Below are 72,089 nucleotides of genomic sequence, written 5' to 3'. Positions count from 1 at the left end.
ACTTGATCAGTTCTCCCCTGTCTACTCTTGTTGCAGCACCTGCTCCACCACTAGATCACCTTGACGCTTTGAATTTACATCTCTTGTTCTTCAGAAATCAACAGCAAACCTCCAGTTCCTTGACATTCACTATGAACCCATCTTTGCAATGAATGGCAGCACCAGAATTCTTTCATGTTCAATTTCTTCACCACATGAAAACCCTAACCTCAATTTCTTCTTTGTAGAACAAAAACACAAGAGTTCTATCTCTCGATTCTCCATTCTTTAAATCAAGCAGAGAACACCACCAATTGTAGAATCATTATCTAAATCTCCTCCATTAACGGAAGCAACCCTTTTCTATCTCGGATTCACTTTCTTCGTCTCATCACAGCAGCAGTTAGGTTCTTCACTAATCTTTCAAAACCCATCGAGTAAATAAATAGTAGCAATAACATTTCACGGCTGTATTAGATCCATCTTCTTTGATTTATATCGTCAATTCGAAAGAAACCCATTAGACCCATTCCTTCCATCTCCAAGAACAGCAACAATATCTGCATCTCTCATAGATAGAACCCTTCTACTATCTCATCATTCAACAGCAACACACTCCAATTTCCAAATTCAATTTTCCTCTTAAATTCATCAGAAATTCACCAAACCCTTCGATTATGTCTCTGAACTTCGAAATCCAACTGCAAATCATCACAGGAACTCTCAATATTCAATTCATCAGCAACAATTCAATCTCAATCGAGACCAAAATCTAACAGTAATTCTCGAGCCACAAAACCCATCTTCTTCTCTCTGTAACATCAATACTGATGTAGTTTTTTAAGTGGTAAATAAAGTTCGTTCAACTCGGACTTGTGTAGACTCAATTTCAAACTTAATAATGGAAAACAATAAAAATAAAGAATATATATACATAAGGTTTGTCACAATGTCGAGAGATTACTGAGACTCAGGATTCCACCAAACCTCATACCATGTGGTTCAAAAATTAATTCGTAGACAATTATAGCTCTTGTTTATTGACTCTAATTCTTTGCCAGGGTAGATTTTAAAAAGATTAACTGTAAATCACTAGCATGATGCATTAAAAGCACTTAGACCAAGCATACATCATCATACGACTTCACAACTAATTAAGAAAAATCATAAAACGATTAAATTAATGCAAAAAGTCATAAAAAGAATTAAATATAATTACCACACGTATGAAATATGGCTTCCTCCGTCATCCCAGTGTTGGGGTTTAGCTCCTCATATCAATCATGATCTCAAAATATGTGTTTGTTGCTCAAAAGATGATCAAAAGAGTGAAAATTAATAACACAGACTGTTTGCAACAGTGTACTGGTGTTGCAAAACAGCTGTTACAATGGAACTGTTACAGAAAAACTATTGCTTTGTCGCTGATTTAAGACTGCCCTGAAATAAGACTATCCTGAACAGCTTAATGTTCTTCAGCTGTTAAACAGTGATACTTTTCTGCGACTGTCTACCGAGGGTCAATGTTCTTCAGCTGTTCTTCTTCTTCAACAGCAGCAGCAGCAGAAACAGATTTTGGTAAAGCTCTGATTTCTTCTTCTCTGTCTCTCCTTAGGTTCCCAAAATCTCTACACCTCTTCTATATGACCCAAGACATCTATTTATATCCAAAATACCGATTAAATCTCTCTCAAATCTTCCAAAATCTCTTTCCTTCTCTTCACGGACAAGTTGCGACAATTTCTTGTTTTAGGATTTCTACGCGTTTCTGAGCTTTCCTTTTTACTCTAAACTCTTCCTTAGATAGATACAAATCTTTGGGAAGGTTTACAACACTTTAATCACTCTAAAATTTCCTAAAATAGGTCACACACGTGACTTTCCATATTTTCTTGTTGTAAGAAAAATCCGTCGTTTGAGCCTAATCTAATCGATTTAAACACCCATATCAGATTCCTAGACCCATACGGAGTCAATCCTATGAAAATCAGAGGTTTAATCGACCTCAAACTCCTCCAAATCACGATTGCCAAAACTGCTCTTTAGCTAAAAAAAATTCCCGCCAAAACCTGATTTTTGAATGTTGAAGATGGTTTCCCTTATCCAGAGTAGGGGTGCGATTAGCAGATGCCTGGAAATGGGATGCCCCTTAGTAATTAGGTTACCCTTATCCAAAGTGAGGATCCGAATAGCAAATGTCCTCCCATGAACGCAAAAAACACTTTTCGAGCCAATTTTGCCGCAAAATCTTATTTTTCCAAAAACACCTACAAAGACATAAAAAGCCAAAATAAATACAAAATCGAGCACTAACAATATATACAATTGAGATTATATCAGACACAAAAATGTGTCTATCAAATACCCCCAAACCTATTATTTGCTAGTCCTCGAGCAAAAATAAAATATAAATAAAATCCTAACTCACTGTCGCAAGCATTGTCGATTGCATTTAACGTATGCAATAAGCCTTTAAACCCCTAGGTGTCCCTAGTGGCGGAGTGTTGTCTCGGGAGGGCTTACCAGAGGTATACCCACAAAACCTTTATACTCCAGACCCTAGCTATCTACACAGAACCTTGGAAGGCACTAAAGAATCTCCTTGGTTGGCATACTTATTGACTACAGGAGGAAGTACCCTGATGCGAAATTCCAATTGTTGTACACGGGTTTGCACTCAAGCATACTAAAATTCATATGAAGTGACAGAGCTCTACTCAGATAGTCGCACTATGGACATCAATATCCGGAGTCAAAACTAATCACATGGATATATCAAGAAGATGGATATAGAAAAACAGAGATGGTTTTGATGTTTACTAGGTGAACGGTGTTTCTCATATCTGTCTGAAGGCCTCCGCTAAAATTAACCTATCCTAATGGACTGAGATACTAGTTTGACTAATATCAACACACTGGCATATACAAGGGAACCAGTGATTGATAATCCTAACTCTAGGTCAACACAACTGGCATATACAAGGGTTCCAGTGGTCGACTTTATTGAATTTATTCCAGTTGGTCTGATGGTCTGGTCTCAGTTTCTTTCTTCTTTTTTTTTGTATCTCAATCACTCTAATTCACCCTAGCATTGGTAACAACTTGAATCGTGACCCCACCTAATCACTTAGAGAAACATAGTTTAAAAACAAAACAAAATAAAAACAGAAGTGAAAAGGACTCAACGAGATATGGTGAAACTATCATGTTATTTCTAACACCTGAGCTCTGTGCTTTTATGAATAGACTCTTTAGATGTTGCCATCTAGTCAGATTGGTTCCTCAACTCCTACAACCAAAATGCTTCCATCCACTTAGATTTGTTAGTGCCATCCTTAATAGGGATAAATTTCTAGGCTCTGGAGTTTAATTGTGCAACTAAAAAATTTCTCCTATACCCCCAAACTTAAATCTAACACTGTCCTGAATGTTCTAAAGATCAAATTAAAAGCATGAACAAGGAGAAATTGTTACCATTTGAAGCAAAAGAGATAAGGAAAGATATTACCGTGTTGCATGAGAATGGGTTACCTCCCAAGAAGTGCTAAGTTTAATGTCTTCAGCCAGACTAAGAAAGGATTAGTCACCTTATAAAATCATAAAGTAATAGCCGAAATATCTGTGGGTCATCAAAACCAAATAGAGCTATCACAAGTAAAAGGAATCTGCAACATGCCAAGAAAATGAACAAATAAAGCACACCCTTGTCTAGTTTCCTGTTTAAGACAGCTACATCTAGTTGTGGTTCAGGTTCAGGATCTATAACTGGGTCCAAATAAAATATTTTCATGGGTTGCATTTCCTCATAGGTTAGATCCAAATGTTCAGGTTCTAGAGGCTGAAAAAACTCAAATAAAAACTTAGAAGCACATAATAATAACCTGAATAATTGAGGATCCTCTAAGTCAATCAGATTTGACTTACACAGCGGACCACAATGAGAGTGGTGATCTTCCTTAAACAAGTATGTCGACCCTAATCTCCTAAAGTAATTAGGTTTAGTCTCAAAACTTAATATTCTACACATTTGAAAATCAAACATTCCCACATTTGGAAGAAAAATATTTGGTGGGAAAACAAAGTCAATCTGGGTATCATAGCCTGGGTAAACCACATCAACCAGAGGATGGGTTTCTAATAACTGAAATTTCTTGTGGACATCACTAGGTTCAGGAAAACGTGTATGAAGATAATCTTGTAAAATGGTTGAGGCACATATGTCAAGTCCCAAGTGAGGGATCTTTCTAAGAGTTAAATCACATGGAGAATGATAATCACCCCCAAACCTAGAGTTTTCAGTGTCTCTAGAAAGACTAGTCACAACTTCCCTAATTTCAAGGTCAACTAATTCATGAAAATGGTCAATTGATTCTTCTAAGTCGGGTACATCCTCACTCATCTCGACGAGTTCATTTTCTTTTTCTAAGTCTATTTTTTCTAAATCGCTAGAATCAAAATATACTCGTTCCTCTAAACCATTATTAGCTTCGTAATCAAAAGGAAAAACTACATCGTCTAAAACGGGGGTATCTCTAGTCAAATCCTCGTCCTTTTGAATAGGTGAATAATTATTAAAATTATTTGGATTTGAACTAGAAATAATATTATTATTAAGCTCAGTTGGAGTAGCAAATTCCTGATCACTATGCCTATTTATTTCAAATTCTTCATCAACACTATCCTCATCATAATCATTATAATAACATGAAAATGGTTGAACCTCATCTAAACAACAAGTAGTGTTACCAATTATATCCCCGTCATCCTGTTTATGCAAATAACTATCCTCATTTTCAAGGGTATTATTGGAGACACTATATTGAAAATTAAGATTATTTCGAGCAATTCTTTCGTTCGTCTCAGCTATCAGCTTGATGGATTCCTCTAAAGAAATTTTTCTTTCGTCATAAACTAAGTTATTCATCGCAGCTATCCTACGTGTCGACTCTTCTAACTTCTTGAGAGACTCTTCTAAAGGAGAAATATAAGAATTTTGCTCATATGACCGGTGCGTATGTGGATAGTAATTGGGCTCACCATGGTATGGACCATAATCTTCAAAAGGCTGATGTTCCCAACCACTATTCACACTATGGTCAAAGTAGTAACGTCCATTTTGAAACTCAGTCGGATATTCGTTGTATTGGCTATTGTAATACCAGTTCGACATTCTACTGCAGGGGTGTGAGTTGTCACACAAAATAAAACCCACTGACAGGGGATTCGTGGGTGGATAGTGTCTTACCTCCCGTACCAGACGGGCGATGAACCGTTGAAGTCGACTCAGGCCACCGACTCCTATGTCAGTGTACGAATCCGAGGGGCCGAGACAGTATCGTAACTGTCGTCCTTCCCTGCAAACAGTTTATATTTAATTTTTAACCCTTCCTTAAGGTTTCAAAATAATAATAATGTCCAGTCCAAAAATAAAGTCAAAAATAAAAATGTCCAAAAAGGAAAAGAAAAATTACAAAAATAAAATCATATTTACAGTTTCTAAAAATAAAAAAAATAACTATATACAAAATCTTCTTCTTCACTCCTTTCATATTCCTTTTTTCTTTCCTTCTGTGGCGAGGCTTTCCTTTATAGTACTTTTCTTTCCTTGTAGCTTCGCTCCAAATCTGAAAAGAATCGAAAATACCAAAACGCGTAAAAAAGAACAAAAATTAATAAAAATAAAAATAAGCCTAAAAAAAACCTAAATACAAATCTCCGGCAGCGGCGCCAAAAATTGATGTAGTTTTTTAAGTGGTAAATAAAGTTCGTTCAACTCGGACATGTGTAGACTCAATTTCAAACTTAAAATAGAAAACAATAAAAATAAAGAAAATATATACACAAGGTTTGTCACAATGTCGAGAGATTACTGAGACTCAGGATTCCACCAAACCTCATACCATGTGGTTCAAAAATCAATTCTTAGACAATTATAGCTCTTGTTTATTGACTCTAATTCTTTGCCAGGGTAGATTTTAAAAAGATTAACTGTAAATCACTAGCATGATGCATCAAAAGCACTTAGACCAAGCATACATCATCATACGACTTCACAACTAATTAAGAAAAATCATAAAACGATTAAATTAATGCAAAAAGTCATAAAAAGAATTAAATATAATTACCACACGTATGAAATATGGCTTCCTCCGTCATCCCAGTGTTGGGGTTTAGCTCCTCATATTAATCATGATCTCAAAATATGTGTTTGTTGCTCAAAAGATGATTAAAAGAGTGAAAAGTAATAACACAGACTGTTTGCAACAGTGTATTGGTGTTGCAAAACAGCTGTTACAATGGAACTGTTACAGAAAACTGTTGCTTTGTCGCTGATTTAACCCTAGAATAAGACTGCCCTGAACAGCTTAATGTTCTTCAGCTGTTAAACAGGACACTTTTCTGCGACTGTCTACCGAGGGTCAATGTTCTTCAGCTGTTCTTCTTCTTCAACACAGCAGCAGCAGAAACAGAGTTTGGTAAAGCTCTGATTTCTTCTTCTCTGGCTCTCCTTAGGTTCCCAAACTCTCGACACCTCTTCTATATGACCCAAGACATCTATTTATATCAAATACCGATTAAATCTCTCCCAAATCTTCCAAAATCTCTTTCCTTCTCTTCACGGCCAAGTTGCGACAATTTCTTGTTTTAGGATTTCTACGCGTTTCTGAGCTTTCCTTTTTATTCTAAACTCTTCCTTAGATAGATACAAATCTTTGGGAAGGTTTACAGCGTTTTAATCATTCTAAAATTCCCTAAAACAGGTCACACACGTGATTTTCCATATTTTCTTGTTGTGAGAAAAATCCGTCGTTTGAGCCCAATCTAATCGATTTACACACCCATATCAGATTCCTAGACCCATAAGGAGTCTATCCTATGAAAATCAGAGGTTTAATCGACCTTAAACTCCTCCAAATCACGATTGCCAAAACTGCTCTTTAACTATAAAAAATTCCCGCCAAAACCTGATTTTTGAATGTTGAAGATGGTTGCCCCTTATCCAGAGTAGGGGTGCGATTAGCAGATGCCTGGAAATGGGATGCCCCTTATTAATTAGGTTACCCTTATCCAAAGTGAGGATCCGAATAGCAAATGTCCTCCCATGAACGCAAAAAACACTTTTCGAGTCAATTTCGCCGCAAAATCTTATTTTTCCAAAAACACCTACAAAGACATAAAAATACAAAATAAATACAAAATCTAGCACTAAAAATATATACAATTAAGATTATATCATACACAAAAATGTGTCTATCAAATACCATCTCCAACTTCTTCACTGTTTCTCGATCTATTTCTGCCATTAATGGTGCGGCTGAAGCTTCTCCCATTTCTTCTCTTTATTTCTTCTCTCGGACCAACACCAACAGCGGCTGCTACGTTCTCAATTTCAGATGTAATAACGAATTTTAGGGTTGGGAATGATTGGGGTGATTTAGATGCCCCACTGAATAAGATCCACCCAGTTTAGGTGCCTATAATAGGTGGTCAGTTCTGATAAGGGCTAGCCAGTTTCCAGCCCCTTATCCTCAACTGATCTTTATTTACTAATCCTTCAAACAGGGTTGCCCTTAACCTTGACCAGGCTCCCAATAATGACAGTCTATGGAATTTCCTTTTTGCCCTTTCGGCTCAATTTGGGTGATTTCTTCTTCTTTTTCTCCGTGCGACTCCAAAGTACCTAATAACTAAAAAACATGCGTAAAATACATAATTTACAAGAAAAATAGCAGAGAAAGCATAAATAATAGATAATAAATAGGATGTATTCTACACCCTATCAACTATTGAAACAAGTAGATTCTCAAAATAACAAGTGTAAATCCGAAGCATAGAACATCAAAAACCTAGGTACAAGCATGCTCTATCAAAAGAAATAACAATTGCTTAACAAGAAACATTCAAACAATTTTCACTCAAGGCAAAACAATCATAAAAATAATTGCGATAAATAAATAAATAAGAATATACCACTTTTTGTTGGAAAAATAGCTTCCTCTATCGCCTCAGCAATGGGATTTAGCTCCTCATATTAATCATGATCTCAAAATATTTGTTTATGGCTCAAAAGATGATTAAAAAGATGAAAAGTGATAATACAGACGATTCGCAACAGTTTGTTGGTATTGCAGAATCACTGTTACAGGGAGAAATAGTAGCTAAAGACCTAATACAACTGTTGTGATGAACTACACATGGGTTCTGCTGTGAAACAACGATAGTTTTCTGCGACAGTTGCTTGTGCGTCAATGTTCTTCGTGTTCTTCCTCTTCAGCAGCAGTAGCAGCAGAAACAGAGTTTGATAAAACTCTGATTTCTTCTTCTATGGCTCTCCTCAGGTCCCCAAACTCTCGACACCCCTTCTATATGACCCAAACAATCTATTTATATCAAAAATACCGATTAAGTCTCTCCCAAATCTTCCAAAATCTCTTCCCCTCTCTTCACGGCAAAGTTGCGGCAATTTCTTGTTTTAGAATTTCTACGCGTTTCTGAGCTTTCCTTTTTATTCTAAACTCTTCCTTAGATAGATAAAATCTTTGGGAAGGTTTAGCACTTTAATCTCTCTAAAATTCCCTAAAACAGGTCACACACGTGACTTTCCATATTTTTTTGTGATAAAAATCCGTCGATTGAGCCCAGTCTAATCGATTTCAACACCCATATCAGATTCCTAGACCCATAAGGAGTCTATCCTATGAAAATCAGAGGTTTAATCGACCTCAAACTCCTCCAAATCAGAACCCTAATCTGTTCTTCACTGCACTTTTTCCGCCAAAACTGTTTTGAAATGTGAAGATGGTGCCCCTATCCAGAGTAGGGGTGCGATTAGCAGCTGCCTGGAAATGGGATGCCCTTAGTAATTAGGTTACCCCTTATCCAAAGTGAGGTCCGAATAGCAAATGTCCTCCCTTTGCGCACACTTTTCGAGCCAATTTTTTCCAAAAATTTTATTCCAAAAATACCTACAAATAAATAAAAACCAAATAAGTACAAAATGAGCCTAACAATATAAGAATCGAGAAATCGGACACAAAATGTGTCTATCAAATACCCCCAAACCTATTATTTGCTAGTCCTCGAGCAAAAATAAAATAGAAATAAAATCCTAACTCACTGTCGCAGGCATCGTCGATTGCATTTAGCGTATGCAATAAGCCTTTAAACCCCTAGGTGTCCCTAGTGGCGGAGTGTTGTCTCCGGAGGGCTTACCAGAGGTATACCCACAAAACCTTTATACTCCAGACCCTAGCTATCTACACAGAACCTTGGAAGGCACTAAAGAATCTCCTTGGTTGGCATACTTATTGACTACAGGAGGAAGTACCCTGATGCGAAATTCCAATTGTTGTACACGAGTTTGCACTCAAGCATACTAAAATTCATATGAAGTGACAGAGCTCTACTCAGATAGTCGCACTATGGACATCAATATCCGGAGTCAAAACTAATCACATGGATAGATCAAGAAGATGGATATAGAAAAACATAGATGGTTTTGATGTTTACTAGGTGAACGGTGTTTCTCATATCTGTCTGAAGGCCTCCGCCAAAATGAACCTATCCTAATGGACTGAGATAAGTCTGACTAATATCAACACACTGGCATATACAAGGGAACCAGTGATTGATAATCCTAACTCTAGGTCAACACAACTGGCATATACAAGGGTTCCAGTGGTCGACTTTATTGAATTTATTCCAGTTGGTCTGATGGTCTGGTCTCTCTTTTTTTTTTTTTTTTTTTGTATCTCAATCACTCTAATTCACCCTAGCATTGGTAACAACTTGAATCGTGAGCCCCACCTAATCACTTAGAGAAACATAGTTTAAAAACAAAACAAAATAAAAACAGAAGTGAAAAGGACTCAACGAGATATGGTGAAACTATCATGTTATTTCTAACACCTGAGCTCTGTGCTTTTATGAATAGACTCTTTAGATGTTGCCATCTAGTCAGATTGGTTCCTCAACTCCTACAACCAAAATGCTTCCATCCACTTAGATTGGTTAGTGCCATCCTTAATAGGGATAAATTTCTAGGCTCTGGAGTTTATTTATTGCAACGAAAAGGTAACAAAAAGTTCCCCCACCCCCAAACTTAAATCTAACATTGTCCTCAATGTTTCTAATCAAAGAACAGTACCAAAAATATAAGTAACATGAGGAAATAGTAAAGAGAAGTCGGAAAGATAGTACCTGGGTGAAGTGTAACCAAAAACCTACAAAAATATTATACAACATACAAAATCGCCTCGATGGTCAATCAAGGTAAACAGGGTCCTCCAGAGGGACCTCCTCAACATCACCTGTAGGAAAAGGCTCTAAAAAGGGCTTCAATCGCTGACCGTTAACCTTCGAAGAACTACTACCATCTGGTGTCTCAATCTCAACAGCGCCATGAGGAAAAAACAGTACGGACCACAAAAGGACCGGTCCACCGAGAGCGCAACTTCCCGGGGAATAGATGCAAACGAGTGTCATACAGAAGAACTTTTTGACCTGGAGAAAATGACTTTCGTAAAATATTCCTATCATGCACAAGTTTCATTTTGTTCTTATACTCCTTAGCACTATCGTATGCATCTCTACGAATCTCGTCCAACTCATTGAGCTGGAGCTTTCTTTGAGCTCCTGCCTTGTCAAGTGAAAAGTTTAAGTTCTTAATAGCCCAATAGGCTCGATGCTCTAACTCAACAGGCAGGTGACATGCCTTGCCAAACACTAAACGATAAGGTGACATTCCAATGGGTGTCTTAAACGCAGTACGGTAAGCCCATAAGGCATCAGTAAGCCTCGACGACCAGTCTTTCCTATTTGGATTAACTGTTTTCTCTAGAATACGTTTAATTTCCCTATTGGAAACCTCTACCTGACCACTAGTCTGAGGGTGATATGGGGTTGCTACTTTATGGGTAATACCGTATTGTTTCATTAAAAGAGAAAACGGTCTATTACAAAAGTGTGAACCTCCATCACTAATTATAGCTCGCGGCGTACCAAAACGTGTAAGTATATTCTCTTTCAAAAACTGGACTACGACCCTGTGGTCATTCGTTTACACGGAACCGCCTCAACCCACTTAGACACATAGTCTACACGACAAGTATGTAAAGATAACCAAACGAAATAGGAAATGGACCCATAAAATCAATGCCCCACACATCAAAGACCTCAATCACTAAAATAGGGTTCAAAGGCATCATATTTCTACGGGAAATGGTTCCTAACTTCTGGCAACGCTCACAAGAAACACAATGACTATGGGAATCTTTAAACAACGAAGGCCAGTAAAATCCACACTGCAAAATCTTAGCAGCAGTCTTCTTAGCACTAAAATGACCCCCACATGCATGTTCATGACAAAAGGAGATAATACTAGACTGGTCACTCTCAGATACACATCTCCTAATAATCTGGTCCGGACAATACTTAAACAGATAAGGATCGTCCCAAAAGAAATGCTTAACCTCGGCTAAAAACCTAGAACGATCTTGCTTACCCCAATGTTGAGGGGTTCGACCAGTAACAAGATAATTCACTATATTTGCATACCAAGGTGATTGGGAAACAGAGAACAATTGTTCATCAGGAAAGCTATCCCTTATAGGAAGGGAATCACTAGGGGAACTAACAACTAGCCTAGACAAGGTCTGCTACTACATTTTCTGCACCCTTTTTGTCTCTAATGTCTGGGGAAAATTCCTGTAACAATAGGATCCATCTAATCAATCTAGGTTTGGTATCCTTCTTAGATAAAAGGTATTTCAAAGCAGCATGATCTGTATAGATTATGATCTTAGAACCTAATAGGTAGGACCTAAACTTATCCAAGGCAAACACGATGGCTAAAAGTTCCTTCTCGGTAGTTGTGTAGTTCATTTGGGCATCATTCAGAGTTTTGCTAGCATAATAAATCACATGAAGTAATTTGTTTTCTCGTTGTCCTAAAACGACGCCTATAGCATAATCTGAAGAATCACACATAATCTCAAAGGGTAGGTTCCAGTTAGGTGCCTGGACTATCGGGGCAGTAGTGAGTAAAGTTTTAAGCTTCTCAAAAGCCTCTAAACAAGCATCATCAAAGACAAACTTAACATCTTTTGCAAGCAAATTGCAAAGAGGTCTAGAAATCAAGCTAAAATCCTTAATGAATCGACGGTAAAAACCTGCATGCCCTAGGAATGACCTAATATCTTTTACGGTTTTTGGGACCTGTAAAGTCTTAATAAGGTCAACTTTGGCTTTGTCTACCTCTATACCCTTTGAAGAGACGATGTGCCCTAACAATTCCTGATTTAACCATGAAATGGCATTTTTCCCAATTAAGCACTAAATTTTTTTCCTTACACCTAGTCAACACTAATGTCAAATGATGCAAGCACTCATCGAAAGATGAACCAAACACTGAAAAATCATCCATAAAGACCTCTAAGAACCGTTCTACCATATCAAAATATGCTCATCATACAACGCTGAAAAGTTGCAGGGGCATTACATAGCCCGAAAGGCATGCGTCTATACGCAAAGGTACCAAAGGGACAGGTAAAAGTGGTTTTCTCTTGGTCTTCTGGGGCAATAACGATCTGATTATAACCGGAGTAGCCATCTAAGAAGCAATAGTGACTATGTCCAGCTAATCGCTCTAGCATTTGGTCGATAAAAGGAAGGGGAAAGTGATCCTTCCTTGTGACCTTGTTCAATTTCCTATAGTCAATACACACACGCCATCCCGTGGTCACTCGGGTTGGGATTAATTCATTATTATCATTCTGGACTACAGTGATACCTGATTTCTTGGGGACAACCTGAACAGGGCTGACCCACTTACTGTCTGAAATTGGGTAAATAATACCCGCATCTAACAACTTAAGCACCTCTTTTCGAACTACCTCTTTCATGTTAGGGTTCAGTCGACGTTGCATCTCCCTAGAAGGTTTGGAGTCTTCCTCTAAATGAATCTGATGCATACACACAGTAGGACTTATACCCTTAATGTCTGCTATAGTCCACCCTAAAGCTTCCTTATTGTCTTGAAGTACATTTACTAGCCTACTTTCCTGATCACTATCCAAATTGGAAGCTACAATCACAGGTAAAGTCTCAGATGGGCCTAAAAACACATACTTTAGAGTATCGGGTAGTGGTTTAAGGTCCAACTTTGGGGGCTCTTCTAAAGAAGGAATTAGGGTAGTCTCAGAAACTGGTAACGGTTCGAACCTAGCTTTCCATCTATCAGTGTCTAACACAGGGGTAGAATCTAATAGAGCATTCACCTGTTCAATAGTGCTATCGTCGTCAAAATCTAAACCAAAATGGGATAGACAACTTTCTAATGGGTCTTCAGACAAGATGTTTGGTAATGACTCCTGAACTAAGGCTTCTATCATGTTCACCTCCTCAACACATGTGTCATCTAGCTCATGAGGTTGCTTACTGACATTAAAAATGTTCATCTCCATAGTCATATTACCAAAAGATAAACTCATCACACCATTTCGACAGTTAATGATCGCATTAGACGTAGCTAAAAATGGGCGACCTAAAATCACAGGTATCTGGTTCTCTGGGTCAGGGACAGGTTGGGTATCTAGGACCACGAAATCCACTGGATAAATAAACTTGTCGACCTCAATAAGAACATCCTCGATAACACCTCGAGGGATTTTAACAGACCTATCAGCTAACTGCAGTGTCATCTGAGTAGGTTTCATTTCACCAAGTCCTAGCTGTAAGTATACATGGAATGGCAGTAAGTTCACACTGGCTCCTAAGTCAAGTAAAGCTTTTTCTACCCGGAAGTTACCTATTGTGCAAGCAATGGTAGGAGAACCTGGGTCTTTGTACTTTGGAGTTGTGGTGTTCTGAATGATTGAACTTACGTGACTAGCTAAAAAGGCTTTCTTATGGACGCTAAGTTTTCGCTTTCGCGTACACATATCCTTAAGGAACTTGGCATAAGCAGGAATTTGCCTAATTGCATCTAATAAGGGAAGGTTTATGGTAACTTGCTTAAAAACCTCCACTATGTCATTAAAGTTCGATTCCTTCTTTGTTGGTACTAATAGCTGAGGAAATGGGGCTCTAGGCCTAAAATCAGACCTTTCAGGAACCGAATTCACATCATCAGAAACTTTATCAGTCTCTTCAGCTACTGGTCCTGAGAGGTGAGATCCTGAGGGGTGAACTACAGTATGTTCACTATCGGGCATGGTTACCTTATTGTCTACAACTCTACCACTTCTAAGGGTTCTAACACATTCAATTGATTCGATGGTTTTGCACCTAATTCATGAACTCCTCTAGGGTTGGGTTGTGTTTGACTAGGAAACTTACCTTTTTCTCTCAAAGAATCACTTATCAGACCAACCTGGGTTTTTAACTCGGAAATAGCCTGACTTTTCTTGTCCTATCCTGTTACTAGCTTGTAGACTCTGTTCTACGGATAACTGGAATTTTGCAGTTTGCTGAGTTAACAAGGCGAGAGATTCCTCTAAACTTAGGATTTTCTTATCTGACTGATTCTGAAACTGAGCTAGTCCTGAAGGATTCTTAGTATAGCCAAAACCTGGGGGAGCATTAGAATTACTAAACTGACCTTGACTTTGGCCCTTAGACCACGAAAGGTTCGGATGGTTTCTCCAACCAGGATTATAGGTTTCTGAATATGGGTCAATCTTTTGACGGTTATCAAATCTAGTGTTATTATAAAGAGCATTGGCCTGCTCTTCAATATTCTGGCCTTCCCAAAAAGGCTCCACTCTACCACTAGTCTGGCCCACTTCTAAGGCTTCTAACCTTTTTGCTATAGCAGCAATTTTGGCATCTGATTCATAGCCTCCTTCTACCCTATTAACGTTTCCTCTACTTAAAAGAATTTTTTCTGGGGTGCCCTACTATTTTCCCATTGCTGGGTTTTTTCGGCGATTTCATTAAAAAATTCCATCGCCGCATCAACAGTTTGGTTTTCAAATCCACCAGTGCATAGAGACTCAACCATGGTCGTTGTGGAATAATCTAAACCCTCATAAAGGATCTGAACTAGCCTAACCTTTTCTAAACCATGATGAGGACACTGGGATAATAAATCATTGAACCTTTCCAAATACCTATATAAAGATTCTCCCTCTTGTTGTGAAAATGTGCATATTTGCGTCCTAATAGACGATGTTTTGTGCCTAGGGAAAAACTTATTGAAAAAGGCAGATGTAAGTTGTTCATATGTCTCAATTGACTCGGAGTCCAAACTATACAGCCACGACTTGGCCTTATCTTTCAGGGAAAATGGGAATAACCTAAGTTTCAAAGCATCATCATCTAAGCCTCTAATTCTTAGAGTACTACAAATTTCCTCAAAATCCCTAACATGGTAATAAGGGTTTTCATTTTCTTTCCCTAAAAAGATTGGGAGCATCTGTAAGGTCCCAGGTTTCAGTTCATAGGGTGCCTCCGTTTCAGCTAACTTAATACACGAAGGACGGTAGTCCTAGTTGGATTCAACAAAGCTTTCAAAGTTGCCATTTTCTTTCTGGCGCTATCGGAGCAACATGGATTCTCTCCTCAGTCAAAGGACGTTCAAAAACAGACTCTTCAAAAGTCGGACTTTCTAGATTAAGGTAATCGAGACGCTTCGAACTACTAGGTTTCTCTTTACAAATCTACCTAGTGCGTCTCTTTTACGTTCAGGCATACAATAGAATTTCTAAATTGGAAGGGTAAGCAAACACAGATCAAGGCCGACTCAACCAAATCAAACCTATTGATTTCTAGCAAACAAAAAGCATGATGGCTCCACTTAGATTTTTCTAGACCAGCTTCTAATCCTTCGAACGGGAATTCGTTACAATTTAAGAAAACCCCTCTGGAATCAATCCGAGTTAACGTAAGTTTAATAGAGGCGAGGGAAGCTCGGTGGAGCTTTGATACCCAAGGCCTCACCGGTATTACAAGGCGGCGCAGTCACGCATTCAACTTACAGAAACCGTTAAGAACTTCGAAGTATGCTTAAAAGAGTAACCAATATTTTTCGAATGACTTTCCTGTTAAGATCGTTACCCTATCGGTCTCGTTCTAGTCAAAATTTTAGGCTTAGGTTCGCGTAGGTTACGTGTTCCTAAAGCGGGCAAGAAGAGAACGGTGATGAAATCCGAACCCTTATCTTGTATGGCTAGGCCTTTCCCTTTACTAGAAAAATAAATGTACGTATTCAGTCCTCAACATATATGCATACGAAGGAGTCCAGTAACTCGCTGACAGGGGATTCGCGAGTGTTTAGAATCTTACCTCCCGTTCCAGACGGGGGATGAATCGGTTGTAGTCGACTCGGGCCACTGACTCCGATGTCTAGTGTACGAACCCAAGGTGTAGAGACAATATCGTAATTGTCCTCATTCTCTGCAAACAGTTTATATTTAAAGTACCCTTCCATATGGTAATAAAAAAAATAATGTCCCAAAGTCCAAAAGTCCAAAAAAGTAAAGAAAATTACAAAAATAAAAAAACCTAATACAGTTTTTTTTTTTTTAAAAAAAAGAAAATAAAGAAACCCTAAACTAAAATGTCTAAAATAAAATTGTCTTCTTTTCTGTTCTTTTTTCTTTAATCTTTAGCTCCAAGTCTTTATGAAATCACCAAACTCTTTGGCTCAATTTTCTTTATGATCCAGAACCTGTAGACACAAGATAACTACCCAAAAACATAAAAAAGGACAAAAATAATAAAATAAATAAATAAATCTAAAACCCTAAAAACAAATCCGCGTCGGCGGCGCCAAAAATTGATGTGATTAATAGATAGTGGTAAAAAGAGTGTCGTTTCTCAGACTTGTGAAGGATTTTTACTTAAATTTAAAACTAAATAGAAAACACAATAAAAATTATAGCAAACTCAAACAAAGATGATATCAATATTAAAAGAACATTGAGGCTAAGATTCCACAATTTTCCAAATTCAAAGTGATTTAATCCAATATTTATATTCATGCAATTATTTTTGTTCAATTTGATTCTAAACTATTGCAACAAGTAGATTCTCAAAATAACAAGTGTAAATCCGAAGCATTGAACATCAAAAACCTAGGTCCAAGAATGCTCTATCAAAAGAAATAACAATTGCTTAACAAGAAACATTCAAACAATTTTCAATCAAGGCAAAACAATCATAAAAATAATAGCGATAAATAAATAAATAAGAATATACCACTTTTTGTTGGAAAAATAGCTTCCTCTATCGCCTCAGCAATGGGGTTTAGGTCCTCATATTAATCATGATCTCAAAATATTTGTTTATGGCTCAAAAGATGATTAAAAATATGAAAAGTGATAATACAGACGATTCACAACAGTTTGTTGGTGTTGCAGAATCACTGTTACAGGGAGAAATAGTAGCTAAAGACCTAATGCAACTGCTGTGATGAAAGACACATGGGTTCTGCTGTGAAACAATGATAGTTTTCTGCGACAGTTGCTTGTGCGTCAATGTTTTTCGTGTTCTTCCTCTTCAGCAGCAGCAGCAGCACCAGAAACAGAGTTTGATAAAACTCTGATTTCTTCTTCTCTGGCTCTCCTCAGGTCCCCAAACTCTCGACACCCCTTCTATATGACCCAAACAATCTATTTACATCAAAAATACCGATTAAGTCTCTCCCAAATCTTCCAAAATCTCTTCCCCTCTCTTCACGGCAAAGTTGCGGCAATTTCTTGTTTTAGAATTTCTACGCGTTTCTGAGTTTTCCTTTTTATTCTAAACTCTTCCTTAGATATATACAAATCTTTGGGAAAGTTCATAGCACTTTAATCTCTCTAAAATTCCCTAAAACAGGTCACACACGTGACTTTCCATATATTTATGTTGTGATAAAAATCCGTCGATTGAGCCTAGTCTAATCGATTTCAACACCCATATCAGATTCCTAGACCCATAAGAGTCTATCCTATGAAAATCAGAGGTTTAATCGACCTCAAACTCCTCCAAATCAAGAACCCTAATCTGTTCTTCACTGCCACAAATTTTTACGCCAAAACTAATAATTCAAATGTAGAAGATGGTTGCCCCCTATCCAGAGTAGGGGTGCGATTAGCAGCTACCTGGAAATGGGATGCCCCTTAGTAATTAGGTTACCCCTTATCCAAAGTGAGGGTCCGAATAGCAAATTTCCTCCCATGAACGCAAAAAACACTTTTCGAGCCAATTTCGCCGCAAAATCTTATTTTTCCAAAAACACCTACAAAGACATAAAAAGCCAAAATAAATACAAAATCGAGCACTAACAATATATACAATTGAGATTATATGAGACACAAAAATGTGTCTATCACATGGTGAGGAAATAATTCTAATACCGATCAAGTGGTATTAGTATGAGATTTTCTCTCATTATGGAAATTAGAACAAACAGATTGTCCTTGATCTAGTATTGTATGTGAAATTCTCTTCTTGTTACCTCGAACTGACGAAGTATCTTGAGATTGACTTGGGTTTCCTATGCAACTTTTAGCAATTCTATTTTTGAGACAGTTTTTGCATTTTGTCTTATTGTTTCCTTTACCATTAGATGATTTAATAACATCGGAAGACATGTCCATTTTTAAAATGGATAAATCACTAATGGAGGAGGAAGAAATAAGATTGACAACTAACGCAATATTAGTTGTTTCCTCTTCTTCAGAATCATACGAGTCAGAGGTTTCATCTAGAGTTACAGTTAATTCCTTGCTTCCAGTGTATTTCTTAAGATTGGGACAGTCTTTAGCAATATGACCAAACCCTTTACACTTAAAGCATTGCGGCTGATATTCATCATCTTCTTCATGATCCTTTTTGACAGGAAATCGATCATGTGAACGAGAATATCGATGAGTATCCTTAATGAATCTCTTATTTCGCTTTTTTAAGAGATATCGAAACTGTCTAGTAATCAATGATAATGATCGTTCAATTTCATCATCAGAATTTTCTGCAATCTGTTCATCTGAATAATCCATTTGTCTATTCCTCTCCATTAGAGCTTTCAGAATTTTTGCAGCTTTAAAAGCGATTCCTTTACTTTGAATAGACTGTGATTCATGGTCAAAGATCTTTAACTTTCCAACGAGTATGCTTCGTGAGGGAGTTGAGATATCATTTGCTTCTATGATTGCATGCTTCTTAGAATCGTATCTTGGTGGCAACGATCTGAGAATTTTGCATACTATATCCTTTCCAGAGATAGTCTTTCCGAGAGAGAAAGAGGCATTGATTATCTCAGAGAGTTTAAGATGAAACTCTTCAAAAGTTTCGTTGTCATCCATTCGAAGGTTTTCCCAATCGGACGTAAGAGTTTGAAGTCTAGCTTCTTTCTCGAAAGTGTTTCCTTCGAATACGATCTGAAGATTATCCCAAGCTTCTTTCGAAGTTTGACATGTAGATACATGATGTTGTATATCACGGCTTACAGCATGTATTATAACATTCAAACCATCTGAATTCTGCTTTGCAAGCGCCTTTTCTTCGTTTGAAAAATCTACTAAGCGTTTAAACTCAGTTTCTGAATGTTCAATCTTTGGACGAATATAACCATCGACGGCTAATAGCCAAGTATTAAAGTCTCGTGATTGAAGAAAAGATCTCATAGCAGATTTTTGCCATAGATAGTTTGTTCCGTCATATCTTGGCGGTACGTTAATTGAAGTCGATTCATGAGAACTCGAGTTCATTCTTATAGATTGGATCGTACCAAACACAGATTGTTAGATCTTTTCGTCTTTGCCTGCTCTGATACCAATTGAAAAGGCGAGGGTACCCAAATATACCTCAAGCTAAAACTTTTCCTACCTATAAGTCCTTTCTCCGAAAGTGATTGTCTATGGACTGAGTCGAGACAATGAAACTAATAGGTTCACACTTCGTGTGATCGTCTATGGATACGAGATCGAGACAATACAACAACGAAGTATGTTTACTTGATAAAAAGGTTCGGACTTAACCAAACACAATAGGATTGCTTATCAAGTAAATAGGAATTAACGTTTGTGTAATTTACTTTAATTATACAAAAACAATTATAATGCGGAAATATAAAGTAAATGACACAACAAGATTTTGTTAACGAGGAAACCGCAAATGCAGAAAAAAACCCGAGACCTTGTCCAGAATTGAAAACTCTCAGGATTAAGCCGCTACACAAAATTAAACCAACTTCTTATAGTTGAGACCAAGAAACTAAACCTATAGTTCACCTAGTTCCGTCTGTATTCCCACGCCTCCAACTTATAAATAAGTCCGGTACTTGGAACAATTCCTTTGGTTCGTATTCCAAACAGTAAAGGAACAACAAATCTGTTAGGTATCAACTCTATTCAACCAAGTGATGTGAGTCGGACAAAGGATCTTCTGTTTATCTTAACATAAATTCCTTCGTCAGGTTCTTAGATCTGTCTTATGTTCAACTACCAAAGGTAATTGTTAAGATTTTGCAATCAATACTTTTAATCATAAAGAATTGTATTGATGCCGATCTACACTACTAATCAATCCAATATATCAGAAGGATAAGCCGATTATAGTTGGATCCTTTTATACCGAAAAAAGTATTGTGCACACCAAAAATTATGAACCCCAAATCAGAAATCTTCAATATCTTCTTTGTCTTGAAATCTTCTTAGATCTTCAACAAACACCTGCACACAACAACTTGAATCTCTTGTGATCCACCACACACAGAACGGAGTCTGTTAACAATGGATTATCACAAGATCGTCTTTAGCACTAACAACAGTCTAAAGATCCCTGTTGAAAATTCGATCTAGTTTGAGTGAATCTTATATCAGAAGAGAAGATTCTCAAGCATAAACAAACTAGGTGCAATCAAAGTTCAACCATCGTTAGTCAATCAAATCAATTGAAAACAAAAGATAAACCGCAATTATCTAGTTTCCCACCAACGGTACTCGTAGAGCTTCTCAATCCCAAAGAAGACTTTAAATTGAGCGGCCGTAAGAAATTTTTCCTAATTAGGTTACTCTCCTCTCCGAATAGGCGGCTACACCAGTAACAACACAACAGAGGAAGTTTGCTGTCACGAAGGATTAGTTTGCTAAAAATGCAAACTTCAAGTATTTATAGACAAGGAAGTTTGGACACCAAGGAATTTCCAAAACCGAAAATATTCTCAAAGATATTCAATATATTCCAAATTCGGTTTCCATAATTCCTGGAAATGCTCTGTCCAAAATAACGACCGAAAATATTTTTGGAAAATCTCAACTAGTAAATGCACACTACTAATTCTCATTTTCCTAAAAAAAATTAACAACCTTAATTAAAAGATTCTTATCTTATTTGTATTTCGATCCTGGGATTTTCTTCCTGTAGCTATTAAGGAATAACTTTGAACAATAAAAGATAAACATTACTGTACGTGTTAAAAGTATGCCGACATCCTTACTTTGTAAGTCCTCTTTCATACTTACAACCTTGAAACCGATTTGTCACACTTCCAAACTAGTTTAAAATTATTTCAAATGACTTTCAAGAACTATGTGATTGATTAAGAAACACTCAATCACAAATCATCGGTTTAACCGTTCTACCAAAACAAGTTTCGGTTCTATCTCCATGTGAGACGGTTCTACCAAAACAAGTTTCGGTTCTATCTCCATGTGAGTACTGTGAATAGTCACACTAGATTTCCAAAATTCGATTGACTAAGTACTAGGATCGGTTCCCCACATATATATGGTATCTAACTTATATGTGTTGCACATTTCCAAAGAATCGGTTCCCCTTTTCCTAAAAACGTGTTGCACATGTCCATAGGATCGGTTCCCCTTTCTGCTAAAAACTTGCTCCACCTCATACAAGGATCGATTTCCCTTTGTGATGTGTTGCACCTCTTCAAAGGATCAGTTCCCCTTTACCCAGATTCGGTTCAAAAAATCACAAACTCGAGCATACCATCTCAGGTGATTACTTAAGATCGGTTTCACTCATAAAAGTCATACCAATATATAACTCAGGCCTTTGTGAATAGTTTTACCAAGAACACAAACAAGTCGTGAGCGGTTATAATAAATCAAACATATTGGATGTTCACAAGATATGCAATGAATAACAATCCCAATAACGCCTGGCGATTTCCTTTTCGATTCATAAACAAGTTTATGAACTTACTTCCTTAAAACACATGTAAAACACTGTTTCCTAGGATGAAATCCTCACCTCATACCCATACATAATCACAATAGCATTCAAATGATTATGGCGATGTCTTATCAAGTTTAATGGTTAAGCAATAAACCTCGTATTGTATTCCTTAATACTATGTCTATCTAGAGTTCAAAAATGCTTCGCAGTTTCGTTTTCAATATGCACGACTTGAAAGATACGTTAGGTAATGAAACAGTTCAAGTAAAATATCACTAACCTCAATAGGAAGGATGATGTTGTCGTTTTAGCTTCTTACTTCTTCACTTCTTCAAGTCTTCGCAATACTTGTAATGTCTAATATCCTAATACTTTCAAGCTAACCTATACGAAGTTGACTCTAGTACATAATCAAGCGACTCTTAAAATGAGTTGTGATTCACTATAATATGACAACCAAACTTGACATAAGAACGCTTGGTGGGTTCAACGGATCTATGCTTTAACACTCTCATCTATAAAAGTAACTGGGGTCTGGAATTGGGGGTGGGTGAAAAGACGAGAGTACCCAAATACACCACAATCTTTTATTTATCTACCTATAAGTCCTCTACCGAAAGTGATTGTCTATAGACTGAGTCGAGACAATACAAAAAATCGGTTTACACTTCATGTGAATGTCTATAGATACAAGATCGAGACAATACAACAACGAAGTATGATACTTGATAATAGGTTCGAACTTAACCAAAATCTATAGGATCACTATCAAGTATATGCGGAGTTAACGTTTGTTTTATTTGCTTTAAATTATGTAAACAAATATAATTGCGGAAAACAAAAGTAAATCACACAACAAGATTTTGTTAACGAGGAAAGCTGCAAATGCAAAAAAACCCAGGGACCTAGTCCAGAATTGAATACTCTCAGAATTAAGCCGCTATACAAAATCTAAACCAACTTTGTATAGTTGAGACCAATCAACTACTCCTAGTTAACTTAGTTTCCTCAGTATCCATGCGCATCCGACTTCAATGAATGCACGCACTGGAGATCGTATTCGAAACAGTAAAGGAACAACAAGTCTGTTTGGTAACAACACTTTTCATTCTTTCAAGACAAAGATATATCAAGTCATACGCAAAGGCTCTTCCGTTTAATCTAATAAAATCCTTTGCCTGGTTAGATCAATCTATCCAATAACTACCAAAGTAGTCAAGTTTAGATTCGCACTCAATCAAAATAAATCTCAAAGAGATATATTGAGAATGACGATCTCATGCAACTAATCAATCGAATAAATATGATTCTAGTTGGATCCCAGTCGATCAAGGTTTGTGCACACCCAAAGATATGAGAACTAAATAAGAAATCTTCTTCGTCTTCAAATCTTCTTTAATCTTCAATAAACACCTGCACAACACCACATGAATCTCTTGTGATCAACCACACACAGAACAGAGTCTGTTGACATTGGATTACCACAATATGTTTTTAGATCTACAAACCGTTCTAAAGATCCCGTCTATACTTCGATCTAGTTTGAGTGAATCTTATACCAGAAGAGAAGATTCTCAAGAATAAACAAACTAGGTGCAATCAAAGTTTCAACAACCGTTAGTCAATCAAATCAATCGAAAACTAATATCACTACTATTATCAAGTTTCCCACCAACGGTACTCGTAGAGCTTCTTGATCTCACAAAAATTTTTAAACGAGCGGTCGTAAGAGATTTCACCTAATTAGGATAATTTCCTCTCCGAATAGACGGCTCCACCAGAAACAACATGAATGAAGTTTGCCTGGCTATTAGGATAGTTTGCTAGAAATGAAAACTTAGGTATTTGTAGACCAAGGATGCTTCGGCACCAAGGAATTTCCAAAACCAAAAATATTCTCAAGATATGCAATGAATAGAAAAATTCGGTTTTCCTAATTCTAATATAAATGCTTGTCCAAAATTTCTGAAATCTCTCAATAAAAAATCTCCAATTAGTAAATGCACATTACTAATTTTTATCCTCTAGAGATATGCATTTAATTGCCGGTAATTAAAGCATATAAAACCAAAAACCTTAGTTAAAATATTCTTAATTTATTCCGGCACAGGAACTCCTTGAATACTAACGAATATCTTTGAAAATAATGGTAAGAGTTATTGTACGTGTTCAAATTATATTGACATCTTTGTACTGTAAATCTTTATTCTTATTACATGGATTTACATTCTTGGAATCGGTTATACCACACTTCCAAACATGTTTAGAATTGGTTCACATGTATTCCAAGACTATTATGTAATTAATCAATATCAAATCGCATACATGGGTTCAGTCGGTTCTACCAATCACTAGGATCGATTATATCTCAATATGGAAATACTTGTGATCGGTCACACAAGTTACTAGGACCGGTTACATCAATTACCAGGATCGGTTACATCAATTACCAGGACCGATTAACATATTCTCATGGTATTTCTTGTGATCGGTCACACTAGTTACCAGGATTGGTTACACCAATTACCAAGACCGGTTACCAATTACAAGGATCGATTACACAACACTCTGTGATTGGTCACACCAATTACAAATATCGATCATACCATCTCATGGTGATTACTTAGGATCGGTTACACCAATTAATAAAAAGTAGTCATACCAAATCATAGTCAGGCATTATGATTAGTTATACCAAGATACGTAACAAAGTTACGATCGGTTCTACCATCTCACACATATTGGTAATCCAAATATTTGCAATGAATAGCTGTACCAATAAGCCTAATGATTTCCCTTTCGATTCATATAACAAGTTCATAAATATACTTCCTTTAAACAAATGTAAAACATTGTTTCCAATGATAAATTTTCACCATAACCCATTCACATAATCATAACAGTATATACAAGATTATGTCGATGTCATATCTATGAAGTTCAAAAGATAAGCATTATACTTCGTAGTCTAATTCCCTAATACTATGATCATAAAAATATGACCATGTCACATCACTAGAGTATTATACAATATCTATAGTATATACAACTTCGCAGTTATTTTTCAATATAGCACAACTTGAAAGATACGTTAGGAATGAAATGTTCAAGTCAATATTACTAACCTCAAGAGGAAGAATTGTCGTTGTAGTTCGCTTCTTCTTCACAATCTTCAGGTCTTCGGAGTAATAATTGTATGTCTCAACATTCTTATACTTTCTAGTCTAACCTAAACGAAGTTGACTCTAGTATATAATCAAACGACTTTAGATGAATTTTGACACACCAAAATATGACAACCAAACTTGACATACCAACGCTTGGTGAGTTCAACCGAGCTATGCTATAACAGTGGGGGTGGGGGTGGGGGTGTTTACGGATGGTTTTTTGAGAGGAGAGGCCGTCGGCCAGCGGAGGACTAAAAAACAACAACAAAAAAACACGAGAGTTTGGAGCTGTTGTAGAGTCTAAGAGCAGAAAAACAAGAGAAAAGGAAAAAGATCCATACCAGAGTGACAACGGTGATATCGGTTTATTATTTCTTTTTCTTGTAATTTATTTTTATGGATTTTGATAAATCCATCTTCATGTTTTGCTAAGCTTTATAACTAGGGTTTATGGAAAAACTACTACAAGCATTAGACCATTTGAATTATTTTGGTATGAGGGTATAAGAAATGAATCTTGGGTTCCTTGATTATTTTTATTGATTATATTAGAATATAAGTTGTTGCTTCATCGGATTTGCAAGATACAATAGCCTAAGTTCATAAATGCATATAGGTTACAATTTTATTTGTTAGTTTTTGATAATCCATGATTGGGTTAAATTATTTGATGGGTTATGTTTAGACGATGCAAATAAAAATTGTGAATCTATAAATTATGTCTTTGATAATTCTCTCGCCATTATAATTTGATATGTCATGCTTAATAAATTTGATCGGTTATACTTAGGAGATGCGAGTTTATGATATTATATCAATAATAGATGTTGCAATAAAACAAAGATATATACATAATTTGAATTTGGATTCTTTTCGGTGCAAAAATATTAAAACTAGTGGAATCCGTTTACCCTGGTTATCAACCCTCTTATTATTTCTATTTTAGTATAATTATTTTTATTATTTTACATTTATCATTCTAAAAATCGCAAAAATATCATCTCTGGTTAGTCAATCAGAATTATTGGTTACGATATTTCTACCGCTCCCGGTGGGTTCGACATGTACTTGCCTTTGTCTACTCGTTAGACACCGTGCAATTGTGTTTCTTATAAATATGTATTCCCATATTCCTATCAATACTGCGTATACGTACCTTTTCGGTTTAGAAACCAACATATCTTTTCCGATTTGCATACTAGGTATTTGTACTTTCCTGGTTCACGAGTCAACAGACTTTTTATGGTATGGATACCGGGTATGCGAACCAAAAAGTTGATGCCGCACTATAGCTATGCCAGTACGTGTACTGGGTACATTTACTGCGACTCGGGACTTATAGAAGTTCTCCCAGTATGTGAATTGGTGCGCATATTGTCTTGTATCCATATTTAGAATAGTTTTATATCTATCTAATAATCGATTTGAAATATTCCCGAATAACATCAATGGCACATATCATTATTCCATGCTATTTTCAAAAACATTGAATCATTATTTAGGTCATAAATAATAAATTTCATCAAGTATGAACAAATGTTCTTATGCTTAGCATATTTCCATAAAAATTAACAAGATAAACTTGAATTGAAATTTATATTATGCATGCGGTGTCTAATTTAGTCATGTGATACTGTCTCATAGATAGAAAGGTGAAAACTTGAGTAATAGCTGATTTAGTCTTCACTTACCTTTTGTTGATGAAGTTCTCCAAAAGCTTTGGTTGATCTTCGCCTTCAAACAGTAGAACACAGTAACGTCTAGTACTCAACTACACACTTCTATCCTAATCCGACACTTGACCAAGTGTAGACTAGAAACCAAGATATGGTTTTGATCAACTAAATTTGACAACAAGCTTGAGATAGCAACAATTGTGAGTTCGAACGAGCAATGCTATAACAATCTCCCCATTTGTCAATTTTAGTGACAACTATCAATATATACGGATTAAAAAGTAAAGCTTCATAACTCCAGAATTCATCATGCTTGATTTCTTTGGTTGTTCAACTCCTTAAATTCTTTGTTACTTCAAGTTGCAATGATTCTGAACGTGTTCAACTCAGCATCGTTGTTGTGGAAGATCCGTAGTAGATAACAACTTTGAAACATACATTCTCGATCGTCGTTATTCAAAAACATAATATTATTATCTTCTCCAAAGTTCAATTGTATCACAACTTCGAAGTAATACTGCGGTGATATGTTTCTCCCCCTTAGTCAATACTTACATCTTTTGCATAATAGGGTGAAACTTATAGATGTTGATTAACTCCCTCTTACATAATGATCCGTAAACCATATGTATGTAGTGCAAAACTAATAATTAATTCTCCCTCTTTTTGTCAATAAAAATTAGCAAAGGTTCGAAAACTATGGGATCGTAAAGAATTCAAAAAAAAAATGCGTCAAGAATTAAAAGAACACATATCAACTTTAATTTAGATGATATCATAGAGTATGAAATACTTAGTGTCTCATCTAAGAGATTTAAGATACAAGCATCCTATGTATATTCCACATCCACTCTTCCCACAAAGATATAACAATTAAGCACAAGTTCAATTAAGAATTCTCTCTCATTTGTTGTCATTCCCAAGAGAATAACATGAGTGACCTTACTTTAATAAAAACAAGGATTTTGTCGGACATTAACAAATCACATGGATTTGTATCCTAAACATCAACATGGATTAATTTCAATGTCAGTTACGAACAAGTATACAATGTTAATCGAAATGACTCAAGATAAGAAAATCTTACTTTTACAGAGTAGATAATGCAGCAATTACACGAGTGTGACCACGAGTTGATCAATACTACGAAAAATTCTCACAAAGCCTATTCTATTTCCAGTTTATAAAACTTAATAGATTTAACTTTTGAGCATATATGAGATATCAGTTCAATTCACAAAAAGTAAAGGGCACATATATATCATATGACTTTGCAATACATTAAACTAATAATGATTAAATAATGCAATTTCATCTTCCAAAAACTTTAGAATTTAAATAAATAAATCTAAAAACATGCAAGATAAAAAAAAAATCGTTGGAAATAACTTGTGTATTCGCAATATTTGTTTTACCAAACCCTAGTTATCCTTTTTGAACACAATAATAAATTCTCACAAGAAGTTTCCTAGTATATTTATAAAAGAAGCATATGATGAAAGGGTTACTCATTATCTTCATCATCGGAATCACCCAAGGAAGAATGAATTTTATCTATTTCGTTCTTACAAACATCCTTGTGAATATGTTAAAGAAGACTCAAGATTGTTATATTATAAGGACCGTCAATGGATGAAATAGATACCTTTTTTTGTTGTTGTAATCATTCGTTCTCATACGTTTGAAAGTATTTCTATGAACCAATGTGGGAGTTCCTATTGAATTTCCAATCGAATCAATGGAGAAATCACGAAAAATTCATTCGATAAGACAAGGAAATCCCAATTTCTTGTTGGATAATGTCATTGTTGCCATTTTTAGAATAATCCATCCACATATGTCAAGACCTTGTGTACCCATTTCAATATAATAGACTAACTCCGCAAAGTCACGACTCCGACGAGCATCTTCCACCATGGAGGGAAAAATATTTGGAATAACAACCTTTCCAAAGACCTTAAAAGCCATGCCGAGATCTTCGGTGGGAAACTTTCCATCTTTCCAACCAAAACTTTTTCCACAAAGAAGAAGAGAAATGGTTTCACAAGAAGGCTTTTCTTCTTTTGGTTTAGGAAAACAAAAATTACCCATGGGAAGATTAGTGATTCTTGAAATCAATTCTTGATCCACCTTAATCTTGTCTCTTCCAATCATGGTCATAAAACACAACTTTTCAAGGTCAACCTAAAAAATGTTAGCATAAAATACTCTTGTAAGTGTGTCAAATCCTTCACAAAAACCATTAAATATATTACCAAGATTATACTTATTAAACTAACATAAATCATCACAAGGAACATACCCATCTTCCAATTTTTGTTCTAGGATAAAATCTCTAGTAGAAATTTTCTCATAGGTCTTATAGCAATCTTCATTAGCAAAAATGATTCTAGATTCATCATTTTCCTTGTGATTGGGTGCATAAACTTTCTTAGAATTCCTCTTAGGTCTTCTATTATCACCATTAGTTCTTCTGACACTTGCCAAATAAAGTAAATTCAAGGAAGATGATAGATCTTACTTGGAGAGATCCTTAGATTGTTCAATTTAAATTCCTCGCTGACAATATTTCTAGCTAAGAAAAGAAGACAAAAAAAAGAGTCCAATTCAAGAGGATATCGCACTGGTTAGATAACCCTAGACTCAACCTCAATTTCTGTTCGTTAACGCCAAGGAAGAAGAAGGAGAAACGGGAGTACGCGTAATCTTTTAAAATATACTCTAATGGGATTTTATTAGTTCGGATACAGGAACCCATGAGTTGGAGACAAAATATCGTATTTTGTTCGGATACATATTTTGTTTGATGTATTCAATCATATTTTATTATGATTACCAGACGAAACTTAATAATTAACATTTACAATATCAATATAATAAGATGTTTTATCTTATTCTTATCTCAATAAATCAATTGTTGTGAACAATGAGTTTCAGAGCACAATTGAGATTGATATTCACAGCATTAGAAGTGTTGTCATTTTTTATGACCTTATAATACCATGGAATTGGAGCCATCTTAATAATACGTGACGTTTTACTTTGATCATGACTGATTACTAAATCTTCCTTTATCCAGAGTCAATTATCAAGTTATCAGGATATCATATACTTGATGGATATATCACAGATCTAAATTTAGTACCAACAGAAACAAACTTTATTACTGCTTGCCCCATTTCAAGAAATAGATAAATGATGGGGTGATGCCAAGATATTAGCAAGAGGTTGCGTGAGCAAGGTACTCAGAAACCATCTCGGCTAGACAGTCTTTCCAATTTGTTTCTTCCTTCTTGTTGTGATCAAGAGATTGTATTTCGTAATCACGAGCAGTAAGTATCATTGTAGTAAACGTGCAATATTTTTTGACATGTCTGAATTCTCCATACTGAAAGAAAACTTTATCAGTGTGTGAAAATTTCAAGGACATATCCTTTATCAAGATCAATTCCAGGTGTTAACTTCCAAGAATTTAAAAGTCTTTTCAAAAGCTACATAGTGATCTTAGTCTATAAACCCCTTTTTGTTGCATTCCTTAAAGAGACTGTTTAACAATCTTTTAAGAAAACGTAGCTTATTACATTTAACATGACGTTTCTTATTTTTCACCTTGGCATAGGAATCTTTATTTTTTCCTATGGATTTTTTACCCTCATCCAAGACATTGGTTAAATTGAGAACTTTCTGAGGGATAGATGACCTGGAGAAAAATAAACTCTGAAAAATCTTTAAGGAACTCTGATGTACGTTACAGGTGAACAGAAAAAGTTTCCCAAAGTAGTTTCCCATAAGGATGTACTTTCAGGATCAACCAAACACAAACTTATTAGGTTTTCTATGTTTTCCTGCTCTGATACCAATTGAAAATGCGGGGGGGGGGGGGGGGGGGGTACCAAAACACACTACCAACTTTTTCTTAGGAAACCTGTATGGACTAAACTCAAATACAATTTCGAGAGTTACAACTTAATGAATATCAATCAGGAATTACATGAAGCGCTTATATATCTTTCTCTCACAATCAGTATGTAAACAGACATAAGTCGGTGAACCTGATTATTCCATGAGAGTACTTGGACTATTCCAAATATCAACATCCAAGATCAATCAAGTCGTATCCAATAATTGCGATGGAATTATCTACTTGAATTGATTTTACATACAAGTGATATTTCAATTATAAAGATAAACAATATAATGTGAAAAACAAATAACACAGACACCACAAATTTTGTTAACGAGGAAACCCCAAATGCAGAAAAATCCCGGGACCTAGTCCAGATTTGAACACCAAACTATATTAAGCCGCTACACACACTAGCCTACTATCAAAACTTTGTACTGGAATATAGTTGAGACCGAATCTACCGTCATAGTGATTCAGTTATAGTTGCGCTCCTTACGCCTCTTGAATCCCGCAAGATTCCGCGTAATTAATTCTCTTAGCTGATATCTTTTACATCCTAAGAGTTGTTTCATCTCAATTGAAGACTTTAAACCAATCTGCCACCCACAGATAAGCTTATATGTGATTTATGTTCTAATCTAAGATCAAGGTGAGGTAGGAAATAGATTGCAATAGACAAAGTCTAGCAAACCTAAAATCTGGTCTTATGACTCCCGAAGAGTAGCCTAGATTATTATTGACCTCACAAGTAGATTCTTGTAGAATCATGATAGGTGTCTAAAACACCTTGATATTTATCCATTGTTTATGCTTTCTTTGCGAGTAAAATATGTATCTTATGTTTGTGTTTGTGTGTTTAGGTACTTTAAAGTCATTTAGAGCCGGCTAAGGTTGTGGAAAGAGGAGATGAAGACTGAATTTTCAGTTCCCCGCAACTGACAGTTGAGCAAGGAAGAGAATAGGAAGTCAGTTTTGTGAAATAGACATGCCAAATAATACTAGGAAACCCTTATCCTAACCCACGAGATACCAATATAAATCTCTTTTCCTACACAAACCTAAAACTCAGAGAAACTCATCATTTGCTTTATTTTTCTGGTCTTCCTGAAATCGAGTAAAATCAGAGGTGATGTTGTTCGTAGATTGAAGAGAGACGAATTGAGTCTAAAACGAGTTAATTTGGAGATGATAATGATGATGTTGATTAATGATGAATTTGGATTTTAACAGAAATTGAGGTTAGGGTTTTGTGATGGTGATACTGATATTGAATTCAAGGTTTCAGAGAAGGGTTAGGTCATAGATTTGAATCTAGGGTTTGTCTGGTTTTTGTATCCAAGGAAAGAATTCAGATATTTCTTGGCGCAGCAAAGCTATTTTGGACGAAGCAAATAGGATAGCAAGGCAATGCGGCAATTTTTTGGGCCTTTTTTTTTGTTCCAAGATTAGGAAATATGGCTAATGATACTTTAGCAAAATTTTCCAGGACTTTAACATGATTTATAAGTGCTGATACCAGTCCATATATGACAAAAAAAATCCAAACGATCCTGACCATTGGATCATGGACTGGTATCAACCCCTAGTACAACTGGTATCATCCCATGCAAATTTTTGACTTTAATCCATTTTTATATTGGGAGATTATCCCTCCTACTTGTATTCAACATAACTTATCAGTAGATAAATCTAATATTAGGAGGTTGGCCAAACCTTCTTAGGTTAACCCCCATGGGCTAGATTGAACTGCTAGATTGGGAAAACATCATAATGTCCTTCAGGCGTCTGACAAACCAAGGGTTGCATGTTGTAATAGTATCAATACTCAAGTACCATAGCCATGCCAACTAAATTCGTACCCTTGGTTGACCAATCGTGGAGATATTTATAGGTATTACCTAACGAAGCTAGACCCCAATCATACTCCCCAACTCTATCTAAGCCCGCCAACAACAGAACCCAACGTTTATATACTTTTCCAATAAAATGTGCTAGAAGAAAATGACCAAAACATCACATAAAGAATGCTCGTGTCAATATCTCTGCACACGCAGTATTATCCTGATCTTTTCTACTTTCAATATAGTTTTTCAAGATAGCCAAGGAAAATGAATTTTTCTTAGAGTCTCATGCACCATGATTTTTGATATCTGAAAAATATAAATCATCCAAAGCAGGATATGTTAGATCACTACCCAACGGCGGCATAACTACTGGTTGTTTACTAGGGTCACCAGTGGGAATTCCCGTTAACATGTACCAATCTAAACGAAAGAGACCAATTTCAAACTCCCTAAAATGAAAGCTCTTGGTTTTTGACCACCATCTCTCAGCTATGGCTTCAACTAAGGCTCTATCCCCATTAGCGAAATCCAACTCAAAAATAGAAGAAAATCCACAATTGTCACAATATCGTTGTGCTATCGGATTATCTTTCACTACAATTTTGTAATACTCTTCAATATCATTCAAACTACCTCTAAAGCTTAGTTTGCCAGCGTCTTTCATAACATCTTGACATACATGTCTATCACAACATCCAACCGATTTAGCATTTCATCTATACTCATACTACAATCAATAATAAACATGAAAAAAAATATCATTATACAAACTAAATTATCATTAACAATTCATCCATACAAATTAAATTACCATTATCATTCATTTTCATTATACAAATAATCAAAATTTCATTTTTTGTTCATCACAAATACTCAAATTAAACCCTAAAAATTCTAAAAATAAATTTCAATCACATATCATTCAAATCACGTAAACATATCATCTAAATCATGCATTGTATCAACTATCAATCATCAATTTCATCAAATTTTCATCATAATCAAAAATCAAGAATAAAAAAAAAATTAAATCCTTACCGCAATCAATTTCGTGGACGGAATTGAATGAAAATACTCTCGAACGATCAAAAATTCGATGGAGAACAAACCCATGGAAGGATTTGAGAAACAAATGTCTAGAATCATTGATCTACAAAATGAATTTTCGGGTGTGTTTGAAAAACAAATGAAATGGGGAAGAACTGAGGGAGAAGGGCTTCTGCACTGGAGAAAACCCAATTCTTGGACGCTGATTAGTTCAGCATTGTCAACCTAGCTGACCAAGTCAAATGCTTTTTGGTTCGGCGTTCACCTGAACGCTTTACTGTTCAGTGTTCGACGCTGTATTATTCAACGTTTCGCTGCTAGATTCGTCACATTATAGGACTTAGGAGATTGCCTTATTAGATGGCTTTACTCAACTCATTCTATAACTCAGACTCCCAAAGAAAAGAAAAGAAACTCCCTCCCATAAAATGACGTATGAACTCCGGACGAATCATCTAATCCAAAATCACTAGGATACCGGACCGTAATTATGTCGAGTCTCTCAACCAAAAAATTTATTGCCTTTTTTTTTTTTTTACTTAAACCTAGTCGTTTGTCACCTTCAATTTCAATCATCTGAATATTCATCCATTATATACATACAATTAGGCTAATTAAAACATTAATAGTTTTCATTCATTTAAGCTGAAATAATATCCCTAACTTAGAACAATCCCCTCGGTCTCCTTTCCTAGTTTGAAAAATCCTCTCAGTCTCCTTTTCTGGCTCACGAAACCAAATCATCAATGAAAGGAAAACTAGTTTAATCTGGATTTAGGTTCGTATTCCCTTATCTTCTCTACTACGATTTCAACCATTTTATTCTTTTTTTGAATTATTACGATGATTCAGAGTTGATTTTGGTAATATTTTGTTTGTTGCAGTTTCTAGTCTCTGAAAGTTTTATTGGGTTTTTATCTTCTTCATCTTGGATAAGGTATTATAATTGTCTCTATATTCTCAATGAATTGGATAAGTAGTAGGGCATAAATTTTGGGTTTCTAATGATACTGATTAGAAAATTGGTTTGGTGTTCACATTTGTTAATTGATCACACTGCCAATGAGTTGATGGCTAACTTATTGTTGGAAGTTAATTTTGTTGACGAGACCTCCATAAGTGAGCTTTGAGATTTTGGTAAAAGAATTCATGGAGGAATGATTTGTAAACAACACAATAACCATTGCAGAGAGTAATTCATGAATCATCAAACCTTTAGTTTGGGAATCAAACCTATAACTTTAAGCATGAAAATCCAGCCCTTGCCAGCTTGGTTAACTGAAATTGGTTATATAGCAGTTGCTAGAATTCAGTAAGCCATGAATGATTCATAATTTCATATATCTTTCATGTATGGTTGAGTTATGAGGGACAACAAGAAAGTGGCAAATGCGTTGTTGCTTGACTAGTGAGCTTTGTTATTGTTGTTTGTGATTTATAAGGAATTGAAGAAACACTTGTCAGCAGTTGCATATCTAATTCACATGCCTTATCTTAAAAAGAAAAATCATTCATAAATCATAACATCAGTATCCAATGAAATGTAATTGCTTGTCAATGTTGATATTTTACTTCTTAGACATTTTCAATTCCTCAATCAAAGCAGTAAATTGAACATAAGACGAGCCGTCTTCTTTTACAGCTCTTTTCGCCTTTTCACCAAGTTCGGTCACTCGCTTTCATCTCCTTGTTTTCTTCTCCATCATCACTCATTAGCTGAGTGACTGCCTTAGATATTTGCTCCTTCTTCACAGATGCATTTGTCGTTTCTATCCAGCCGTTCCATTCCCCAGCTCCTACTTGGCTTCCAATTTTCAACACTTGAGTAACTAACTTCTCATTATAGAACTGTTCTGCAAACATAGGCCAAGTTATCATAAGAACGCCTGCAGTTATACCTTCCAAAATAGAATTCCATCCACTATGAGTCATGAATCCTCCAACTGCCAGATGGTCGAGGATGAGCACTTGTGGTGCCCATTCTCTAATTATCAATCCCTTGCCTTCCATTCGCTCTTCAAAACCTTCAGGTAAGAATTTTTCATCCTCGTCAGTATTCAACTTTCTCACAACCCAAATAAACGAGCATCCTGAATCTTCTAGACCGGTTGCGATCTCAGTCAATTGATCATTAGGGAGTTTAGACATACTACCAAAGGACACATAAATAACTGAGTTTGGTTTCTTGGAATCGAGCCATTTCAAAACGCTATGCTCTTCACTAGATGATTCATTTCGCCTTTAAGCCTTATCTAATGTACTATCATTATTTTGAAGCGAAAGAGGACCAATCTGCCATGATCTTATTCCCATAGCATTCTTGTAATAGTCAGCATATGCTGGCTCCAGCTCGTAGAAGCTGTTCACCAAAACTCCATAGATCTTCTGCTCCGATTGTCTGATTGTCTCCATCAGTGCACTAAACATGGAATCTCCAATAATATGTCGAGGCACTTGAGACTTGGTCATCTCTATCTTGTCAGGCAGATCAGGAACCAAAAAAGATTCTTTATCATCGGTAATGCTCTCGAATGGTTTGTTACTTCTCAAGCTCTCGTCTACACACTGACAAAATATGTTTATTCCATGAAAGATTAACCGAGGAATGCCAAATTTTGCTGCTGCCTCAGTTGCCCAAGGAAAGAACATATCAGCAACAACGATATCTGGACGGTATTCTTCCAAGAGTTTTTCAAATGGATGTTGGAGCATGCTAACAGCCAAAAAGAATTTAGGTATCATGTCAGGTGAAGTAAGTTGGTTAACACTTTCTGTTCCTTCCGGCAACCCGACCTCAACTGCAGGGAATGGAATTATCTAAATACTAATATCGAGACCAGATAATCTATCATGATTGATAGTTTTCGAAAGTGCGTGAAGAGGTGTGCTGATAATAGTGGTTTTAACACCACGAGCAGCAAATAGCTTCGCAATGTTGATCATTGGGATCAAATGACCTTGAGCTGTGGCAGGGAAAATGAAGACATGAAGTTGCTGCTGAAGGGAAATTTCAGAAGCCATTTCTATTTAGAGTTGAAGCTAACTTTGGAAGTGGAATAAAAGGGATTGAAATATGTGCTTTGGATTACAGAGAAAGACGAGATGAATTAATGCTTTGATTTTAGACTAATTTATAGAAGAATGCAAAGGGGGAGAAGCCAAGAAGGTTCATTTCTAATTAAAAAAAAAAAGTAGAATCAAGAAAAATCTTGCGTCTCTATTGTCCAAGTTCAACTTGTTGACATCTGCATATTTGAATTGTACCACGAATAGGGTCTGATGCAACATCATGCGTCACCGATGTGGGCACTGAAAGTTATTTACTTCTTGCCTAAGTATTCGAAGAACTTGTTTTTCTCATTAGATTCAAGACTAGTAGCGAATTAAATCATTATAAATCTAACGAATGGCGGCAAACTTTGTTCGACTCGTCCATGTATATACGTTGTGTAGCTGTATGAACTTTGCAAGTGGGATTCGTAACCCATACATCGACCAACTCATACTAACTCAATTTAAACCTTGGTCAATTTTGGTTGACCTTTTCTCTGAATTGTCATCTCTTTTATGCCAATCCTGCATTTTACTGTGTATATAGACCTCAATCCGGTAAGGGACTCAGGTGGATTAGTCAATTAGTAGATTAAGGAACATTATTTATCTTATTTGTTGGTTAAATGAATCCCGGCCTCACAATCGAAAAGGTCGACACTCGACAACATTGTACTATTACTACCCTGGACCTGGAGAGACATAAATAACATGTTACTATGTTAGACTTTCTAGAAGCTGAATAATTATTAGATTTTAAGATAAAAGATTGAGAGGTTCAGCACTTCAGCTTGTTTTGGAAATTGGCATAACAAAAATATCTTAACGAAACTATCACATCTCACAAAATAAGTGGCTCTCTCTTATCATTGATGAGTCAACGCTATCTGCATTCTAGAAGCTGGATAATTTGTTAAATTTAGCACATTTTGTTACTTCTTATTGTACTTGCGTTAAATTGACTCCTCTGGAGAAGGAAAGTTAGGAACCTCATTGCAACCATCATTTTTATTTGTTTTCTTGTTGTCCTCTAAAATTTTGACACACCAATATAGATTTGATTTACTTCAATTCATTAAAATGTCACAAAATTGCTTACAGCTTAAATCTTGCAACAACAAAAAAAAAGTACATACATAAACGCCTCAAACATGCTAGCGTTGGTTCATTTCTTGGAATAGACTTTCATTTCCTCGATAAAAGTAGTCAAGTTGGTATGAGATGAACCGCCTTCTTCCACAGACCTCTTGGCCATTTCGCCAATTTCTTTAGCTCGTTGTCTCATTTCCTTGGCTTCTTCTCCGTCACCCATCAGCTGAGTGACCACCGTCGCTATCGTCTCGTTCATCACTAGTGACACTTTTTTCGCGTCAACCCACATGTTGTACTCTTTGGCTCCTAATGGAGCTCCTATCTTAATCACTTGAGTGATAAATTTCTCGTTATGGAACTGTTCAGCGAACATGGGCCAAGTTATCATAGGAACCCCTGCACTTATACCTTCCAACGTTGAATTCCATCCACAATGAGTCATAAATCCGCCTACCGCTTCATGGTCGAGAATAAGTACTTGTGGCGCCCAGTCTCTGATTATGAGACCCTTTCCTTCGATTCTCTCCTCAAAACCTTTTGGTAAGAAACTCTCTTCATCGTCGTTCTTTATTTGCCGCACAACCCAAATGAATGAATATCCTGAATTCTCAAGACCCATTGCTAGTTCTAGCAACTGATTGTTGCTAACACGCGATACACTCCCGAAAGAAACATAAAGAACGGAATTCGGCTCCTTTGAGTTCAGCCAGTTCAAAACATAATGTTCATCAATGGTAGATTTCTTTCCTCTTTGAGCTTTATCTGAAGTATCAGTATTTCGAAGCGAAACAGGGCCAATATGCCATGTTTTTCTTCCCAAGATATTTCTGTAGTGCTCGGCGTAAGCTGGCTCCAGCTCGTAAAAACTGTTAACCAAGACTCCATAGCTATTTAGCTCGGATTCTCTTACTTTTTCCATCATCTCAGAGAACACATTTTTACCTCTTAAATGGTCTGGTAACTGTGCCATGGTCATCTCTATCTTGTCTGGAAGACCCGGGATCACAAATGAGGAATCTGGGTCAGCATCGACACTGATTGCCTCGTATGGTTTGTAAAGTTTTAAGCTCTCTCCGATACTGAGAGCAAAGCTGCTTGTTCCATGAAAGACAATTCGAGGAATACTAAATTTAGCTGCGGACTCAGTTGCCCATGGCAAGAACATACCCGCGATGACAAAATCTGGGCGGTGTTCTTCCAAAAGCTGCTCAAATGGTTGTTGAAGCAATGCAATAGCAGTCATAAACTTGGGAACCATCTCAGGAGAAGTGATCTTATCCATACTTTCAATTCCTTCAGGTAATCCTACTTCGGCAGCAGGGAACGGAATGGTTTGAACATTGATATCTAGACCGGATAGCCGATCTCTTTCTGTCGTTTTAGAAATAGAAACTGCATTAAGAGGAGTGCAGATTACAGTAGATTTTAAACCACGAGCAGCAAGTAGTTTTGCAACATCAACTGTTGGAATCATATGACCCTGAGCCGGGACTGGGAACAGATACACATGAAGCTGCTGATGACCAGTAATAGTTTCAGAACCCATTTTAGAACTTAAAATTTTTGTATAGAACGAATGAAGTGATTGAAACTTGGGTTTTGAGTATGATAAAGAGATTTTAATTGGTATCTTGGGCTGCTTGGGTAGTGACACTGTATTACTTCTACTTATAGGCAATTATTTTCATTGAGGTCAAAGATTTTAATATCAGAAAAAATGGGGAAGAAAGATCATTTTGAAATTTGGTCCACAAGAAAAGTAAGCATTATTGACAGATCTAGTTTGATAGATTGCTTTCTTACGTTTGTCTTCAGTTTTTGTACTTACAAGCATCTTCTGATAACCATGGAAGAGCTGATGATGCACTCTCTTACGTCATATTGTTTGTTTGCTGACTTTAAGTAAACGTCCCATGCGGTGCATGTTGCTTGATAGATTTTGTAGACATCTCTAATTCTGTAACTATCTTTACTGTTCCATTTGGTTGTATACAGTACCAGCCAGTAACTATCTTTACTGCACATGTGGATGCGATGCTGAACTTTAAAGGTGTACAGTAAATTGGTTATAACCCTCCACATCTTGATTTGGATACAGTGATAAAAATAAATTAGCTTTAATAACTAAATGTTTCAAAAATATCCTAAACGATATAATTCGCATATAATACCTCAAGACAATTTAGTGTTGGTAAATCTGGGTTATAACCATGCACACAACCAAAACAATCAATAATAAACAAGACCCATTTACTAGTTTATTAAAATAACATAAGAGATGGCTGAATTTATCAAATACCTGGTGCGCAGCAATCCTTCTTCTCGAATTTCAGCAAACCAATGTATCAACAATTCACAAAACACATAAGAGAATATGGCAGAGATGGTAAGAATCAAAACGACTTATCTGGAATTTGTATTAAGGTGAGGTAATCCTCTTTCCTGAAAGCTTTAACTTCCTGTCAATGGTGCACAACATTTATGGAGTAAGCTTAGCCAAGATACAACAATACCATTGATGTTAACTTGCACTAGAATAACATCAAAACAATCGAACGTAAAGCAACAACAAACTCTCGGATTAAGACTCTAAATGCAAATTTATTTTTCAGTAAAACAATGGAAGTTTTTCTCGTTTTTTCTGTGTTTGTCTGTTGAAGAACATTTGGGTTCTTATATTGCTAATGGTGACGTTTCACCAAAAGCCTTAACCCTTACTGAATGGTCGCAACGATTGGGACCAGCCGCGACTTTTATTCATATTGGAAATGGATTTGGGGCCCTTCCAAATCCATATTTCCTACAATCCCCAATATGAATAAAATTGCATACTCAGACATTTAGAAAAAAGTGCTTAATTCTAACCTTATACTCTAATGCATACACTAGAGAGTTTGTGCGCATTACATCACTACATCAGGAAAGATAGCTTTTGGCTTTGAATCTTCCTTAGTGAATACCTACCGGATTTACTAGTTGTTCAGTGAACGCGATGTCTTGAACTGCTCAACTTTATAATGTAAGTCGATACAATAGATATCACATAGCTTATTTCCTTCATTAGTTCTCGGTTGTGTTCATTTCGGCCCTGAACAATCTTGGAATTTATGAGTGCTCTTAGATTAACTTAGCCTTATAGTTATCGCGGAAGCGGCCATACTTCATACTCATATAGGTGATCTCCTATTTGAAAGTATCCTGCCATACTTTTCTTAGTCATACTAAGCTATAGGAATCGTTAAGAGAAGAATTCTCAACCTCTAACTTGACAGGTGACACTGTTTCATCATAGAAATGGGAAAGAGAGTAATCTCTCTCAGTGTCTCTTGCGAGTATTTTACAACTTAGTTTGCCCTTTTGAACCTAGACCATGGGATCTCCAATCGCTAAGTTGTGTTACCGCTGTAACTTACTCTGTATTTGTAGGCGATAGTTTCATTCCCCTCTATGATGCAATTACCTGCTCTCTGGATAATCCTTTTGTAAGTGGATTCGCTAGATTATCCCTGGACCTTATATAACTCACTGTTATAATTCCACTAGAGCGTAATTGCTTAATGATTTTATGTCTAAGTCGTATGTGTCTAGACTTACCATTATACATTTTACTATGAGCCTTTGCTATAGCCGCTTGACTATCGCAATATATATTTATTGCCGAAACGGGTTTAGGCCATATTGGTATATCTTCAAGGAAATTTCGAAGCCACTCTGATTCTTTCGTTGCTTTGTCTAAAGCAATAAACTCATCCTCCATAGTTGACCTAGATATCAACGTTTGTTTGGATGATTCCACGATATGGCAGCCCTTCCCATAGTAAATACATAGCCACTAGTAGCCTTAGTATCATCAACATCTGAGATCCAATTTGCATCAACATATCCTTCAAGAACCGCTTGATAATTTGTATAATGCAGACCATACTCCTTCGTATGTCTCAAGTATCTCAAAATTCTTGTTAAGGCTTGCCAATGAGTTTCACTGGAGTTACTTGTAAACCTACTTAGTTTACTCATGGAACATGCTATGTCTGGCCTAGTACAACTCGTTAGATACATAAGGCTTCCAATCACACGAGAGTATTCCAATTGGTTTACTCCTTCGCGAAAATTCCTTTTAAGATGGACATTATGATCTAGTGGTGTTCTTATCGTTTTCTCGTCACCCTTGTTAAATTTTTGCAAAATTTTCTCAATATAGTGTGCTTGAGATAATTTAATCCCTTCTCTAGTTCTAGAGATTTTAATTCCAAGACTGACATATGGCTTTCCTAAATCTTTCATATCGAAATTTTTAGACAACATTTTCTTTGTAGACCTAATAATTTCAGGATTGTTACCCATTATTAACATGTCGTCTACGTATAAACATATTATCACTATGCCTGTGGGTGTTACTTTGGCGTAAACACATTTATCACACACATTACCTTTAAACCCATTTGATAATATAGTTGTGTCGAATTTTTCATGCCATTTTTTGGTGCTTGCTTTAATCCATAAAGAGACCTAACAAATCGACATACTTTCTTTTCGTTATCAGGTACGACAAATCCTTATGGTTGTTCCATGTATATTTCTTCCTCTAACTCCCCATTCAAGAAAGCGGTTTTTACATCCATTTGATGTATTTCTAGATTATACAATGCCGATATTGCTATAAGCATTCGTATAGATGTTATTCTAGTGACGGGACAATAAGTATCAAAATAATCCAAGCCTTCTTTTTTCCTAAAGCCTTTAACCACTAGCCTGGCTTTATACTTATCAATAGTTCCATCAGGTTTTAGTTTTCGTTTGAAAACCCACTTGCAACCCAAAGGTTTAAAACCAGGAGGTAAATCAGTCATCTCAAGAGTGTGATTTTGCATGATGGAATCTATTTCTCTATCAATTGCCTCCTTCCAACATGGTGCTTCTGGAGTTGACATTGCTTCTGCAAATATTCGAGGCTCATCTTCTAACATAAATGTTACAAAGTCAGAACCAAAACTTTTTGGAACTTTAGCCCTCTTACCTCTTCGCGGCTCATCAACAACCTTTTCGGCTTGTTGTGTAGAAGACTGCGAAGTAGCATAATTTCCACTTTCAGTAATTGCTTTCCTTTTCAAAGGATTGCTATGATCTGGTTTACATGGAAACATATTTTCAAAGAAAATCGCATCCCTCGATTCTAAAACCATATTCACATGGATGTCTTTGATGTCATAATTTTGAACCAAAAATCTGTAGGCACCACTATGTTCAGCGTAGCCTATAAAGATGCAATCCACTGTTTTGTTCCTATTTTAATCCTTTTAGGAAGTGGCACTGAAACTTTCGCCAAGCACCCCCACACTTTGACGTACTTATAAGAAGGTGGCCTTCCCTTGCATAACTCGTAAAGGGTTTTTTCCTTCTTCTTGTGAGGGCACTTATTGAGAATGTAATTCGCAGTAAGTATCGCCTCCTCCCACAAATTCTCGGGTGCTCCAGAATTTCTCAAAAGAGCATTCGTCATATCTTTCAAAGTTCTATTCTTTCGTTCCGCAATGTCATTGGATTGTGGAGAATAGGGTGGTGTTACTTGATGAATGATTCCACTCTTTTCACAAAGTTCTTTAAGAGGTTCAACATACTCACCAGCCCTATCACTCTTGACCATCGTAAGTTTACGATTAAGTTGGTTCTCAACTTCATTTTTATAAAGTTGGAATTTTTCAAGAGCTTCATCTTTACTTCTCAACAAGTAAATTTGACAATACCTTGTACTATCATCGTCAAAAGTCATAACATACTTCTTCCCACCTCTACTCGGAACCATCTTTAAATTACACAAATCCGAGTGTACCAAGTCCAATGATTCTGTATTTCTCTCAACGGTAGGATATGGAAGCCTCGCAAATTTAGACTCGACACAAATTTCACATCTTTTTGTGAAGTCTATATCAAACTTAGGTGGCAATTTCTTATCCATCAATTTCTAAAGAGAATGATAATTAACATGACCTAATCTTTCATGTCAAATTGAACTAGATTATGTCATGTATACAGAAGACTATTTACTTCTGACATAATTGTCATTGCATTTGCTTTAAAGAGTCCTTCACTAAGGTAGCCCTTTCCCAATAATGCATTGTTTTTAGAGATAACAAAGCTATTCGAAACAAATTCTAAGATGAAACCATGTTTCACAAATAAACCGCCAGAAATTAAATTTCTTCGAATTTGGGAAACATGTAGTACTTCGGTCAAGGTAATTTTCTTACCCGACGTAAACTGGAGTACTACGTTTCCCTTTCCTTCAACTACTGAAGTTGCGGCATTACCCACGTATACGGGCTCACCATTTTCAATAGTTTCATAAGTAGAAAGCATAGAACGATCTAGACATGTATGTCGAGTCGCTCCCATATCAACCCACCACTCATTTGGGTTGATCACCATATTCACTTCCGATACAACAGAAATTATATATAGATTACTAAAAATTTTCCACACATCAACAGTCATTATTGCTATCAAATAAGCAATTCAGTGAGAACCAAACACGAATACTGAACAGCAATTACCAACGACTGTATATTGCAAATGTGACAGTAAAATCAAACACAGCCAGGTACGTCCAAATACTAGTCAAATGTGTGCAGTAATAAAACCACTTAACGTCGTTATCAGCAAGAAATCAAGACTAAAAAATGTCAACCAACTGCAATTAATCAACTTACTAATGGTTGTAAATTAACGACTGTGTATTCAAGTATACAAAGGAGTATTATAATCCAAGTGCCAATCTATGTTTCTTAAACAGTCAAACTGTTAACAACCAAGTTTGCCTAACTATTGCCTCTTTTTAACAAACAAGAATTGTATGAACAGAAGAGAAGTGGATGGAACGCAACACCAAAATTGTTAAAAACTATATAACCCAAAATAAATATTTAAAGCTTTCAGATTGTTGGTAAATCTGGGTTATAACCGTGCATACAACCAAATCAATTAATAATAAACAAGACCCATATACTAGTTTATCAAAATAACATAAGAGATGGTTGAGACAATTTATCAAATACATGGTGCGCAGCAATCGTTCTTCTCGAATTTCAGCAAACCAATGTATCAACAATTCACAAAACACATAAGAGAATATGGCAGAGATGGTAACAATTAAAATGACTTATCTGGAATTTGTACTAAGGCGAGGTAATCCTCTTTCCTGAAAGCTTTAACTTCCCGTCAATGGCACACAACGTTTATGGAGTAAGCTTAACCAAGATACAACAATACCATTGATGTTAACTTGCACTAGAATAACATCAAAATAATCGAACGTAAAGCAGCAACAAAGTCTCGGATTTAGACTATAAATGCAAATTTATTTTTCAGTAAAACAATGGAAGTTTTTCTCGTTTTTTTTTGTGTCTGTCTGTTGAAGAAAATTTGGGTTCTTATATTTCTAATGGTGATGGTTCCCAAAATCCTTAACCCCAGACTGAATGGTCGCAACGATTGGGACCATCCGCGACTTTTATTCATATTGGAAATGGATTTGGGGCCGTCCAAATCCAAATTTCCTACATTTAGTTGGTGTAGTCACCGAGATGTACCGAATCATGGTGGTTTTTTTTTTTTTTTGAACTTAATTGTTTATTACTCATCATCAACAGAAAGGAGTTTACAAGAATTGGATGGGACTCTCGCAACAAGCTGATCTCCAATCCCTTTTTGAATGATAACACCAAATCTATTGAAAAGGAAATCTCCAACTTTGACATTCGCATCATGACTGGCCATGTAATTACGTAATCTCTTCAGAAAGTCTATCGTATCGCTTCCCAAATCCCCTAAGGTGGTGAAAGCAAGGACACCAAAGCCAAACCCCTGAGTTGAGCATTTTTCGAGATATTTAGCATTTTTATTGGCCACAACTTGAGCAATCGCTTGCCCTGGGAAAAAGCTGGTACACCTTTACCTGTGAGAGAAGAAACATCCGTTACTTCCAAACACATGTTATGTCCATTAACCCAATTATAAACTAGTATATCAGCGGGTCTCAACGCCGAGCCATCATCGGATATTATCCCTAAGCCTACTTCCTTCCTGGCTAGGACTCCTGCACGATAACACATATCTGAAAAAGTGTCACGAATAAGGTCATGACGGAATTTGAGACCAATCCCTTTAGTACAGTGTACAACATGATCCCCTTAAATATCCATCTCCCATCCACATGCAGAACATACATCACCCACCTCAAAAAAGAGGATACCCAATCTACAACGCACAACCGATCGAAACTGCCTAAGTCCAATATGTTGGTTCAATCCATCAATGGGTATATCCAACAAATAATCTTGAGCATGCTTAGTCTTGTTGCATTGCAGTAACCGTATCGCGTGTGGGGAATTCATCACAGCATCAAAGCTAGTGGGAAGTTTTTTCATCACATCATCAAAGTATTTAATCGCCAGGGAATTCATAGAAAGTGGAGCGATCTCATTAATGCTAAGCGGGATACCCAATCTATAACGCACAACCGATCGAAACTTCCTAGGTCCAATATGTTGGTTCAGTCCATCAATGGGTACAACCAACAAATAATCTTGAGCGTGCTTAGTCTTGTTGCATTGCAGTAAAACCGTATCGCGTGCAGGGAATTCATCACAACATCAAAGTTAGTGGGAAGTTTCTTCATCACAGCATCAAAGTATTTAATCGCCAGGGAATTCATAGAAATGGGAGCGACCTCATTAATGCTAAGCGGTGAGTCTACAATACCACATACCTGATTATACGCACTAAACGCACGGCCAAGACTGGGGCTCAAACCATCTACATAGGAATGTCGCAAGATGTTGCATTGCTGAGAAATTGTCTGTGTACAAGATGCCATATAACAATATTGCATCGTGTCCTTCATGGTGTAAACTCCCATCCCCCCGTGCTTGATAGGAAGGGTAACTATAACCAAAAACCAGGCCCATCACCTATAAGAAGTTGTCGTAAGTATTCGAACAAGTTCTCATCATACAAAGGCTGAGCATCAGACAAGTATTCAGGCTTAGTCATGCGCATTGAAAAGTAGAATCTGGAGACTCCACTGCAGTTCCGTAAGAGTAATAGCTCACGCTGCAGATCCTCAAGCTTCTTAATATCTTCCATCAGACCCAAAGTCTTATGCACCCTACTAACAACCAAGTCCTTGCAAAATTATGGATCTGAACTAACCGGGACACCAAGTAACTTCACACTTTTTGCTGGCTTGCTGATCCTATCAGGAAATACCCCTGGAGCTAAACCCCTAGCATCAATAACATGCCAGTAAATCTCCGTCATAGATACATTAAGGTGCAAACCAAGAGAAGGACCATGTTGCTGAATTATTTGTAGGTCTTTCGAGACCATCATAGTATAACCAATCAGCGTACCGTCATCAAGATACCATGCCTGAAGCTCCAAAGTACATTGCTCAGCAATTTTGCGAACAAGTGGGTGGAGTGTTAGAAAGTTAATATATTGAAACAAACCGAACAAGAATTACATGAGGCTGAATATCTTGTTGGCAGTCCTTATCTCAATAGGAACCGGAATATGGAAAATTTCCAACATGTTATTTTCCCCTGATTGTAAGTGAATTACGTTTGAAGGTAAAGACTATAAGTCATACTCTAATGCAAAAATAAAAAAATCTAGCATTTGTCTCCAATGATGTTTGTGGAAATCTTGGATACTTGCTGCCTTCTAACACATCCGCTAATGTATTACTACTCCTATGATTGAAGTTAAAACCCAAAAAAGACTCACAAAACTTCAAAAAATTTAAAGCTTCAGATATTATGGCCTGATTCCTCCACTGTATCGTGTTTTCTTGTCCATGTTGGAACTTGATTACTCCTTTGCAATCTCCTTCAATCCAAATATGTTTAAGCCACATTGTTGCTTATAGCAAAGTTAATGCTTCTGCCACTTCAGAGTTGGAGGCATTGATGGTCCCACATCCATCTTGGATAGATGTACCTGCATGAGAATGAAGAATTAGTCCACATCATGCTAGTGTATTTTCATCAATCCAAGATGCATCAAAATTTATCTTGAATTGATTCCATTTAGGTGGAGTCTATCTCTTAAATTTGCCTTGGTTTAGAACTACGGGGGATGCTAAATTTGTCCCTAAGCTAGTTGTTTGACTATACCCCATATTAGTATCGGAAACTTCCAGTAAAGATGGTGATCAAAATCTCAAATGTATAAGGACAACCAATGAAATTTGCAAACTGGTTTGTGACTTTTGCTGAAAACTTCTCATGGATCTCTCCTTCCACACTAACTAACACTTTGTACCAACTAATTCAATAACCTTATTTTCAGTTTTACCTTCTATCAAAATATTATATAAATTCATGAAAGGTGAGTCTAAGTTAAGATTGAAATTCAAACCTGCCAAAGGATGAAGCATCCACAATGATTTTTCAAAAGAACAATAAGAAAACAAATGCAAAGATGAAGCATCCAGAGATTCACAAGGATGGTTACAGAAAATGCAAAGCAAATCAATGTTATCAATGTATTTACCTAGACTTTTCCTAATTGGTAATGCATTGTGAATGCATTTCCATATAAAATTTTAATTCTCCATGACACATTTAGCTTCCGAAAAGCTTTCCAAAAGTTAGCATTAGCTTGTGTATTATGATTCGAGCCCATATTTTGAAGTTTAGCATGCATTTTTTTGACTGTAAATTTTCCATTCTTAGTCAGTTCCACCTTAATGTTTCACTTTTCAGATTCCCGTTCGAGTCTGGAAAAGATTTTGATTCTTAAAATTCTATCAGATATAATTAAAGGAAAGTTATTTCTAACTTTTTCAGAGTTCCACTTCAATGTAGTTGGGTCAATCAAATCAAGTGTGCCAGAGTTCAATCTTGAACCACATATTGATTAAAGGGTCTCATCCAAACCTGGTATCCATTTGTCTGTCCATATACGTTTTTTTATCCCCTAATTCCAAACAGCTAAATTTGTGAATTAAGTCTACCCCCTTCCTAATACATCTCCAAATCCATGACTCATTGTAATATTTTTTTCATATGAAAAACAATTGTAGTCCTAAAGTATTTATCTTTTAAAATACTAGCCCAAAGAGCTTTCGGCTAAGAAATCAATATCCACGCCAGTTTGGCTACCATAGCCAAATTCATTTTGTAAGATTCTTTGAATCCTAAATTACCCAATGTTGTTGAGTTGTACAGGAAATGAAAGCATTTCAAGTAGCAGCCTTTAGCATTTTTATCCTTACTCCACCATAAATCTCGTTGGAATACATTAATCATGTAAGCAATATTTTTGGGAAGGATAAAGCAACTCATTTGATATATTGGTAAGCTAGTCAGAACTGATTTATTTAGCCCAAACCTATTATCCTGAGAAAAAGAAGGGACATTAAAGCTCATCACCCTGTTTCCATTTTTTGGACTATGTTTTCAAAGATTTTCAGTTTAGATCTGTCAACAAAAAGAGGTGCTCCTAGGTAAGAGACGGTAATATATTTTCTTTATTTTAAAAAGGTTGATCATCATCCGTAGTGGATTTTTTTTCTGAAAAACACTCAAAATTTATGAAAATTAATAGTTTGTCTCGAGGCCAAGATAAATTAATGTATGATGTCGAGGAGATTTTTACAACTTGATAAACTAGCTTCTGATAGCAACAAGCAATCGTCTGCGAGAAATAGATGACTGATATATTGTATCTGTCTAGCAATTTTAATTTATGTTATCTTCTCTTTTTTCTTTTATTTTTCAATGAGAATCCTTGAGAAAACCTCCATGCAAATCAGGAAGAAATAAGGAAACAGTGGATCTCTTTGTCCCAACCCTCTAGATGGCGTAAAGCATTCACCTGGAATTCTATTTAGGAAAACTTCTGTAGAAGTAGTAGACATGCATTAGGATATTAGACTACACCTGTTAGAGCATTACTCGGTTGATCCCGCCAAGCGTTGGTATGTCAAGGTTGATTGTCATATTTTAGTATCAAAACTCAAGAGTCGCTTGATTAGAACTATTAGAGTCAACTTTGTTAGGTTAGATTAGGAAGTATAGAAATTTTGAGACATACAAGTATTACTATGAATACCTGAAGATTCTGAAGATGTATCTACAGTAGGGTAAAAACTGATTCTGCTGAAAATGGTAAATTGGGTGTGTCGATGAGAAACATGTCTAAACCCTAAACAAATGTACTGTACACGATTACTTTAGATCAATCTATACAATTCTGTCCTAAACCAAGAAATGGTCGTTCCAGACTTGCTTCGGTCACAAAATGGAAGGGTTGGTCTTAGGGAGGGAAGCAGAAAATGTGTTGAGATCAGAGTGATAGACTATGTGAGGGGTGAAGGTGTATAAAAGTGTATCAGAAAGTAGAGATTACTTGAAGGTTATAAGCAGTGTGTTCTCTGTATGTTTTAGATACTTGCGTGTTGACGATGATGATTACCTTTTTTCCAGGAATATATTAGAAAACCTATTTATATGTAACCGTGTATGTACACCCTGATCTCATAGGAAGTGGAAGTTGTGAAGGAGTGAGAAGGTGGAGATCATGTGAAAGTGATGGAACCGTGTCCCTATCGTGGGGGAAGACTGGATGGTTGCATACCCACTACTCCTTCACTCATTAACTGTCTACCCTTCCTGTTACTTTCTCATAATGGGCGTGTTGCGCACCGCACGCTGCAAACCTCCAGACCAATACCCTAATGAACATCCCCCAATTTGTGACATGTTTGATGTCTCGAGTATTTTTTTTAGAAAAAATGGATCAGGTTACATGAAGAATTGAACAAGTTTCATATGGTAGTTTTTTAATGGGTCTTGCCTGTAAGACCTAATTATTTCGACCAATCACACAAGCTAGGCAGTAGGTGATAGTAAGTGACAGGTGAAACACTGTTTTTCATGATATCAACAAAAGGTGATGGGTGTTCATGAAAGAGTGGAGAAAAATATACATGAGTATGGAAGTAGTCATGCATATGTAGCAAGACATATGGTCTAGTAATCACATTATCCCACCTCTTGAATGAAAGAGTGAATGGAACTTTATGTTAATATATGAAGAAATTCGTGAAATTTCGTGGCTAGAAAATTCAGATGTGAGACCCTTCACTAAAATTGTTGTAGAATTCTCATCCGAACTCGGATTTTGACTCAAAAAAGAATTTCCTATCTTCTGCACGGATCATTTAGGTTTTGAGCTCGTTTAGGAGGTGAAAACATCCCAAAAGTAAAACTCATAAGGAATTCAGGAGGAATTCTGTCAGTTCTCAGTCATAACCTAGCTCGCCTTTTAAGTTGTATCTTTTAGATCGTTAATCCGATTGATGTGATTTTTTAGTATGTTATACTATACATCCATACGAAAATTTTGGCATGTAGCTCCTACTCAAATTATTTACCAATTGATACCAGTTGTTCGTCCAATCTCTGATGACCTTTTGGATATCGTCTGACCAAGTTGAAGAGATATGATTGGTCGGTGTGAAACCAAGTTGGCAGGTCAGCTTGGAGTGTTATGATTGGTCATAATGGAAGAGGGCGACAGGTCGTCGCCCTGGCACTTGCTCGGTTACGCCAGGATGAATTTAAACCTGCTAACTAAACCGACCAAGTTTGACCGTCGTAATCATTCTGCGATTGTCCTGGGCGGCCAAGATTCAATTCTTAAGAAAATATGTAGCGCAACCATCCCACCTTGGCCATCAATTCGAATCTCACCAGGTAAGCAAGGAACAGTCCAATTGGCCACGGAGACAGGCAGGTGACCCGAAGTCACCCAGGTATTCAATTAGTCGGATACGGGAATTGCCAGGTATGCTATATTGGCTAGCCAAGTTGGACGACCAGGATCAATTTGCGACTGTCCTGGGCGGCTGAAATTCATTCCTTAAGAATTTTAAGCAACTCGACCAGCCCACTTTGGTAGACAATTTAGAGCGAAGCAGGTAGGCTAAGAGCGGTTTGGTTGGTCGAAAGGGAAGAGGGGTGCCAGGTGAACGTCATGGGGCATGACCGGCAGGCCAGAATAGGCGCCAGCTTCCTCTTTTTCCAATTTTTGCCTCCTGGTAGGATTTTACTCCTACTAGTCCCATGCTGGGCTAATTCGTATCTAGCCTAGTGTTGGTGGTGGTTTTTAGCTTAGGGTTAAAATCGTAAAACCGCATATCTGACATGACGTCACTATGACCATTAGCGCATTTATTAGACCAATCAGCATGCCTAGGTAAGAATTACCAGGGTACCTTTTTTTATGTGTCATGTTCCACGGCAGAACCCTTAACATTGACCGACATCATCTATGCCAAATCCTAATTTTCATGCTACCGTGCCAATGGAAAACCACACCAGCCACGTCTCCGTGCCAAGGCATGCCAACCATGTCAGCCGCATCACCGTGCCAATAGAAAACCTTTCCAGCCACGTCTCCGCGCCAAGGCATGCCAACCATACCAGCCGCACCATCGTGCCAATGGCAAGCCATGCCATCCACGTCTCAGTGCCAAGGCATGCTAACCATGCCAGCTGCACCACATGTGCCAATGGCATGCCGCGCCAGCCACCTTATCACGCCTAAGCCATGCCATGCTGGCCTTCCCTTCACAGCTGCCAAAACAAAGGCGTGCGACAATCAACGACCACCCTTCCATCTTAGATGCAAATCTCGGTCGTCCAAGGTCACCGACCAACGCATGGTAACCTTTGTCCCAACGCCAAAACCCTAGTTTGGCCTCGCCTAAAACATGCCATGGCATGCCGCGCCAGCCACCTTGCGGCGCCTAAGCCATGCCATGTCTGCCTTCCCTTTACGGCTTCCAAAACGAAGGCGTGCGACAATCAACATCCACCCTTCCATCTTAGATGCAAATCTCAGCCGTCCAAGGTCACCAACCAACACATGGTAACCTTTGGCCCAACGCCAAAAACCTAGTTTGGCCGCGCCTAAAACATGCCAAGGCATGCCGACCATGCCACATGTGCCAATGGCATGCCACGCCAGCCACCTTGCCGCGCCTAAGCCATGCCATGCCATGCCGGTCTTCCCTTCACGGCTGCCAAAACGAAGGCGTGCGACAATGAACGACCACCCTTCCATCTTAGATGCGAATCTCAGCCGTCCAAGGTCACTAACCAACGTATGGTAACCTTTGGCCCAACGCCAAAACCCTAGTTTGGCCGCGCCTAAAACATGCTAAGGCATGCCGACCATTCCACATGTGCCAATGGCATGCCACGCCAGCCACCTTGACGCGTCTAAGCCATGCCATGCCGACCTTCCCTTCAAGGCTGCCAAAACGAAGGCGTGCGACAATCAACGGACACCCTTCCATCTTAGATGCAAATCTCAGTCGTCCAAGGTCACCAACCGACGCATGGTAACCTTTGGCCCAACGCCAAAACCCTAGTTTGGTCGCGCCTAAAACATGTCAAGGCATGACGACCATGCCACATGTGCCAATGGCATGCCGCGCCAGCCACCTTGCCGCGCCTAAGCCATGTCATGCCGGCCTTCCCTTCAAGGCTGCCAAAACGAAGGCGTGCGGCAATCAACGACCACCCTTCCATCTTAGATGCAAATCTCAGCCGTCCAAGGTCACCAACCAACACATGGTAACCTTTGGCCCAACGCCAAAACTTTAGTTTGGCCGCGCCTAAAACATGCCAAGGCATGCCGGCCTTCCCTTCACGTCTGCCAAAACGAAGGTGTGCGACAATCAACGGCCACCCTTCCATCTTAGATGCAAAATCTCGACCGTCGAAGGTCACCACCGAGCCGGAAAGTCTCCCAAGCTCAACTTGCCACACAACAATAACATGCTACATGTTTTCCATGAAAACACTCGAGACATCAACACATGTCACAAACTGGGGGATGCTCATTGGGTATTGGTTTGGCGGTTTACAGCGTGCGGCGTACACTATGCCCGTTACAAGACAGTGTCATAAGGATGAGGCGGTTAGTAAATACAGGGAGTAATGGTAAAACACTTTCTTTTATGGAACATCAATTCCAGGCGTTACCAGTTACCACCTCCTCCCATTTACTCATCTGTTTTCCATTTCTTATGAGACCAGAGTACGTTTCACTTCGACTTTTATAAATAGGTCTACCTATTTCCACCGAACAACAAGTTCTAGTGAGGAGCATACAACACTCAGAAAAACATTTGCTAGCTTTCTCATGTGTTAGCTTCCCACTTTCTGATACAAGTCGTAAAACAACTACTCTTCCAGAATCAACTATTCTGGTCTCAACACTCTCTTCGCTTCCCTCCCCAAAACTAACCCTTCTCCTTCACTTTGTGACCGAAGCAAGTCTGGAACGGCCATTTCTTGGTTTAGGCCGGATTTGTACAGATTGATCTCTCGAATCTAAAGTACTCCCTTGTAGTACATTGTTTAGGGTTTAAATTGTTTTCTCACCCACACACCCGAAATTACCTAAATCAGCAGAAACCATTTTCACCCTCAAACAATTGGCGACTACAGTGGGAGGTCAATCTCTCGGTTCCAATACCAATTTCAGAATACATTTTCTAACTCAGGAAGATGGTCGGTTTTAGGGTTGAATCCGTGTCCTCAAGTTTCATTCGGGCGAACGGCAATGTTCCTTCTCCTAACACAACATCCAACAACGCAATCGACGAAGGAATTCCGAGGATAACCGACTTGGAACGGATTCAGGAGATCCATACCAAGAACATGGATCTGATGAAAGAAGCGATTAACATAATACTGGACTTCCTCATCAATTTAACGACGGAGTTGAACGATCCACTTGCCCCCGAAAATCCAGCTTTGGGGACTAACATCCCAGACGATCACTCCCAAGTCAACAGCTTCACTACAAATCAGAAACTAGTAGGTCATGAAGCGGCCTCACTGGTGGAAAGTTTATGTGAACTCTTACATGTTTCAAGAGATTAACGGATGGAGACGTTCACCATATCAATTGAATAGCGTTAAATGCGTCCCTGGTTCCTTCACTCTTGGAAACATCAAGAACGCCAGAGATGTCCATCAACAATGTCACGTTTACCGGCGACGACATGATGGCAGAGGAAGGACATAACCGGGCCCTACACGTCACGGCCCATATCAAGGACGTGGAATTCAAAAGGGCTCTCATCGACATGGGAGCATCCTCCAACGTTGTTACCCTCAGGACACTCAAAACGGCCAGGGTACGACCTAACAAAGTCGTGCGACAGTCCACTACAATGACCGATTTCGAAGGAAACCAAACCAGCACGTATGGGTACATCAACCTGAATCTATCAGTAGGACCCGTCCAGTCAAAAGTGAGGTTCGAGGTAATCGAAAAGGAACCAGATTACCACATGATACTGGGAAGACCATGGCTCCACGACAACATAATTATTCCTTCGACGCATCACCAATGCTTGAAAACCATGCTGAACTGAGAAGTCGTCCGCGTAGCTGTGTCATTATCTCCATATGCGCCGATCTGCGGCATGGAGATTTTTGATCCAAGGAAGGGCCCGCAGGCCACCACCAACAAGACTCACCACACCCCACTACCAAAGTGGACGACCATTGAAAGAACCGATAGTCTTGCACCGCTTCACGGAGAAACCCGATCTCACATCACCCCTGTGGAAGAGAGACACGACGGCCCCTACCTGCCAAGCCGGAATTTGGCTCGCACCCATACCAAGCGACAACAGGCTTTTATCATGGGCCATGATGAAAAAGGGAAAACCGTATATCAGCACCGCTGTTAGCAATTAACAGGAGAGACTACCACACAGTCTCTCCGCTCAATGGAACGCAAACGCAGTAATGCGCCACAGGAGGGAGTACATGATGCACCATGACAGATACAAGACGGGACCAACTCTACCACAGACAAACTTGAGGTTGTTAATATCGGGATTGAAGAATCCCCACGACCCATCTCGATCATCTCGACTTTGTGCGCAGACGAACGCGTAAAGCTGGTAAACCTTCTCACGGAATATCAAGACGTATTCGCATGGACATACGAGGAAATGCCTGGCTTGGATGAGAAGCTGGTCACTCATCATTTACACGTGATACCCGGATCCAAAGCGGTCAAGCAAACCCCGAGACAATTTTGGCATGATGTGGAAGAACAAATTAAGGTAGAAATTCAAAAGCTACTAGCGGCTGGTTTCATCAAGCCAATTCACTACCCTACTTGGCTGGCAAACGTAGTCCCGGTAAAAAAGAAGAACGACCGGATCAGGTGTTGTGTCGATTTTAGAGATTTGAACAAATGTTGTCCTAAAGATGAATTTCCGCTCCCCAACATCGACATGCTGGTAGACGCCACCAGTGGACACGGTATGTTCTCTTTCATGGATGGATATAGCGGCTACAACCAAATAAAGATGTACGAACACGACGCAAGTAAGACGGCTTTTCAAACTCCTCTTGGAAACTTTTACTACACTATGATGCCTTTCGGTTTTAAAAACGTTGGTGCCACATACCAACGCGCCATGACCACCATTTTTCACGAAATGATGCACAATCAAGTCGAAGATTATGTAGATGACATAGTGGTCAAGTCAAAAACTCGGGCAGCCCATGTGGAGATTCTACGGCAAGTGTTCGAAAGATGTCGCGAGTACAAACTGAAGATGAACCCGTTGAAGTGTGATTTTGGTGTCTCTTCGGGAAAGTTCCTAGGTTTCCAGGTGACTGCCGAGGGAATTAAAGTTGACCATTCAAAACACAAGCAATCCTCACGATGCCACCACCACGAACCATGAAAGAACTCCAGAGTTTCATGGGTAAAATAAACTACATTCGCCGCGTCATACCAGGATTGGCTCAACTGGTTGCTTCATTTACTCCCTTGCTGAGGAAAGGAGCAAGCTTCGTCTGGACCACACTACAACAGGAGGCGTTCCGGAAGATTCAGCAAACGTTATCTTCCCCAGCCATCATGAAATATCCCATACAAGGAAGACCGGTATACCTCTACACTGCTTTTAGTGACACTGCTGTCGGAGCTCTCCTCGCCCAAGAAGATGACGAAGGGATGGAGCATCCCATTTACTACTTCAGTCGAACTTTAAAAGATGCAGAACTCAGATATCCCAAAGCGGAAAAAGCGTGCTTAGCTTTGATTCAATCCATACCAAAATTCAGGCATTACTTATTTTCTAATAAAGTGGTGCTGATATCTAAGTCTGATCCTATGAAGTTCCTCTTCTCAAAACTGGCCCTGATAGGAAGGCTGGCCAAATGGATCTTCCAAATGTCAGAGTTCGACATAACATGCGCTTCCCCGAGAGCCATCAAAGGGAAAGCAGTTGCGGATTTACTAGCAGCGTTTCCGGGAGAGAGCACCATTACACTACACGAGGACCTCCCTGAAGACTTTCCGGAAATCTCTTTCATCCAAGAAGAAACGTGGATACTATTCTTCGATGGCTCCGCTACCCCTAACAACGGCACTGGAGGAGCAGGTGTGGTTCTAGTATCCCCAGCCGGTGAATTCTCCTCGCACTCTTTCAAGATAGATTTACCCTGCACCAACAATTCAGCAGAATATGAAGCCTTTCTCATCGGGTTGTCCTTGGATAAACAAGCTGGAGCCACACGTCTGGAAATAAGAGGGTATTCTAAATTACTTGTCAACCAGGTGAACGGAGTATACGCAATGAAGGAAGTAACCTTGGCCCCATACAGATCCGAGGCACAAAAACTACTAAATTACTTCGCCGACGCGACCATAACACATATTGGGCGCAGCGGCAACCGACACGCTGATTGCCTAGCCACGCTAGCATCGAAACTGCAATTTGAAGGTTTAGAGGAAACCATGACAGTGAAGAGACGAACCGTGGCTTAAACATGGCTTTCACAACCCGAAGAGGATGAAGCCGGCGACTGGAGAAAACCAATTATCCAAGAGCTTAACAGCTCGCTTTCCCAGGGAAAGGTCAGTCTCAAAACCTTAAAAAATTTCTTCATGCTCCGAGGAGTGTTGTACCATCGAAACCTAGACGGTTCCTTGTCAAGATGCCTCGGAGAGGGAGAAGCACAACAACAACTCAACCGCGTCCATGTTGAAGTCTGCGGGCAAACATTAGTGGTAACACTCTATCACCGTTTGCAACGCCTTGGCTACTACTGGCTAGAAATGGAGGCTCAATCTCGGTTACTTCAAATAACCTGTTCTAACTCTCAAGAGCCGCCGCATCAATTAGAAAGTTTTCAATATTGGTCACGCTGGGGACTGGCAGGAGCCATACACCCATTACCTTCGTGACGATATGCTCCCCACCAATAAGAAGGAGGTAGTCAAGATAAAACAAAGGTCCGAGAGATTCATATTCCACGAAGGAATCTTGTATCGTAAAAGATTTGGAGGAAGTTTGCTACGATGTTTGAACGAAGCACAAATCCCAATCATGCTGAAAGAGATGCACGAAGGCGAACATCAAGGAAAACAGAAATTATTCCTTCATATACACGAGAAATACTACTGGCCAACTATGGAGCATGATGCAGCTGTTTTCGTCCAGATGTGCAAAAAATTCCAAATTCACGGAAACCTTATCCATGTACCATCAACTCCCCTGCATTCAATAAGCAGTCTGTGGCCCTTTACAGCTGGAGACTCGACATCATTGGAAAGATCAACCCGCCGTCCTCAAAGAATCACGAGTACATAATAAAATCAACCGAATATTTCACCAAATGGGTCGAAGCCATACCTTTACAAGGGACTAATGGAGCCACAATCGCGGCATTCATTAAGGAGTACATTATCTGCCGATTTGGCATGCCTAAACATATCATCACCGACAACGGCACTCCTTTCGCAAACAAGCAAGTACGGGAATTACTCAAAGAATATGGAATTAGGAAAGTCTTCTCCACCGTGTACTACCCCCAATTGAGCGGACAGGCTGAGAGTACCAACAAAACTCTGATCCGAATCCTCAGCCGGACAGTGCACGATAATCCTCGGACATGGCACGAGCAACTGCCAATGTCACTCTGGGCGTATCGGACATCACCAAGAAGTTCCACTAGTGCTTCTCCCTACTCCCTCGTTTACGGCGCAGACGCCATCCTACCAGCAGAAGTTAAAATCCCATCAGCTAGGATTGCCGAAGCAAGTGGAGTTCGATGGGATGAAGCTGAAGCATTGAGCGCCAGAGTAGGAGAATTGGACACTATAGATTCCAGAAGATCCAAGGCAGAAGAGCACGCACGAGCATACAGAAATAGGGCTTCCAGAGAATATAACAAAACAATGAAGCCTCGGGTTTTTCAAGTGGGAGATTTGGTACTAAAGACTGCCAAACACATCCAACAAGACGCGTCCGCACCAAAATTCTCCGCAAAGTGGGAAGGGCCTTATATAGTCACGAAGGCGTACAACAGTGGGTACTACAAGGTCATTAAAGAAGAAGGAGGAAAATTGGAAGCAGTCATCAACGGAAAGTGGATTAAGGCATACTACGCCTAACCACCACCTCGAGCTCCGCCACATCACAAACACGGATATCCAGGCATCTTTCCACTTTTCTTCCACATCTCAATTATCAAGTTCTTTTCCTTTGTTTGATTGAAGCGAATCAATAAAATTCTCTTATTCTTTCAAAAAAAAAAAACGATGCAAAAAAAAAGGAGGGCAAAAACATGATCAATACTCAGAAAGAAACCAAACATCTCGCAACTACATAACACAGAAAAGCCCATCCAACAGATTGTAATCCCTCGGAAACATCATCTTTAATAGGCTTTGATACCTTTCAGTCCTCCTCTTCAAGTTCCGGATTGACTCTTCCACCTTCTGTGACTCCATGGCCAGAGCTTTCTCCTCTTCTAGAATAGCTTTCGTAGCAGGAACAACGCCATCAAGAATACCGCCTCTGTCGACCTTCACAATATTAATACGATGCCGCAACCAGCTAATGTTGAACTTCAGGGATTCACAGGTTGACACCATGTTCTCCCACTTTTGAATAGTTGGTTCTGCGACAGCACGTATAAACATACTTTCCTTTTCGGCGACCATTGGAAAGAGACAATTCACTGTGGAAACTAAAGCAGACGAACGATATTACACCAAACTCCTGGTGTCAATGTAGCCATATATTCTCCATATCTTTGTGTAAAGAGTCACGAATTCTTTCCGCACCAGAAACCCACCGACGTTTCGGTAATTAGAGGAGAGACACCTCATGCGGGTTCCGAACGACAAACCTGCATTGGGATACTCATGACAAGAAATCCCTAAGTCGACGTTATCCATATCTGTAACGGTTGGTGGGATCGGGCTCAAAGGTAAAGGGGTACCCAAATCATCCTCATCAATGATGGTGACGCATGCTCCGACAGAATATCTCTACACAGAAGAAAAAACTTTTGTCATTCATCAGCAAACAATGAAACATCTGTCGGTCGACGAAAACATACCGGTATAACCTTCTAGACTCGAGTGACCCGGATGGGGGAATTGTTGCAAGAGTCAGGCCTCACGCGTTTGACTAGAGGATCTAGATGGCTCGAGGATGATTCACTTCTGATTGACATGATAAAGAGATACGGACTCAACAAGAGGAAATCTATGTTGTAAAACGGGGAAGACGATGCCGCTCCTCCAGCATAAATACCGTGGAAACCCTAAAGGAAGAAAGAGAAACAGAGGCTGAGTAAACATAACGTGATTGCATCACGGCCGAGAAATCAGCCTCGAACGAAACCCCTCACCAAAACCCTAATGAAAGCCAAACAAAGGAGACACTAGGGTGTGATACTTTGGCATTTGAATAAGGAAAGGATTTCTTATTCGAACTGCGTGTGGAAATAGGCAACCAGGCATACAGTGGAAAGTTTCACGGTATCAACACGCCACGCAAACGCCCAAGCCACGCCATGCCGACGCCCAAGTCATATCGTGCCAGCATCCGCGTCAAGTCTGCGCTAACAGCTCCCTTCCAAACCACACTAACACCAACAACTCGCCAAGCCAGCATCTCAGTGTTCCCTAACCCATCCAATACGACGCATGACCAGACTAATCCGACGATCTTCATCTCACCACCTCACGTTCTACACCACAAGTAAAAATCTATGCAAGGCCGCCGAACACGGGAATCACCAAACTCTCCTTACCTCTCGAAAAAGGTTAGTCGAGCCTTCTTGACCATCTTTTCACGACTTGTCGCTTCGATTTTTTTCCTCGCATGTCACCATCTTATTCTTACCTCACAACAATGCTCCCGTTCCGAGCTAAGCATGGGACTTAATGTTGATGACGGTTTTTAGCTTAGGGTTAAAATCGTAAAACCGCACATCTGACATGACGTCACTATGACCATTAGGGCATTTATTAGACCAATCATCATGCCTACATAAGAATTACCAGGGTACCTTTTGTTTATGTGTCATGTTCCATGGAAGAACCCTTAACAGTGACCGACATCATCTATGCCAAACCCTAATTCTCATGCTATCGTGTCAATGGCAAACCACACCAGCCACGTCTCCGCGCCAAGGCATGCCAACCATACCGTCCGCATCACCGTGCCAATGGAAAACCTTACCAGACGCACCACCGTGCCAATGGCAAGCCATGCCAGCCGCACCACATGTGCCAATGGCATGCCGCGCCAGCCACCTTGTCGCGCCTAAGCCATGCCATGCCGACCTTCCCTTCACGGCTGCCAAAACGAAGGCGTGCGACAATCAACGACCACCCTTCCATCTAAGATGCAAATATCAACCTTCCAAGGTCACCAACCAATGTATGATAACCTTTGGCCCAACGCCAAAACCCTAGTTTGTCCGCGCCTAAAACATGCCAAGGCTTGTCGACCATGCCACATGTGCCAATGGAATGCCGCGCCAGCCACCTTGCCGCGCCTAAGCCATGCCATGCCATGCCGAACTTCCCTTCACGGCTGCCAAAACGAAGGCGTGCGACAATCAACGGCCACCCTTCCATCTTAGATGCAAATCTCAGCCGTCCAAGGTCACCAACCAACGCATGGTAACCTTTGGCCCAACGCAAAAACCCTAGTTTGGTCGCTCCTAAAACATGCCAAGGCATGCCGGCCTTTCCTTCACGTCTGCCAAAACGAAGGTATGCAACAATCAACGGCCACCCTTCCATCTTAGATGCAAAATCTCGTCCGTCGAAGGTCACCACCGAGTCGGCAAGTCTCCCAAGCTCAACTTGCCAGAAAACATCAACATGCTGCATGTTTTCCATGAAAACACTCGAGACATCAACACATGTCACAAACTGGGGGATGCTCATTGGGTATTGGTTTGGCGGTTTACAGCGTGCGGCGTACACTACGCCCGTTACAAGACAGTGTCATAAGGATGAGGCGGTTAGTAAATATAGGGAGTAATGGTAAAACGCTTTCTTTTATGGAACATCAATTCCAGGCGTTACCAATTACCACCTCCTCCCATTTACTCATATGTTTTCCATTTCCGACGAGACCAGAGTACGTTTCACTTCGACTTGTATAAATAGGTCTTACCTATTTCCACCGAACAACAAGTTCTGGTGAGGAGCATACAACACTCGGAAAAACATTTGCTAGCTTTCCCATCTGTTAGCTTCCTACTTTCTGATACAAGTCGTAAAACAACTACTCTTCCAGAATCAACTATTCTGGTCTCAACACTCTCTTCGCTTCCCTCCCCAAAACCAACCCTTCTCCTTCACTTTGTAACCGAAGCAAGTCTGGAAGAAATGGCCGGATTTGTACAGATTGATCTCTCGAATCTAAAGTACTCCCTTGCAGTACATTGTTTAGGGTTTAAATTTGTTTCTCACCCACACATCCGAAATTACCGAAATCAGCAGAAACCATTTCACCCTCAAACACCTAGGTTCTGTCTCAACCAATAAGGACCAAGATATTACGCATGCTTCATTTTTGGGGGCAAAAACCAAATCTTTGTAATTGACAAAATTAGGTCAAAATTGAATTTTGTGAGTTTACACAAAATTAATCAATTTTTGGTGAATTTTACACGTTGATATAAAATCACTAATTTCTTGGAGAGCAGCGCAGCTTTGATATCACTCTAGAATTAATATAAAAACATAGTTGTTTTAGATCCTTAGCTATAACAATATATAAAAACAATATGTTTTCATATTGTTATACAGTGTCGTAGTATTATTACACATCATCAAAGTCCAATTGTATCACAACTTTGACAACAATACTATGGTGATATGTATCACTCCCCCTTAGTCAATACTTCATATCACATGAAAACCACTCCCCCTTACATAATGATTCGTAAACCATATGTATTTGTAGTGTGAACTACACATTAATTCTCCCCCCTTTTGTTAATATAAATTGGCAAAGGTACGAAAACTAGTGGGATCATAATGAAATTCTCATAGATATTCTTCATGACTAACAAAAAACATATCAACTTTGTTTAGATGCAATCATATAGTCGACACTGAATGCATTCATCAAGGAGTTAATAAAGATACAAGAAAACTCCTACTATATTCCACAGCCACACTCCCCACAAATATTTGGCAATTAAGCACAAGTTCAATTAAGAACTCTCCCCCATAAAATGTCATTTCCGAAAGAACAACAAGAGCGACCTTACTTTTGCAAACAAAGAAGGATTTCTTTGGACATTAACAAATCACATGAAACATGAATTTGTATCCAGAAAACTCAATTAAATTAAGGACAAGAGAACCCAAGATTAATTTAATCGGAAATGCTCAATATAAGAGAACTTATGGAGCCGCACAGTACTTTCACGTAGAAGTGGATCAGGAAAAGACCAATACTGCGGAATATACAAAGATTCATTCTATTTTTCATCAATATTTGCATATAAACACATATAATAGAGTTGTTCAAGCATTTGGATGAGAAGCTACAAAGTTTATTTATTTTGTAATGCATATGTATTGATAGTTTTCATTAAAATTGACAAAGGGGGAGATTGTTAGAGCAATTCTCCGTCGAACTCGCAACCGTTGCTATCTCAAGCTTGTTTGTCAAGTTGAGTTGTCAAAACTATAAGTCTTGATTTCTAGTCTACTTATAGCTAAGTCTCGGATTAGGATAGTAAGTGTAGTTGAGCATCAGAAATCACGGTGTTCATTGATTGAAGACGGAGAACTACTAAGGGGAGTTTGTGGAACTTCGTCAACAAAAGGTATGTGGAGATTTGAGCTCATCTGTCACTCAAAAGTATATTTACTCTATCTCGTGTTTGAGACAAAATTCCTATAGCTATATAGACTTCGATTATACACATTCGATATTTCGAGCTGAGTTTAACTCGCTTACATATTTCTTGAAATGTGTGTTGGTAAGCTTTCGCTTTAACCAAGTTCATCTTATATTCTTGATGAAAGTCAAAAGATGATCATGTGAAAATATCCTTATAACATCTTACATGATTTGTGTGAGACAGTCATTTAATATAGACTCGGAATGTTTCGTATTGATCATTCGATCACTTGAAAATTGCTTTGAAGCTAATAGTTTGTGTGAGACAGCTATTTTTGTCTTCCAAGAATGTTTCAATGATTGAAATGAGAGTTTAGAACAATTAACCATGATTGGATTATAAGCACAATATGTCTACTTGAATATGCGTTGATCCAAAACCGGAACCATAGTATGCATACCCGTATGCGTACTGGTTGGTCAGGTAAAGTCCATGAGCTAGAGTATGCGTACATGTAGCGTACTGGAGAAGTCAGTTGAAGTCCGGGTACTATAGTATGCGTACATGTACGCGTACTGGTTTCAACTGAAGTTTGGAAGTGTACGTCAGTATGTGTACCTGTTTGCATACTGGAGAACACAGTCCAAGTCCGACCACTTAGGTATGCGTACTCGTTTGCATACTTGAGTATGTTATGTTTTAAAATCGGTTTGTTCATGAACTAATACATTTATATAATAAGGAATGCAATCTTTTGCAAACCGCGGCTAAAATGTTCATGAATTGATTCAAGTGAATCAAAATCGATTTTTCTTCAATTGTGTCTTGTATACTTCTATGAGAATATAAACAATCAAAAGTTCATCCTATCTTCCATCAATATTTGCATAATGACATAATAAGCTTAATTGTTGACAAATATGGGACAATCATATTTCACGGATGTAAACACACATATCCCAAAAAAAATTTGCAATATATAAAACCAATAAAGATTAAGTTTCGTCACGATTTGGTTCATGATGTAACTGTGGATATTTGTTTCAAAGCTAGTGTTCCTGCTCGCAAAGATGTTTCTTTGGGTTTGGTGTCAGAGAACAACAAGGATCTTCGCCCATCCGATATTCTGGTGCTCAACTGGGAAAATGGCAGGGATGTGTGTATGGATATTACAGGCATTTCACCTTTTACTGGTGACAGAGTTCGTGGATTTTTTCCAGACCAGGCTATTTCAAGAGCTATCTCGCGTAAGCGTAATAAATATTTGAATAAGTGTGATTCACACGGCCTTGGTTTAGGTGTTTTGGCTTTCACTATGTTAGGCGAGCTTAGTGAAGATTTTGTTTGTTTTTTCAAGCGTCTTAAAAATTGTTTAGTTAGTAACGACGCTGGTAGTGGTCTAGGTAGTTTTATTTTCCATAGATTGGTTGTCGCTATTCAAAAAGGAGTTGGTTCCCAGCTTGTTGCTCGGTTGCCAACTAAAAACTCCTTTGTGTAATCTCCCGGATTTGTGTATAAAATAAAGATTAATACTGCAAAATCATCTTCCAAATAAACTTTAGAATTTAAATAAATAAATCCAAAAACATTGCAAGATGAAAAACGTTGGCGGTAGCTATGTGTACTCACAATAATTGCTATTACAAACCCTAGTTATCCTTCTTAAAACACGAGAATAAATTCTCATAAGAATTTTCCTAGATATCAAGACAAACTTATAATGCACATATGAGATGATTTGTCCTTATAGTGTAGAATCAATCTTTTTCGCACGGATTTACACCAATAATAGCTACCAAAGGCGTATAAAAAGATTTTCTTAACAAAAAAGAACATACAAAGTCATTAATGACCATGCACCATAGTTCACATAAGATGATTTCATTCAAGAATCCCATAGCAATGCGTACTACTGCCCATTATTGAACTTCCTTCTTTGTGATTCACCAACAACATTCTTGTAAAAGCTACAAATGAGGTTATAAGAGTAGTACTCCAAGAATACAAGTGCCCAAGTCCAAGAGAAGTGGAACAAGTGCGACGAAACGGAGCAAAACACTCAAAAACAAGAGACGGGACAAAGACCAATATTAACTCATCCGAATTCAAGAATTCTCATCTCCATTTTGAAGAAAATTCAAAGAGGAATAGAATTAAAAAACAATGAGGTTATTCCGAGTTCGGACGAAGAAGTTACGGCCAAAACAAGTTTACCGAATATCGGCGTCTACAAGCCAGTATGCGTACCGGTTTGCAAACGAATTTTTGTGACCTGGAGCAGTATCCAAACGGGTTTGCGAACTAAAATCTCTAGATTTTGATTTTAAATGATGGTATGCATACCTGGTATGTGTACCATGAAGTTCAAACATCCCGAACTACTATTTTCAAACATAAACGTTTAAGAACCTTAAACACAAATCAAGTTAGGTAGAAATGAACGATAAGCTAGGTACATGGATCATTATAAGTACTCTAAGGAAATGATAAAAACACAAATCTTTCTCAAGTTTATAGACATACCTTTTAGAAGAATCCAATTAAATTCTACATCCTTACCAAAGATTCAAAATCATACCTGATGAAACATGTGCGTCCCTAATTCTCGTGCTTCCCTCACCGTGCACATAGCAGGGCATTTCTTGGTGAGGATGCACTTCCAACACAATCTAGTTGTGTTGAGGTGAACAATGTCTTGCTCACCGTGGCACCAAGAAAGAGTTTCTTTCCAATTAATTTGCATTCAATAATATTGAGAAACATCCAAGAATATGTTTTTACAAATTTTACAAAAGACTTCAGATAGATACACAAAAATTTGAGTCTCTAATGTCTCATTTTAAAAATTAATAAAAACAGTGCCTCCAGAAAATGTTTAGTACTACGCGGGTGTAAGGAAACATCCTGGCATGTTTACAACAGTAAACAAAACAATTATCAAGACAAGGTATATCAGGGTTTTATTGATGAATTGAGTCAGACAATCTGGTATATGAGATTTAGACTCATCTTGTACTATATCTAGTTTGTTACAACTTTTTGGGATACAGACGAGAGGAGTATTAGTCTCACTAAAAAGTAGATCAATATCAATCTCAACATGAATATTATTCACCATAAATTGGTTTAGTTTATCAAGAGAGTCTTGTTCTTTCTGGAGATATGACTCAACATCAAAAGATAAACTTTCAAGTTTCTCTTCAAGCTCTGAAAACACTTCAAAGGATTTTAAACCAGCCGGAGGTTTGGATAGAATTTCTTCTACAGATTTAATTAAATCAGTCATGGAAGAGAATTCTGGAATCCCTGCTGGTGCATTTATTGAGATAGCCTTACTGCCCATAGAGTCAGATTGCTACAAACACAGACTTATGAGGTCCTCAACGTGTTTTCCTGCTCTGATACCAATTTAAAAAGCGAGGGTCTAACAACCACACCCAATATTTCTATTAGCATTTTGTATGGACTAACTCTAATATACTTTCAAGAGAATCAACTAGATAGTCAGACTCAATCTTAAGAAAAGTATATCAAAGAGTTATATCTCTATTTCTCAATTCAACCTGCAATCAAACAAATAGGAATTTGCGAGCCCGATTGAGTATAAGAAATAACTATGACGGAATCAAAAACCAATATCCAAGTGTCAATCAATTTAATCAACAACCAAAGGTTGGATTCACAATTGATTGAATTTAAGCACAACCTGTGATATTTCAATTATATAAACAAATAATGCGGAAAAGAAATAACAAAGACACCAGAAATTTTGTTAACGAGGAAACCGAAAATGCAAAAAAATCCCGGGACCTAGTCCAGATTTGAACACCACACTTTATTAAGCCGCTACATACACTAGCCTACTCCAAGTTAATTTCGGACTGTAGTTGATCCCTAACCAATCTCACAGTGATCAAGGTACAATCGTGTTCCTTACGCCTCTAGAACCACGCCGGATTCTGCGCACTTGATTCCCTTAGCTGATCTCACCCACAACTAAGAGTTTCTATGACCCAAAGTCGAAGACTTGATAAACCAATCTGTCTTACACAGAAAAGTATATTGAATAGATAAATATGTCTCCAACAGAAATACATATGAGTTTTCTTCCGTCTTTTGATAAATCAAGGTGAACATGAACCAATTGATACACCAGACTTATTTTCCCAAAGAACAGCCTAGCAATATTAATCACGTCACAATAATCTTAATCGTATGGTAGCGAAACAAGATATTGTGGAATCACAAACGATGAGACGAAGATATTTGTGATTATTTTTTATCTTTCCTATCGGAGATTAAATCTCGAGGAAATCTTAGAGAAGATAGTACTCAATCACGAGAAAACAACAAGATCAGAACATGCAACTACAGAGAAAATAGTTGGGTCTGGATTCACAATCCCAATGAAGTCTTCAAGTTGTTAACCTACAGGGTTTCGGAAAAACCTAAGGTTAAAGGAGAATCAACTCTAGTCGCAACTAGTATCACACATGAGGTGTGTGGATTAGGTTTCCCAGTTGCTAGAGTTCTCCCTTATATAGTCTTTAAATCAAGGTTTGCAATCAATGCTACCTTGATAACAATATTCACCGTTATATGAAAAAATGATTAGACTCAAGCTAATATCTTTCAAACGTTAGATCAAACTTAGATTGTTACACACAAATGAAAGTGACTTCATTTAGATATGAGTAACCGTACCTAAACGTGTATACCTTTGTTGGCTCAACAATAGTTAACCAAAGTTAGCCATATGAACACTATCATATCAACCATATTCATCTTAACCGTAACTAGTTCAAATAACTCAAGTGAAACTAGTTGTAGAGTTATTCTATTGTTTATATTCTCATAGAAGTATACAAGACACAATTGAAGTAAAATCGATTTTGATTCACTCGAATCAATTCATGAACATTATAGCCAGTGTTTGTAAAATATTGCATTTCCTATTATATAATTGTATTAGTTCATGAACAAACCTATTTTTGAACATAACCTACTCAAGTATGCAAACGAGTACGCATACCTAAGTGGCCAGACTTGGACTGTGTTCGCCAGTATGCAAACGGGTACGCATATTGTCGTACACTTCCAAACTTCAGTTGAAACCAGTACGCGTACAATTACATATACTATGGTACCCAGACTTCAACTGAATTCGCCAGTACGCGTACATGTACGCATACTCTAGCTCCTGGAATTTACCTGACCAACCAATACGCATACGGGTATGCATACTATTGTACCGGTCTTGGATCAACACATATGCAAGTACGCATACTGTGCTTATAATCCAATCATGGTTAATTGTTCTAAACCCTCATTTCAATCATTGAAACATTCTTGGAAGATGACAATAACTGTCTCACACAAAGCAATTTTCAAGTGGTATAATGATCAATACGAAACATTTTGAGTCTACATCAAATGACTATCTTTCACAAATCATGTAAGATGTTACAAGGTGGTTTTCACATGATCATCTTTTGACTTTCGTCAAGAATATAAGATGAACTTGGTTAAAGCGAAAGCTTACCAACACACATTTCGAGAAATATGTAAGAACTCAGCTCGAAATATCAAATGTGTATAATCGAAGTCTATATAGCTATACGACTTCTTTCTCAAATAGGAGATAGAGTAGATAGACTTTTGAGTGATAGATAAGTTCAAGTCTCCACAGACCTTTTTTTGATGAAGTTCCACAAGCTCCCCTTAGTAGTTCTTCGTTTTCAATAGATGAGCGCCCGTGAAGTCTAATGTTCAACTATGCTTACTATCCTAATCCGAGACTTAGCTATAAGTAGACTATAAATCAAGACTTATAGTTTTGGCAACTAAACTTGACAAACAAGCTTGAGATAGCAACACTTGCGAGTTTGACTGAGCAGTGCTCTAACAGACTTTATCTCCCCAAAAAATTATTCCAAGCAGCCAAAAATGGTATACACTAAACACAAACTGGATTATCTTTATTGATGCCTCTTTCAAGAAAGAAGATTTGACGATGGGATATGCTTTCGTCCTATATTCAGTAGATCATGAGACATTCATGCAATTATCAGCAGGTTTGGATTGGTCTGCGTCGGCATTTCAAGCGGAAGAAAAATCCTTAGTAAAAGTTGTTACTTGGTTCAGGGATGGAGCTGTGAAGAGACAAATGGGGGCCGTAGACCCCACTACTTTTTGGGATTTAGTTAGAGAGCCTTGGGTATTTTAGAAATATTTTGTAGTTGTGGGGGCAAAGGTATTTGGAAAAGTTATTTTTTTTTGGACGCCAAACTTATTAGGAAAAAATCTCTCGACCGACATCACCCTCACAAGTTCATTCGTGACTCGACCATATCACTTATCAGAGAACAGAACTAAGATGAGGCAGAAGAATGGATTGAATCTAAGATAAATCTAACTATTAAAATTCAATTAATGTTTTTTAATCTTTAATCTTTGGTTGTGAAATTAATTTTCATATTTTACTTTTCTTTCATATGATTTGATTAGGGTAACTTCAAATTAGGTTTCCTTCAGATTGGGTATTTGAAATCAGATCTTCAAGTTGTTATGGAAATTTAAGTTTGGGTTTGTTTTTAATTGGGTTTTTTGCAAAAAAAAAAAACCATTTGATGAGTTTGGGGCTTTTAATTATCTAGCTTGTTTGTTCTTCAATTTTCAATTGGGAATGATTTTTGATCTGTTTGCTTGCAGTACTTTAGATTCATGGATTATGATCCAATATGTTTTAAATTTTAGATTTCAAATTCCATTAACATTTTTATCAATGGTTTTCTTGTAATGCTAGTTATTGGTTAGGGAACGTAGTCACTTATTTTTGTTAATTTGAGTACTTTTTATTTTCTTGTAGTTGAAATCTTCTTTTTATTTTCTTGTAGTTGAAATCTTCTCATAGTATGGAGAGATGCTTCAAAAGGAAGCCAAAATTTGTTGATACATCATCAAATTTATCACCTTCAAAACGGTATTGTATTACAGATGGGAATGCATCATCTTCTCAACCAAATACAGCATGTTCACAAGCAAATGTTGCCACTGACAGATTAGAAGAAAGTGATATAAGTGCTCAAGTTCTGCAATCAGACCCTTCCAATAGATAATTTGAAAAAATTGCATTGTTCGATGACATTATTATGAACCGTTTTCAGATCATGAAACCACGTAAGGGACGGTCGTAGATTGGTACTTGTGTGTATAAATTGAGATGGAGAAAACAGAAAATAGATTAACATCAGGTTAACTTATATAAATGACTTTTTTGCTCCATAGTTTGGGATGACTATGAATTTTTTGTTTGCAGTTGATAGAATCACAAATGTATACCGATTTTCTCGTGGATATATATCTATATAATGCTTTTTTGGAAAAGGGTTAGAATGTCAGTTATTGTGAGATGTTATGTATAATTCATATTTTTATATTAAATTCATGCTTTGATGGTCGCGACGACTTCAACTAGTTCTGCAAAAACGGTAAGCTTTTATATTTTTGAATATTGGTAAGCTTTACATCTTCACTGGATTGCAATAATGATATACCTGCATTGTTAGATTGCAATAATGATATACTTTGCATTGTTATTCTGCACTTCTGTTAACTACAATGATGTGTCAATGTATTGGTATATAAACTGAACTTACTCTAGCTTGTTTTTTGTTCACAGGAAGTGACGGGAGGCTGGATTTCAATACACTGCAGGTGTTGATGCTAAAATTGGAGTAGTTTTTGTATCCACATGTAAATACTCTAAACAGTTATTTTAGGTATGGTTCAAAAAAAAAATTTGTGAATGTTAAGATTTTTGGTTTTGACCCCAGGACTGAAAAGTCCTGGCTCCGTCACTGACTTGGTTAAAAGATAATATATTATCAAGCGTCTCTATTGTCACGGACTGCAAAGTCTGGCGGACAACATCAACAAGGTAAGCAAAGATTGTTCTTGAGAAGCTGAAAACA

General features: G+C 37.9%; 1 protein-coding gene and 2 pseudogenes across 1 annotated transcript; 1 reads left to right on the top strand and 2 right to left on the bottom strand.

The window, feature by feature from the left end:
- The first annotated feature begins 15,038 nt into the window (after window positions 1-15,038).
- On the top strand, window positions 15,039-15,138 carry LOC113292134 (annotated as a pseudogene).
- A 20,098-nt stretch (window positions 15,139-35,236) lies between these two features.
- Window positions 35,237-37,286, bottom strand: LOC113289129 (annotated as a pseudogene).
- Window positions 37,287-37,840: 554 nt separating this feature from the next.
- On the bottom strand, window positions 37,841-39,553 carry LOC113289128 (scopoletin glucosyltransferase-like). The gene has a single exon (XM_026538310.1). It carries the CDS (start codon window positions 39,429-39,431, stop codon window positions 37,959-37,961), a length of 1,473 nt encoding a protein of 490 aa, XP_026394095.1. The 5' UTR covers window positions 39,432-39,553; the 3' UTR covers window positions 37,841-37,958.
- Between the last annotated feature and the right edge of the window lie 32,536 nt (window positions 39,554-72,089).

The sequence above is a fragment of the Papaver somniferum genome, chromosome 6, assembly GCF_003573695.1.
Source record: "Papaver somniferum cultivar HN1 chromosome 6, ASM357369v1, whole genome shotgun sequence".
NCBI classification, from domain to species: Eukaryota; Viridiplantae; Streptophyta; class Magnoliopsida; order Ranunculales; family Papaveraceae; genus Papaver; species Papaver somniferum.
The sequence above is the reverse complement of the archived record's forward strand: the minus strand, read 5'-3'. Positions and strand labels throughout refer to the sequence as shown.

Excerpts from the sequence above, each read along its gene's own strand:
- LOC113289128 (XM_026538310.1), bottom strand. The coding sequence starts at position 39,431 with ATGGGTTCTGAAACTATTACTGGTCATCAGCAGCTTCATGTGTATCTG.